General features: G+C 44.4%; 2 protein-coding genes across 2 annotated transcripts; both read left to right on the forward strand.

Annotated features, from left to right (window-relative positions):
- The first annotated feature begins 2,077 nt into the window (after window positions 1–2,077).
- On the forward strand, window positions 2,078–23,179 carry LOC138363148 (uncharacterized protein PF3D7_1120000-like). The gene is made up of 3 exons (XM_069322142.1): window positions 2,078–2,244; window positions 2,886–3,118; window positions 22,506–23,179. The coding sequence occupies exons 1-3, from the start codon at window positions 2,078–2,080 to the stop codon at window positions 23,177–23,179; spliced, it is 1,074 nt and encodes a 357-aa protein (XP_069178243.1).
- A 38,597-nt stretch (window positions 23,180–61,776) lies between these two features.
- On the forward strand, window positions 61,777–65,927 carry LOC138363149 (putative uncharacterized protein ENSP00000383309). Its single transcript, XM_069322143.1, has 2 exons — window positions 61,777–61,844; window positions 65,270–65,927. The coding sequence occupies exons 1-2, from the start codon at window positions 61,777–61,779 to the stop codon at window positions 65,925–65,927; spliced, it is 726 nt and encodes a 241-aa protein (XP_069178244.1).
- Window positions 65,928–72,089: the final 6,162 nt, after the last annotated feature.

Here is a 72,089-nt window from a genome sequence, read left to right on the forward strand (position 1 = left end):
TTAGCAGAGGAGACTATATCAAGCCGGGACACGAAGAGAGGAAGGCAGCAAACGCAGGGATAATTAGAACAGAGATAAGAAGAGCCATCAAGGACAGGTCGTCGTCGACTACTTCAAAGAACACTACTGTGGTAATCTATGAAGGTGTGCATCATATACACACAAACACACACACACACACACACATGGAACTACCTAACAGGAAGGAGCCAAAGAGTTACGGTACGGGGCGAGAAGTCGGACTGGCGAACAGTAACAAGTGGAGTACCACAAGGATCGGTGCTGGGACCAATTCTATTTCTTGTATATGTTAACGACATGTTTACAGGCGTAGAGTCCTACATGTCGATGTTTGCGGATGATGCAAAGTTGATGAGAAGAGTTGTGACAGATGAGGATTGCAGGATCCTCCAAGAGGACCTGAACAGATTGCAGAGATGGTCAGAGAAATGGCTACTAGAATTCAACACGAGCAAATGTAAAGTTATGGAAATGGGACTAGGAGATAGGAGACCAAAGGGACAGTACACAATGAAGGGGAACAGCCTACCTGTAACGACGCGTGAAAGAGACCTGGGGGTGGACGTAACACCTAATCTATCTCCTGAGGCACATATTAATAGGATAACGACAGCAGCGTACTCTACACTGGCAAAAGTTAGAACATCATTCAGAAACCTAAGTAAGGAGGCATTTAGGGCGCTTTACACTGCCTACGTAAGGCCAGTCTTAGAGTATGCCGCCTCATCATGGAGTCCCCATCTGAAGAAGCATATAATGAAACTGGAAAAGGTTCAGAGGTTTGCAACGAGACTCGACCCAGAGCTACGAGGGATGGGGTATGAAGAGCGCCTGAGGGAACTGTGCCTTACGACACTAGAAAGAAGAAGGGAGAGGGGGGACATGATAGGAACGTATAAGATACTCAGAGGAATTGACAGAGTGGACATAGACGAAATGTTCACACGGAATAGTAACAGAACGAGAGGACATGGATGGAAGCTTGAAACTCAGATGAGTCACAGAGATGTTAGGAAGTTTTCTTTTAGCGTGAGAGTAGTGGGGAAATGGAATGCACTTCAGGAACAGGTTGTGGAAGCAAATACTATTCATAATTTTAAAACCAGGTATGATAGGGAAATAGGACAGGAGTCATTGCTGTAAACAACCGATGCTCGAAAGGCGGGATCCAAGAGTCAATGCTCGATCCTGCAGACACAACTAGGTGAGTACAACTAGGTGAGTACACACACACACACACACACACACACACACACACACACACACACACACACACACACACACACACACACACACACACACACCCTCCCTCCCTCCCCCACGCCACACCTCCACACCAACACCTCCACACGCGCCACACCTCCACACCAACACCTCCACACGCGCCACACCTCCACACCAACACCTCCACACACACCAACACCTCCACACCAACGCCTCCACACATGCCACACCTGCACACATCACAACGTCAACAAAGCCAGCACCTCGGCCTCCCAAGCTCTGAGGGAGACACAGAAAGCCACTATCACCTCACTCAAAAGTTTACCCCAGACCTTCCAATGTCAGTGTTAAAAACAGCTCCATATATTTTTTCATTTTTGGGGGGAGAGGGGGTGAGAATAGGGGATGGAAAAGGGCAAGAGAAGATGGGGAAAAGGGGAAGCGGAGAGAGGATGAGGGGAGAGGCGAGAGAAGAGGAGAAAGGGGAAAGTGTGAAAAGGGGTAATAAGAGAAGAAAGGGGAGAGGAGGGTTGAGAGGAAGGGAAGAAGGAAGATGAGGGGAAAGAAGTAAGAGAAGGGAAAGAAGGGGGAAGACGGCAGGTAATCTTCCAGGGACACGTCGCTGCCCCTTCGTCTGAACCATCACCAGAACCACTTTCCAATATTACTGAATCCTTTAACTTCTCAAACATCAAACATCATTTTATTTAATGCATACAACTTTATTTTCTATCTAAATGCACATATATAAACCTGAATATTTACTCCCTGTCTAAACCACTTATTTTTATTTATGATTAGATTGCGTACAATAGAATAGTTGTGCCATATAATGGGTACAGCCCCTTATGACTCCCTAGGACTCTATAGGACTCCTAACTACCTCCCAGAACTCTATAGGACTCCTAAGTACCTTCTAGGACTCTATAGGACTCCTAAGTACCTTCTAGGACTGTATAGGACTCCTAAGTACCTCATAGGGCTTTATAGGACTCCTAGGTACCTCCCAGAACTCTATAGGACGCCTAGGTACAAACCCTCCAACCATTCCCTAATAAAAACAGTAAAATAATAATGCCTTTTTGTTAATACTGGTATGAAACAGTAGTATTAACTGCAAGACAAACGACCGTCTCCTACCGTCTGCGTTCCGCTATCTCCGTCATCACTTTGCGTATGCGCGAAAATCGGCCGCGGGATTTTCGCGGATTTCCTGCATGGCGATATAAAGAGTGGGAATGGCCCGAGCCGGGGGGGCCGCCGCCGCGCTGGGAGCAGCGCAAGGGAGCTTTCATTAAAACTTTATCTGCAAAAGTTCCTGTTTTAGTTTTGATAACTCGTAGTTGTGAAATGGGGGTATGGGTGTATGGTGAGAGGAGGAGATAGAGGAGAGTGAAGGAGAGAGAGAGAGAGAAAGAGGAGAGAGAAAGAGAGTAGAAGAGAAGACGTGAGAGAGAAAGAGATAAGACAAACATAAATTACAAGAAATAATCAACTGTGAAGGAAATCGATAAAGGTTATATTACAATAAGACATTAATAAACCTACCACAACAACCCACCTCAATGACTCACTACAACAATCAACTACAACAACTCACTATAATTGTGGTTAACCACAAATAAAGTATTAAGATTCAGCCTCAAGAGTCAGAAACTTTTATCACTAAAGAAGCAAGCAAGAAGCAAGCAAGAGAAGCCACAACGGGAGGAATTCAGTAAGGCAGGTAAACAAGAGGTCAAGGAAGGTAAACAAGAGGTCAAGGCTGGTAAACAAGAGGTCAAGGCTGGTAAACACGAGGTCAAGGCTGGTAAACAAGAGGTCAAGGCTGGTAAACAAGAGGTCAAGGCAGATAAACACCAGGTCAAGGCTGGTAAATCAAAGCTGTCTGAAGGTACACACACTTCACACAGCAGTACAAAGTCTATAAATGTTCAAATTGTGAATGCACTTGACAAATTTGAAGTGCCAAATCACCTCCAGCCAAATCAGACATGGAGCCCGAGCGTGTACCAGCACGCGCGGATGTTTGGGACTCGGGAGAGACCAAACTGAGGGAAGGGAGAGTGTATATAGAAGCCCCATGCAGAGCACGTAGAGGCCCCATGCAGAGCACGTAGAGGCCCCATGCAGAGCACATAGAGGCCCCATGCAGAGCACGTAGAGGTCCTCATGCAGAGCACGTCATTTTGACGTGCTGGGGGACGGGGTTCACCTTCGGGCCACTGGTGTGTGTGTGTGTGTGTGGCGACCCCATGGTCTCAGGGTCAGAAGCGGAGGTCTGTCAGTCATAGTCAGGGTGGTAGGTGTTCGTCGTTCGATAAACTTTACCACGAATGGGTCTTTGTGGTTTTAGATTCAGCTACTCGGAACAAAAGTTGCAAGTAGCACGGGCTATGGTGACCCCCGTGTACCACAAAGTACCACACACAGCCCGTAGGTGTTTGTGGTACTTTTTCTGTGACAGGACAAGTCACTAATATTGCGCATGTTTAAAGTGTAACATATATATATGACCAGAAAAGGCAGGTGTGTGTGACATATTCTAACTACAAAAAGGCATTAGAATTCTACTTCGTCAACACATTACAACTCACTAGAACAAACAAACTGAAACGACCAATTACAACAAACTTCTTCTAAAACATTCTCAAAGCCACAACAACAAACTAATGCAAGAAAAAAATTAAAATATGTTACAACTCTTAAAAACATAGTCCAACAAATTCGCATTTTTCAAAAACTAAAAAATAAAATCTCGAATTAGCCCAAAATGCAGAAAAATTTAGTGGATTATTTTTATGAACGGAAAAGCTGACAATAGCTGCATATAAGGGGCCCTCTGCCAGTCACTAGTGGTAGGGGCCCTCTGCCACAGTCACTAGTGGTAGGGGCCCTCTGCCAGTCACTAGTGGTAGGGGTCCTCTGCCACAGTCACTAGTGGTAGGGGCCCTCTGCCAGTCACTAGTGGTAGGGGTCCTCTGCCACAGTCACTAGTGGTAGGGACCCTCTGCCAGTCACTAGTGGTAGGGACCCTCTGCCACAGTCACTAGCAGTAATAGTTTGGACAATCACTTCAGGAGTTCATGAACCCCAAAAGCATCAAACACTGCAGATGTCAACAACCCAACCACACTTAACTACCACATCCACAAACGCCTTACAAGACGTGTGCTTCTACTTGCAACTCCTTGCAACCCATTTCAAGACTACAAGTAGCTAGCAAACCTGGCTACATACCTGGAAGGAAGCCAGGCTTGTAACTCTCCACTGAAATACAATTCAAGACATAACTACACAACTACACCAATTTCTTCATCTCGGAAAACCCTTTGAAGAAAGACTCGATAAGAAAGACTCAACCTTGATAAGAAACACCAATTAGGAGGTTGGGTTTAGAGGTAATAGAATAGTATCAAAGAATACGCTCTCACAAGTCAAGCCTGGCCTCGAGCCGGGCTTGGGGGAGTAGAAGAACTCCCAGAACCCCATCAAGCAAGTATCAATCAGGTGATTTCAGAACGGAACGAGAGTTTAGAATGAGAGAACACGTGCGTCTCAACCTTGGATTTTGCAGGGGCATTGGGCAAGACGAGCTCAGAAGGCTTATAATGTCTCAGGTAAAGCAATTTGGAGTTAATGGACACCTTGAAAATTATTTAAGTAACTTAACGTTGTAAGTTGTCAACAACTTCGTGCGAACACAGGGTGTGGACCTTGGGATATTGGACCCCACAGGGCGGTGTACCCCAGAGGCACTGTACCCACAGGGGCACTGTACCCAAAGGTACAGTGATTAATTGATGAAGATTAAGCCACCCAAGAGGTGACACGGGCATGAATATCCCGAACTTCTTAGTATCGTTTGAGTTACTCAAAGAATGTCCCCTTGGACTGGTGGGTAAGGTGAGGATCTCGGTCATTGCTGGGTCGGCGTTCGATCCCCGATGGCCCAAGTGTTTGAGCACCGTCCTTTCCCTTTCTCCTGACCCTGTCCTCGTATTCCAGCTGCCTATCCTCGAATCCCAGCTGCCTAACCTCGTATCGCAGCTGCCTATCCTCGTATCGCAGCTGCCTATCCTCGTATCCCAGCTCCCTGTCCTCGTAACCCAGCCCCCTGTCCTCGAATCCCAGCTGCCTATCGTCGTACCCCAGCTCCCTGTCCTCGTATCCCAGCTCCTTGTACGCATATCCAAGCTACCTATCCTCGTATCCCAATTCCGTGGCCTCGTAACCCAGCTCTTTGTACTCGTATCCCAGCTCCCTGTCCTCGTATCCCAACTGCCTATCCTCGTATCCCAGCTCCCTGTACTCGTATCCCGGCTCCCTGTACTCGTATCCCAGCTCCTTGTACTCGTATCCCAGCTGCCTGTCCTCGTATCCCAGCTCCCTGTCCTAGCTATAACCCCCCTCCGGATACGACGGGCTGAAGCCATGAGACGTACACACACACTAACAATGCGGGTGTAATCAAAGGTCAGATAGGGCTGTTGACCTATCTTGATCATTGATAATTCCTTCACCTTGATCACTTACAAGACGGTGTGAACATACAGCAACCATTCCGGGTGTCGCGATGCTTAATTGTTTCACGGTCGAGTAATTTATTACGTGGTAAATATTTGCTCGTGTGAATACATGATTAACACGAATACTTGAATACATAATAACAAGAATACAAGCTAACATGGATACATATTAACACGAATACATGCTAACATGAATACAATCTAACATCTGAAAAGCGGCCGAAATTAAAGTTAATTCACGAAAAAAATGTTATTTAGCAGGCTGTTCTTTTAGGGTAAAGTCTCCTACCTATGGTGTGCCTAGAGTGTGTGGATTAGGGGGAAGGAGAGGGAATGTTTTAATGATGAGGGAGAACAGATTTAGGGAGAGAGAGAGAGGAGAGAGAGAGGAGAGAGAGAGGAGAGAGAGAGAGAGAGAGAGAGAGAGAGAGAGAGAGAGAGAGAGAGAGAGAGGAGAGAGAGAGGGAGAGGTGGTGTAGAGAGGGAGGTGAGGGGGAAAAGCGTCCATTAAGCAATTTCCGGGTCTCTTTCCTGCTAGCTGGGTAGTTAAGGAGGAGGAGGCTGTTAAGGCAGTGTGTTGCCACTAGGGGTGAGGCCCAGGAGTTGCTAGCAGCAGCCAAAGAATAGTGGTATTAAGGATTGATTGATTGATGAAGATTAAGGCACCCAAGAGGTGGCACGGGCATGAATTGCCCGTAAGTGGTACGATTTTTTTTCTCAGTATTCTGAGGTTGCATTTGATCATCAAGCTGTTATCGCGGGGGAGGATACTGCTTCACAGTCTTTATGAGGGTGTCCAGCTGCTGGACACCTTTGTTGACCAGGAGAGTGGCTGTGTTGATGGCTTCAGGGTGGCCACTGCATGATTCAGGAACTCTTAAAGCTCTTCTAAGGTCATTGGTTGCTTCACATTCCAGAAGATAGTGAAGTAATGGCTTTTCTGTGACAGTTTGGCAGAAGATGCACTCTCTCTGTCGGGGTTCACCAATCTCCCAGTTGCATCTGTAACCTAGACGTAGTCTATATAGCCTAACTGCTATTTCCCTGTGGATTCCTTTTGGGATATTTAACCTTTCTAATTTGGTTGCCTGAAGATACCATGTTGCAGATGGCGAACCTTCAGCTATTCTCTGGTGTAGGTCGGCTTTGTTGAGATGTGAGAGTTTTTTGGTGATGATGTTTTTTATGTTCTCTAGGCTGGGTTGAATTGTTTTATGTATCACTGGATGACGAGTTGCCAATTTAGCTATTTCATCAGCTTTTTCATTTAATGGGATTCCAATATGGGGTAGGATCCAGTTTAAGGTTATGTTGAGTCCTTTGCCTTTAGCGACTGCTCCAAGATACAAAATGGTGGTAATTATTTCCACGTTATTTTCACTGTTTTTGTCCTAGTATTTGAAGTGCAGCTTTTGAGTCTGTGTGTATGATTGCATTTTGAGTGTTTTGTACAATCACATATGTGAATGCCTGTTGTATGGCAAACAGCTCAGTTTGGGTTGATGATACTACTCCTCCCAGTCTCCAATATGCCTGAACGCTGGTCGTGCAAATTGCAGCGCCAGCACTCTCATTTTCTGTGTCCACCGATCCGTCTGTGAAGATGTGGGTGGCTCCTGCTACTGCTATGCTATACATTTGCTCTTCTATTATGCGCCTTAGGATTGTCGGATCATAGGCAGCCTTTTTCATTGGGAGACTTTCTATTACAATTTTGAAAGTAGGCTCTTCCCACGGCGCGGAAGGAGTGTAATTTGGGTGTGGATGATCACCCTCTCTATCAAGAATCATGCTTTTTAAATGTAGTCTGTTTACGACTTTTCCTGCTCTTGCAGCCCGAGTTTCCATTGTTTTGGCCTAGTCCAACCACCAAGGCCTGCCGTACTGGGATTGGATCAGAAGAAATAATTATCTTACTGATAATTGTAGCTGTCCTTTGTGATATTCTTTCTTATAGAGAGGGCAAACCCGTCTCCAGTCTAAGAGTTTCAAGCCTGGTCCACATGGGAGCTCCCAGTGCAGCTCTCATAGCATTGTTTTGGGCAACTTCAAGCTTTTTCCACTGTTGGTGTGATAGATATGTGAGTGCAGGTGCGGCATAATCGATCACTGATCTGACTGCCTGTACATAGTATGTGCGAAGGACTTGCAGATTGGCTCCTCCAGAAAGGGAGGTTAGCGACCTGAGGATTGCCGTCCGGGCCGCAGTTCGATCTCTCAAGTAAGTGACCTCAGCATTAAAATTCATGTGTGTGTCCAGGATGATTCCTAGATACTGATAGGTGTCGACCCATTCTATTGGTTGACCCTGTACTGTGAGTTGGATGTTGGGCTTCGCTATTTTTATGGGCATGGCCTTTGACTTTGAGGGGTTGAGTTTGATCCCAATCTGTTTTGCCTCTTTACTGATGCAGTCTAAGCATTTGGGTGCAAGGCGCGCCGTATCCCTTCCCTTTATGATGACGACAAAGTCGTCCGCGTAGTTTAGCAGCCTGCAGTGATGTGGAAGTTTCAACCTCATTATTCTTTCCATTAAACAGTTGAAGAGAAGAGGGCTAAGAATACCTCCTTGCGGTGTACCATTTTCATGTCTTTTGTACTCAGAGACTGTGCCATGAAGTTTTACTCTTGCTTCTCTGTTTATGAGACAGTTTTTGGTCCAGGAGAGCAGGTTGCCTCTGACCTCTTTGTCAATGAGGCAGCAGAGAATAGCTGGGGCGCTAGCCAGTTCAAAGGCTTTTTCGAGGTCCAGGAATATCAGCATTCCTGGTCTGTCATTCAAGTGGGCTAACAGAGTTGTAATACATTCCACTGTGCCAACCCCTCTTCTATAGGCATACATATCATGGTGCAGTTTAGGCATTTTCCACTCCAGTCTGTTCAGTGCCATTCTGTCAGCCGTCTTGGCTGCACAGCTTTGGAGAGAGATGGGCCTGAGATTAGCTGGATCTTTGGGTTTTGGGATCGGCACTATGTCTGCTCTATTCCAAGCAGAAGGTCTAGTTTGAGAAGTCCAGGCTAAATTAATTAACCTTAGGTATGCAGCGTCTCCCTCTGGGCCGAGGTTTCTAATCATTTTATAGGTTATTTTGTCGGCTCCAGGGGATGTATCCTTGGAGTTTTTCTTAGCCCGATTGAGCTCATCCAGTGTGAAAGGGGCATTAGTGTCAGAGACTTCTTCACATGCTGTAAGGATTCTGTGCCATCTTTCTTCCTCTAGTCCGGTCTGTACTGCTAATACATCTGGTGGAAGTTGATTGCTGGCTGCTCTCTCTGCAAACCTGGTTGCCAGTACTTCGGCTTCCTGTTGAGGATCTTTGGGGTGTGGAGCTTTAGGTGTTTTATTCCCTTTGACTCGGTGAATTTGCTGCCACATCTCCCCGAGAGAGGTGTGTTCATTCAGGTGTGAACACCATTCCAGCCACTTTTGTTCTTTTATTTGTCTGGTCTCTCGATGCACATGTTCCTTGACCTCACAAAGTAAGATCCTGTTGCGGTCACTTGGCTGCTTTTTGTATAGCTTTCTTGTTCTGTTGAGTCTATGGTTGAGTTCTTTGACACGTTCGCAATAGTACCAATGATCTTTATGGTGTCCGGTGGACTGTTTTTTCGGTGGGATTGAGTGGTTGGCTGCACTTTGAATCGCTTTGACAAATTCTTGTTCTGCCTGATTAATGTCTTCGGGAAGATCATAGTTTCTTTGCCACTCTGAAATGAGGTTTTGAAATCGGTCCCAGTTTGCTAAAGCAAAGTTCCAGGCTTCAGATGGAGGCGGAGGTGGGGTGGGTAGGTCTAACTGAAGATCAACTTGGACCCCATAGTGGTCGCTTGTGAGTGTGGGCTCAACTGACCATGTTGCTGCATCTCTTAGGGAGGCTGAAACGAAGGTTAGGTCTAATCTGCCTCCTTGGATGTGGGTAGGTTCATTCTTGTTTAGGATTTGTATTTCTGGAAGCTGGTCCAGTAGATGTGTAATGTGTATGCCGGCTTCATTTGTTCTGTTCGAGCCCAGTGCCAATCGATGATGGGCATTAAAATCTCCACAAATGATTGTGTTTGTTGTTGTCGCGTGTCCAAATAACACAGAGAGATCCATTTCGACATGTGGAGACCTGTACACATTAAACACTTCAAGTTTGTCGTGTCTTAGCTCAATGGTTACTCCCATTACCTCTGTCCCTGCTCTACAATTGGGTGGGCTGGTTATGGACTTGGAGATCAGGTCACATTTTACATAGATTGCACATCCCCTGGATTGCCCATTGATCCATGGAAGGAAGAAGCCTCAATAGCCTGAGATTTTAGGTTCTAATCCGGCTCGAAGCTAGCTCTCCTGTAGTATCAGGATGTCTATGCCCTTGGTTGCTGCTATGCATTGCAAGTGTTGCAATTTAGTGCGCAGTCCTTGCGCATTCCATTGCAGGATCTTTAGACCTCTAGGTTCTTGGAATTTGCTGATAATTCCGTGATATCCATGGAGTCTGATGAACACGCCATGGAAGTTGCAATTGGTGTATAGGTTCTTAGTGGACCTGAAATTGACTCATCAATGTCGCTTTCCGACGAGCTGGACTCTATCTGTTTTTTATGGGGTTGTCTCCTGCCCTGCTGTCTTGACGGTGTGGATATTACATCTTCGAATTTCTTGAGCTTGTGCTCAATTGTCTTCCGAGTCTCTGTGGTTTGGTATTAAGGAATCTGGCGACAGAAATACAAGCAAACCCTGCAATGTGTGTGTGTGGGGTGCCATTCATGGCAGCCACGGTGGCCCTGCCGTCCGGTGCTGCCTTCATACCATGCAGACAGCCGTGACAGCCTGCCGTCCAGTGCTGTCAACCCTCAGAGACACACTTCCCCAAAGATAACCATGCTCTTACCCACTCTCCCTTCCTAGAAGGCAAGGAAATAACCGACATTAGAATCTAACTTTCCCTAGAGGACACCCTCCACAAGAGAACCACCTTCCGCTCCCCCGGAGACCTCCGGGAACCTCGAACCTGAGCCATATCGATGAATCAAGTCCCATGAGGCACTGATTGACCCATCGGATAATACTAACCAATCTGTCCGATGGTGGCGAAGACGCTGCAAGACAAGAGATGACACTTATCCGGATTGTGAAACGCTGCAGCCGGAGGGAAAACTCCGGTTATAATATTGGCAGAAGGAGGGGATCAAACTTTTGACGGAAGAATGTGTCAAGAGGTAAAAATGGGCCTCGAACCCAGGGTCTGACGGAAATAATAAATAAAGGGATAAACGCAGCCCATCATCATAACAGAACGTCATTGGCCCATTAATATTGACGAATATCAATATCCAACTTAAATCTTGCAAGAAACCCCCGGGCCACGAACTCGGTGATCAAGAATGTGAGTGGCAGCGGCGCCAGGAGAAGCAAAACAACGCTCAAGGGAGAAGTACAGACAGTTTCAGATGATATGAAGCATCGAGGTCCTGGTACTTGTGTGGTTCCGTAAGACGGGGGGGCCAAACATAGGAAGTTAAAATGTCAAACTTGACCTAAGTGTCTCGTTTCTACTTTTCATTTGATCAGAAAAGTCTCTAGCAGCGTCTATCTTGGAATTATTTAAATCTTTTGACTATGCACCTTAGCGCGCGCGCGCACACACACACACACACACGTTCGCTGGAAGACAGAAGAGTTAGGGGGGGTGGACATGATCACCACATTCAAGATTCTGAAGGGAATTGATAGGGTAGATAAAGACAGACTATTTAACACAAGGGGCACATGCACAAGGAGACACAGGTGGAAACTGAGCGCCCAAATGAGCCACAGAGATATTAGAAAGAACTTTTTTAGTGTCAGAGTGGTTGACAAATGGAATGCATTAGGAAGCGATGTGGTGGAGGCTGACTCCATACACAGTTTCAAGTGTAGATATGATAGAGCCCAATAGGCTCAGGAATCTGTACACCTGTTGATTGCAGGTTGAGAGGCGGGACCAAAGAGCCAGAGCTCAACCCCCGCAAACACAACTAGGTGAGTACAACTAGGTGAGTACACACACGCACGCAAACACCTCTTGAACCATCACCATCTTTGCCAGAAGCTTTCTGCACGACGATCTTGCAAGAGTCTAGTGGGATCTTGAGCAACATTCAAGCGCATGAAGTGTTATCCTTTCCCTCACCACCACATATGACCACTTGACGACAAACGTTCCAGCACAAAAAAATACAAAATAAAAAAACACGTGGGCAAAAACCCAATGGAAAACGGGCCCTCACCGAGAAGAATACCCAGAGAAAACCATCGCAACACCGCCAAGACTCGAAGCGACGAACACAAACGTTTTTACTAAACTTGAGCCGAATCCTCGACGCCACAAACATTTCCAAAGAAACGTTTGTGGGCAGGTGGGAGAAGGAGGCAAACGTTTATGCAGGGGCGGGTCCGAGTCATTACCCTCTTGGACTCATCCATCATCATTACTCAGTCGCAGGAGATAAAACTTTGGCCTCGAGGAAGAGGGAAAAACTGCGTCGGTCCTCCGCGTGATGAGGTGAGAGCGACGTGGACAACGGGAGAGGGAGATAAGGAGGCAGAGAGGAAGGGGGGACCTGGGAGAGACAGAATCTAGGAGGGAGGGAAGAAGGATAGCTGGGGACTGACGCCGCAGAGCACAAGTATAAAATACAGTGAACCTTTTTTTATGATACATAAAACGTCCACAAGAGTGGCAGTCAGGGTGGCTTGCCGTCCCGTGCAGCCGTCCCGTGCAGCCGTCCCGTGCTGCCGTCCCGTGCTGCCGTCCCGTGCTGCCGTCCCGTGCTGCCGTCCCGTGCTGCCGTCCCGTGCTGCCGTCCCGTGCTGCTGCCCCGTGCTGCCGTCTCCAACCAACCAACGTAATGGTTCAGTCCTGTCTCCTGATAATTACCGAACGATTCTTTACGATAGCCGCAGTGATACGAAAGAACACACGCTAATATTCTTGTTGTATTTAATATTGTTGTATTTAATAATTATCACTCTTCTTTCTACTTGGTCTTGAAGGAGGCCGGCCTCGGGTGAAAAGGGGCTGTGACGATCCTTGTCTGGAACCCGTAGGTGCGGGACCGGGACGCCCACCTCCTGAGGGTCGTGCGGCCCCCCAGGCTCTGCTTCAGGTGGCTGGGGTCGTTCATACCCTTGATGGGGTGGTTCTTCTGCGGCCCCGACCACGGCGGTCTCTGGGGTTGGAGGTCCCTGAGCCCTTCTTCACCACCTTCGAGGTCAACCCCGGAACTCACAGTTCCTGCGACGGCGCTTGAACCAATCCGGTGGTGGAGCCGGTCGGCCGAGCGGACAGCACACTGGATTTGTGATCCTGTGGTCCCGGGTTCGATCCCGGGCGCCGGCGAGAAACAATGGGCAAAGTTTCTTTCATCCTATGCCCCTGTTACCTAGCAGTAAAATAGGTACCTGGGTGTTAGTCAGCTGTCACGGGCTGCTTCCTGGGGGTGGAGGCTTGGTCGAGGACCGGGCCGCGGGGACACTAAAAAGCCCCGAAATCATCTCAAGATAACCTCAAGATAAGCGTATTGGCGTATGCCTTTCCACTGGAGACTTTCAGCGCCGTGGAGAGAGGGGACCTGCTGCCTGGCTAACAGCTTCTCCCCCGAATCAACCTACCCTGGCTTTGTGCCCTGGTGAGGCCACTCCAGACCGACAACCAGAGCGCAACTCCATAGTCTCCTGAGACTGATGGATGCCTACCCTGGAAACACAAACCGAAACTGTCTCTATTTTCCGCTTGTTACAACTTGTAATAAAGTTGTTACATCTTGGCTTAACGTGTTTATGACGTACTAGAACGTTGTTACAACTTGCTATATTGGTTATTATAACTGGTTAGGAGGTGTTAAAACTTGTTCGAACGTTGTACCAACGTCGTAGTTTCGGTGTGTGTTTGGCGGGTACTACTACTAATATTCTGGTTTGCTTGAAAAGTCAACATTCCTCCCCATGATCTTTCTTTCAGGTGTTATATGTTAAGAATACTCTCGATTTAACTTATAACAACCACTAATTATATTCCTTAATTGGTACTAACCCGAAAATGGCACCACATCAAACCCTTAACAGCCATTACACCTAACCATTAACAACTAACAAGTCTAAACTATCAGGTCACTCCCCCAAACCCTAAAAAAAACTCCTATTTAAAGACCCAAATTTTCTTTAACATGTGCCCGTTTTTGGTCCCTTAAGCCGCAGTCCAACTCAACAGTCTTATCCGGCAAAGATCTAAGCCGATTATTCTGGGATTTTAAATGGCTTAATCAGCCTTATTTGCACGTGAGGGAAGCCTGTCTTGGGGGTCATTGTTGTCTGGAGGATTTTGAGGAGTGACAGGGAGTGACAGAAGGGGAGTGACAGGAGGGGAGTGTCATGACGGGAGTGACAGTTGAGGAGAAAAACATACCAGTATACACGACTTCCAATTACGGGTTTCCGATACGTCCAATTACACATAACGATCTGGTTTGTGGCAACGACCGCCTAAACACACCGTAGTTACCTTCATTCACATGTAGCTGACAGGAGTGGCACACACACACACCTGTACTGACAGATGTTGACAGATATGACACACCTGTACTGACAGAGGCTGTAACCAGTTCCACAACTGTGTTGTTGACAGGAGTACTGTATATGCAGACAAACATATGGACGGGTTCTGTCAAATTCTGCCATTCGCTATGACCTTTTTGGCTGAGGGGGACGGCCTCCCTCCTTGCAGGATCACTGTTCGATCCCCCGATGCTCCACATGCCTAAGCATCGAACCCCCACCCAGTGCTTATATCGCAGTAGCCCATAACCCAGCCTAGACTTCGCATCTCTTCCAAGTGCTCTATAATTATTCCAGGCTTGGTGCATTCTCATAATTGCTTCCCCAAGTAAATTCAGAGAAAACATGAAACTGGAGAAGCCAAAGATGGATACAGAGAAGCAAGGGGAACCCCGCGGCTCATGGCTAAGAAATTAAGAGAGAGAGAGAGAGGGGAAGACGGCAAGAGGGGGAAGGAAGTAGCATGACTCAGTCTGCCATATAAAGAAAATGCAGGCAGGTCCTGTAATTAGTGGAATATGGCGGTGGTGCAGTAGCACGAGGCTTTGTATATCCGCCTCCGGTAATTGTACGGATGGAGATCACTCACTGCAGGAGGGGGCGGGGTGAGGAGGAGGAGGAGGGGGGAATGAAAGAGAATGAGGGAAGTGGAAGGGGTGAAGAGGGAGGGAGGGAGGGAGGAAGACAGAAACAAGAGTTTACAGGACGGTAATATTGGCTAAACACATCAACATGATGTATAAAACCAGGAGAGAACTGGAGGAAGGTTTACATTACACCATTTTTAGATGGTATATTTTTAGATTTAGAGTGACAACAATTACCAAGAATACAACCATCACCAACACCCCCGTAGACCCGCTGCACCACAACCACACCTGCCACTACAACACCACCACCAACAACAATACAACCATCACCAACACCCCCGTAGACCCGCTGCACCACAACCACACCTGCCACTACAACACCACCACCAACAACAATACAACCATCACCAACACCCCCGTAGAGCCGCTGCACCACAACCACACCTGCCACTACAACACCACCACCAACAACAATACAACCATCACCAACACCCCCGTAGAGCCGCTGCACCACAACCACACCTGCCACTACAACACCACCACCAACAACAATACAACCATCACCAACACCCCCGTAGAGCCGCTGCACCACAACCACACCTGCCACTACAACACCACCACCAACAACAATACAACCATCACCAACACCCCCGTAGAGCCGCTGCACCACAACCACACCTGCCACTACAACACCACCACCAACAACAATACAACCATCACCAACACCCCCGTAGAGCCGCTGCACCACAACCACACCTGCCACTACAACACCACCACCAACAACAATACAACCATCACCAACACCCCCGTAGAGCCGCTGCACCACAACCACACCTGCCACTACAACACCACCACCAACAACAATACAACCATCACCAACACCCCCGTAGAGCCGCTGCACCACAACCACACCTGCCACTACAACACCACCACCAACAACAATACAACCATCACCAACACCCCCGTAGAGCCGCTGCACCACAACCACACCTGCCACTACAACACCACCACCAACAACAATACAACCATCACCAACACCCCCGTAGAGCCGCTGCACCACAACCACACCTGCCACTACAACACCACCACCAACAACAATACAACCATCACCAACACCCCCGTAGAGCCGCTGCACCACAACCACACCTGCCACTACAACACCACCACCAACAACAATACAACCATCACCAACACCCCCGTAGAGCCGCTGCACCACAACCACACCTGCCACTACAACACCACCACCAACAACAATACAACCATCACCAACACCCCCGTAGAGCCGCTGCACCACAACCACACCTGCCACTACAACACCACCACCAACAACAATACAACCATCACCAACACCCCCGTAGAGCCGCTGCACCACAACCACACCTGCCACTACAACACCACCACCAACAACAATACAACCATCACCAACACCCCCGTAGAGCCGCTGCACCACAACCACACCTGCCACTACAACACCACCACCAACAACAATACAACCATCACCAACACCCCCGTAGAGCCGCTGCACCACAACCACACCTGCCACTACAACACCACCACCAACAACAATACAACCATCACCAACACCCCCGTAGAGCCGCTGCACCACAACCACACCTGCCACCACAACCACACCTGCCACTACAACACCACCACCAACAACAACTTCCACCACTAACCCTCAGACCGTCTCATCCCCCAAGAGACTCGGGTCGTTTCTTCTCCGCGGAAGAGAGGAGATGAGATGCTGAGCTTGCGCCAAGAAGACCCCTGCAGCCTCCGAGCAAGGATGTGTGAATACTGCATTAGGGAAGTTTTAGCTATCAGCTCCTTGCTTCTGACAGGACGAGGAAGGAAGCAAGCAAGCAAGATAGGAAGACAAAGAGTTTGTTTATCTTCTGCTTTTGCGAAGTCAGAGTTTTGTGGAGATAAAGAGATAGGAAAATAAATTACAAGCAAAAAGGTTAAGCCTTTGTATGTGTACTCAACTAAATCTACTAGCCACCATGGGCTAGCAGGTCCGGGCTTCAGCTCTTGGACCTTGGCTTTCTTGCTGCCAGTAAGTAGGTTGATGCAGTGATTATCTTGTACATTTAATAACGTCCTTTTCTTACTCATTCCACTCATCCCCTTTCCCACGACTCTCCCTCTCCATCTCCTCCACTCTTCTAACCCCATTTCTCTCCTCTTCCTTCTCTCCTCTTCTCCCCTCTCAGCGTATCAACTCTCACTCTCCCCTCTACAGAAAATAATGGTGAGAGGTGACAATATAATAGTGGAGAGGATGAGTCAACTGACCCTACGTTTGGTCAATAGGCCTATCCTGCCTCCAACTGACCCCAAGTGTGGTCCATAGGTCTATCCTTCCTCCATATGACCAGAGGTCCGTTGGCCTACCTAGCCTTCAGTTGCCATCAGGTGTCAACTTCAGGACTATCCCGTATCCAATTGACCCCATGTGATGTTCGTAGGCCTAGTCCGCCTCCATATCACCCCAGTTGTAGTACTTAGGCCTTCTCCCGCCTCCAATTTTTAATGGGCCCATTACACCCAGAAACACTTTAACACAACAACTCGCAGGTTCGAGAGAGAGAGAGAGAGAGAGAGAGAGAGAGAGAGAGAGAGAGAGAGAGAGAGAGAGAGAGACAGAGACAGACAGAGAAAGAGGAGCTAAGAAGAGAAAACTAAAACTTTGATGTAAAAATTCCTGCGTTTGTCTTGTTGGCAAAGATTGTGAAAACCTTTTTTTTTGCCTGTTTGTGTACCCACCTAGTTGTGCTTGCGGGGGTTGAGCTTTGTTTCTTTGGTCCCGCCTCTCAACTGTCAATCAACTGGTGTACAGGTTCCCGAGCCTACTGGGCTCTATCATATCTACACTTGAAACTGTATATGGAGTCAGCCTCCACCACATGACTTCCTAGTGCATTCCATTTGTTAACTACTCTGACACTGAAAAAGTTCTTTCTAATGTCTCTGTGGCTCATTTGGGTACTCAATTTCAACCTGTGTCCCTTAGTTCGTGTGTCCCTGGTGTTAAATAGTGTGTGTACTCACCTATTTGTGTCTGCAGAAGAGAGCACTGACTCTTGGATCCCGCCTTTCGAGTCATCGGTTGTTTACAGCAATGACTCCTGTCCTATTTCCTTATCACACCTAGTTTTAAGATTATGGATAGAATTTGCTTCCACAACCTGCTCCTTAAGTGCATTCCATTTTTCTACTACTCTCACACTAAAAGAAAACTTCCTAACATCTCTGTGACTCATCTGAGTTTCCAACTTCCACCCATGTCTCTCATTCTGTTACTATTCCGTGTGAACATTACGTCTATGTCCACTCTGTCACTCCCCCTGAGTATTTTATACGTTCCTTTTAATATCCCCTCCCCCCTCTCCCTTCTTTTTTCTAGTGTCGTAAGGCTCAGTTACTTCAAGCGCTCTTCATATCCCATCCCTCGTAACACTTGGACAAGTCTCGTTGCAAACTTCTGAACCTTTTCCAGTTTCCTTATGTGTTTCTTCAGGTTGGGGGATTCCATGATAAGACTGGCCTCACGTAGTCAGTGTAAAGCGCCCTAAATGCCTCCTTACTTAGGTTTCTGAATGATGTTCTAACTTTTGCCAGTGTAGAGTACGCTGCTGCCGTTATCCTATTTATATGTGCCTCAGGAGTTAGATTAGGTGTTACGTCCTCGGCCAGGTCTCTTTCTAGAGTCGTTACAGGTAGGCTGTTTCCCTTCATTGTGTACTGTTCCTTTGGTCTCCTATCACCTCGTCCCATCTCCATAACTTTACATTTGCTCGTGTTGAACTCCAGTAGCCATTTCTCTGACCATCTCTGCAACCTGTTCAAGTCCACTTGGAAGATCCTGCGATCCTCATCTGTTACAACTCTTCTCATCAACTTTGCATCATCCGTGAACATCGACATGTAGGACTCTACTCCTTTACATATGTCGTTAACATATATTAGAAATAGAATTGGTCCCAGCACCGATCCTTGAGGTACTCCACTCGTTACTGTTCGCCAGTCCGACTTCACGCCCCTTACCGTAACTCTCTGGCTCCTTCCTGTTAGGTAGTTCCTTATCCATGCTAGGACCTTTCCCCCCACCCCCGCCTGCCTCTCGAGCTTGAATAGCAGTCTCACGTGTGGTACTGTATCAAAGGCTTTTTGACAGTCCAGAAATATGCAGTCTGCCCAACCTTCTCTGTCCTGCTTTATCCTCGCTATCTTCTATATAAATAAAAATGGAAATGTTCGTTTGTTCAAAATCGCTAATCTCCAAAAGTTCTTGACCGATTGCTTTGAAATTTTCACACAATGTTCCATTCGCATCCGAGCAGGTTTTGATATACATACTATATAGATGTCACGTCTGTGACGGTAAAAAAAAACAAAAAACATGCTTTTTCTAAAAAAAAATGTGTTTTTCATGTGTTTTTCATATGAGGGAAATCTTTGAAACCTCTTTACCGATTGCTTTGAAATTTTGACACAACGTTGCATTCGAATAGGCGCGTGTTTTTATATATCTACTATATACAGGCCTCACCTGTGACAGGAACAAACATTTTTTTTTTAAAACAGCGCCATCTGTTGGGTATAAGAGCAACATAGGCTGTAATCTCCGAAAGTTCTACACCGATTGCTTTGGAATTTTTACACAATGTTACATTCGAATAGGCGCATCTTTTTATATACCTACTATATAGATGCCACACCTGTGACAGGTAAAAACATGCGTTTCTGAAAAACAGCGCCATCTGTTGCACATAATAGCAACATGCACGCTATACTAAATATGTCACGAATTCCTTTTCAATGTTTCCGATTGCAATGATAAATTTTATTTTTATAGATTTCGATTTATTTTATTTTTTATTGAATTATTTTGTGTGACATTGTGTTGGAATTGAGCTGTTGTTTACCATACCGTTCATCTCGTAAGTATAAGTTTAGATGCCATACCTGTGACAGGTAACACTATGCTTTTCTTAAAAAAAAAAAACAGCGCCATTGTTGCATGTAAGAGCAACACACATGCTATACTAAATATGTTACAATTCCATTTCAATGTTTCTGATTGCATTGATAAATTGAATTTTCATAGATTTTGATTTATTTTCATTTTGATTAAATTATTTTGTGTGAATTGCGTTGGAATTGAAGTGTGTTGTTTATCATACCGTTCATTTTGTGAATATAGTTTATCTTTTATTTTTTCATATTTTCATTTCATTTTTTAACGGTTTTTCTTATATTTCAGTGATGGGAACATCAGATCACTTGATGTTTCCAATTTTCTGATGGGAACATCAGACCATTTGGAAAGGCATCGGACGAGGGAGTGGGGAATGGTGGGGATGACGAGGGGACGGAGGTGAGAGATGGTGGGGAGGACAAGGGGACAAGGGAGGGGGGATAATGGTGGGGAAGGACGAGGGGACGGGGGAGTTTGGGATGATGAGGACGAGGGGATGGGGGAATGGAGAAGGGCGCGAAAGGTGGGGAGGACAAAGGGACAGGGGAGTGGGGCAAGGTGGGAAGGAAGAGGGAATGGTGGGGAGGACAAAGGGACAGGGGAGTGGGGCAAGGTGGGAAGGAAGAGGGAATGGTGGGGAGGACAAAGGGACAGGGGAGTGGGGCAAGGTGGGAAGGAAGAGGGAATGGTGGGGAGGACGAAGGGACAGGGGAGTGGGGCAAGGTGGGAAGGAAGAGGGAATGGTGGGGAGGACGAAGGAACGGTGGAGTGGGGAATGGTGGGGAGGCTGAGGAGACGGGTGAGAGGGGAATGGTGGAGAGGAGTGAGGGGACAGGGAAGGTTGCTGAGCCACAGCAACGCGTGGCCGGGTACTGCTAGTTTTATCATAGAATTCCAAAAAGTTTGTTAGTTGTGTGTGTGTGTGTGTGTGTGTGTGTGTGTGTGTGTGTGTGTGTGTGTGTGTGTGTGTACTCTGGGATTTTTGCTGCCTGCAGGATTGAGCTTTAGTTCTTGGACTCCCAGCCACTTGTTTAATGCTGCACGTTCCGCTTTACGCCTACTTAAGGCAATAGGCTCTACGTGAGGTGGCACCGTGCCTCCCCCCTCCCAGGTGGCACCGTGCCCCCACCCTTCCCAGGTGGCACCATCCTCCCTCCCCATCACTGTCTCCTCCCCCCCACCTCCCCACCCCCAATCTCAGCCTCCCGCTCACCCACACTGTTCGTGTTTTATCACAACATAGCAAAGTTAACACAAAATTAACATGATAGTTGATTTAATGTGTATTTTCAAACTTTGTACGGAAGGAAATTTGACTTTTTCTTTCCCCTGATGATTTTAAACGTGAAACTACTGAAAGGATTATTGCCCCTCGGGAGGACCCGCGTTTCCCTTCAAGTGTTGAGGAAGTATTTACATCTGCGGGAAACCTGAGCTGCTTTCAGTATTTTTTTGTAAATTTGTTTTCCGTAAAAGTGAAAAATTTTATTTACAGCCTCAGCTAGGCTTACTAAAACATTTACCTGACAAAAGTGTTATTTTTAAGCAGTTATTGCTACTTTATTTTGAAATTTAAAGGCTAATATTTATTTTGTCTTTTGAAAATACCTTAACTGTTCAAATAGACCTTCGCCAGCTCTCTAGAAACCTGCTTTTGTGTGGGATTTATTAGTTTCTTGTAATAAGATTCCAAGGGGAAATGTGGGCATGATTTCAACTGTATTTGTGGGGAATGAGAATGGTATAAATCTCTCGGTACAGCATGGGTACAGGCGTGGGTACCAACGTAGGTACAGTGTGGGTAAAAGGTACCAAACCAGCGTGGGTACAGTGTGGGTACAAACGTGGGTATAAGCGTGCATTTACCAGCAGAACCTCTGTCTTCTTCTCAACGCAAGGTATACATACCAAAAGCTGTATACTCACTTATAATATACATTCGAAGAGTTTACCAGTAATCTAACAATAGCTTAGGGATGAAAACAAATACTTTAAAAGATAGAAAAAAGAAAACGGAAGCCCAATACTCCGGACATTCGATAGGCTTCAATAATCCTAAACAGTGGTTTTATGGCTTTAATCCATAAAAACCTGACCTCATAGCACCAGCAAGTGCAGGTAGGCATGTGGCACCTAGTCTTGCTAGATGCTTGTGGCACCTAGTCCTGCTAGGTGCTAAGAAAATGCCACAACAGTCTTTGGGCTTCGCTAGAAGTAAAAAATATATGTCCCCCTTCAAGACATAAACAAAGACATGAAGAAGGCTGCTTAAAATAACTACAGAAGATAGAAACAAAGGAATTGAAAAATAAATATAATGATAATATAATATACAGAGATATTAAACTTTTAAATATAGATACAAATACAGAATAATCTGAGATAGTTTGGAAAAGTATCCAGTAATCCGGAAGAGGATGAGGGGGGGGGGGGGGAACAGGATGGCTACAGCGTGTGAAATTGCTGTGAAATGCAACAAAATAAATTTCAGTAGGAGCATCCAAGGGATACATATAGTTTACCGAAAAGTGTATACCCATCTTCTCAGTGTATATACAATTAGCTTAGTTGGTCAGTAGGCTATTGTGGCCGTAAACTCGACATCAAACAAGTTAGGTCACATGGGGAAGCTGGTGTAAAGTCAGAGAGAAAGCTGGATAAACAACAGATCACTGACAAGAGCAAGGAGAGTCTGGGGATTATACCCAAGAGCCAGCAGCGACCCCAAGGCAAGGAGAGTCTGGGGATTATACCCAAGACCCAGCAGCGACCCCAAGGCAAGGAGAGTCTGGGGATTATACCCAAGAGCCAGCAGCGACCCCAAGGTAAGGAGAGTCTGGGGATTATACCCAAGACCCAGCAACGACCCCAAGGCAAGGAGAGTCTGGGGATTATACCCAAGACCCTGCAACGACCCCAAGGTAAGGAGAGTCTGGGGATTATACCCAAGACCCAGCAACGACCCCAAGGTAAGGAGAGTCTGGGGATTATACCCAAGACCCAGCAGCGACCCCAAGGCAAGGAGAGTCTGGGGATTATACCCAAGACCCAGCAACGACCCCAAGGTAAGGAGAGTCTGGGGATTATACCCAAGACCCAGCAACGACCCCAAGGTAAGGAGAGTCTGGGGATTATATCCAAGACCCAGCAACGACCCAAAGGTAAGGAGAGTCTGGGGATTATACCCAAGGGCCAGCAGCGACCCATAGTTGAAGCAGTTACCTCAAACTTCTACAGAAACTTCAGGCAATAATATGCAGCTGCCGACCAAGTTATAGAGAGCTGCAATTTGGCTAATGCTTGAGCTCCTCAATGTGCAGAGAATCACCCTGAGGACGTGGAGGTAAACATTCTGAGAATTAGCGTAACTTTTGATGGGTTCCTTTAAGAAATAAAAAAAAATTGTATAACAATAACCAAATCAGAAATATTAACATTACTATTATTTTGTAAATATAATTGCTTTTACTAAATGATATATTTGGAAGTGTTTTTAGGATTATTTATTCAAATTTTTTTATACATTTCTACGTAAATAATATATTCCTGCAAATATATATACATATAGGAAGGGTACGATGAACGTACTAATAGTGTCATAATTGTTAAGGAAAAAATCTTTGTAAACCTGGGTTACTCACCTAGGCTGTTGAATCTGGAAAGTAAACTTGCGTATGACGAGCCAAAGCATTCTTCTGATCCTATGAATTTTATTGTTTGTTAGTGACCTTTACCCAATATTTTATGTGAACATAAAACAGACGAGCGGCAGAGTAGACGATCATTAGATTAAGACCAATAAGCTTGGAAGAGGAACATGTCGACAGTGATGGGTTTTACCACCACATGGGAGTACTTCAGTACTTGTAACGTGTGAGCGAAATGAGTTGTGAAGTTGTAACAACCAAATATACTTAGAAAATATTAAATAAACTGAGAAATGGGCAATAAAATCAGGAAATGAAATGCCAACAGACGCCCAGAATATATTGAAAATGAAAATATATTGCTTATAAGCAGGGATTACAAAAAAAAGTTAATGGAAGTTAAGAGACGAGATTAATACTGTCACAGATCCTGCGAGAGAAGTATCGTAGCATTCTGCCTCCTATCTTCCACACTAGCATGCTCTCGCTCCTACAACAGCTTGCTGTCGCCTCCACAACAGCATGCTGTCTCCTCCACAACAGCATGCTGTCTCCTCCACAACAGCAGGCTATCCGTCTCCTCACCGCACACATCACCGAATACCCACCACCACAACACACACCACACCACACCTCCCATCATATCCACCCCACCATTATCTAATATAGACTTATATACCAGAATTATCGTTCGGTTCCTAACCCCAAACTGTATTATTTACCCAGCCCACGTCACCCCAATGGCTGGTAATTATCCTAAAAGCCTTTCCCGTCATATGAATGAGTCGGTATATAAATGCGTCTCTTTCTCTCTGTACTCCAGAATAGCGCAACTGTATGCACTTTTCCAGCAATACAAAATTTTTTTACGCAAATAATTTCAAAACCTACATGGCTCTGTATTGTGTAAACGCACTTTCGCAACCTTTTTTTATGTGTAAGTATACGTGCTTATCTCACATTAATACTGTTATGGTTATTAAGTAAATTTTGTATGTTATCGTGAAATTATATTGAAATTAGCTGCTGACATGCAGGTAGGGAATGGTTAGGTCTATATATCGGTCCTGTAAGTTATACAGAGATGGGAAAGTTGTTGTTAACATGAGAGTGCTGAGCAGGTCCCTGGTGGTGCTGAGTAGGTCCAGGCCTGGTGGTGCTCAGCAGGTCCCTGGTGGTGCTCAGCTGGTCCCTGGTGGTGCTGAGCAGGTCCCTGGTGGTGCCGAGCAGGTCCCTGGTGGTGCTCAGCAGGTCCCTGGTGGTGCTGAGCAGGTCCCTGGTGATGCTGAGCAAGTCCTGGTGGCACTCAGCAGGTCCTAGTGGTGCTCAGCAGGTCCCTGGTGGTGCTCAGCAGGTCCCTGGTGGTGCTGAGCAGGTCCCTGGTGGTGCTCAGCAGGTCCCTGGTGGTGCTCAGCAGGTCCCTGGTGGTGCTCAGCTGGTCCCTGGTGGTGCTCAGCTGGTCCCTGGTGGTGCTCAGCTGGTCCCTGGTGGTGCTCAGCAGGTCCCTGGTGGTGCTCAGCAGGTTCCTGGTGGTGCTCAGCAGGTCCCTGGTGGTGCTCAGCAGGTCCCTGGTGGTGCTCAGCAGGTCCCTGGTGGTGCTCAGCAGGTCCCTGGTGGTGCTCAGCAGGTCCCTGGTGGTGCTCAGCAGGTCCCTGGTGGTGCTCAGCAGGTCCCTGGTGGTGCTCAGCTGGTCCCTGGTGGTGCTCAGCTGGTCCCTGGTGGTGCTCAGCTGGTCCCTGGTGGTGCTCAGCAGGTCCCTGGTGGTGCTCAGCAGGTCCCTGGTGGTGCTCAGCAGGTCCTGGTGGCACTCAGCAGGTCCTGGTGGCACTCAGCAGGTCCTGGTGGTGCTCAGCAGGTCCCTGGTGGTGCTCAGCAGGTCTTTGGTGGTGTTCAGCAGGTCCTGGTGGCGCTCAGCAGGTCCTGGTGGCCCTCAGCAGGTCCTGGTGGCACTCAGCAAGTCCTGGTGGCACTCAGCAGGTCCTGGTGGCGCTCAGCAGGTCCTGGTGGCGCTCAGCAGGTCCTGGTGGCGCTCAGCAGGTCCTGGTGGCGCTCAGCAGGTCCTGGTGGCACTCAGCAGGTCCTGGTGGCACTCAGCAGGTCCTGGTGGCACTCAGCAGGTCCTGGTGGCGCTCAGCAGGTCCTGGTGGTGCTCAGCAAGTCCTGGTGTCACTCAGCAGGTCCTGGTGGCACTCAGCAGGTCCTGGTGGCACTGAGCAGGTCCTGGTGGCGCTCAGCAGGTCCTGGTGGTGCTCAGCAGGTCCTGGTGGCACTCAGCAGGTCCTGGTGGCACTCAGCAGGTCCTGGTGGCACTCAGCAGGTCCTGGTGGCACTCAGCAGGTCCTGGTGGTGCTCAGCAGGTCCTGGTGGTGCTCAGCAGGTCCTGGTGGCACTCAGCAGGTCCTGGTGGCGCTCAGCAGGTCCTGGTAGTGCTCAGCAGGTGCTAGTAGTGCTGCTGCCTGGGCTGGAACTCGTAGCAGAGGGAGGCACAGGCGCGCCTGGGAGGAGTCAGTAAATAGCAAGGGAGACTGACAGCAAGCCAGCGTGGGCGTTTAGCACGGGAGTGGAACGAGAGAACTCCCGTGAAAGATATATTTCAGCGTCAAATGTTGCTAAGAAATTGACTCTTGCTTGGGAGTATTCTGCAGGAGGCCGACTCGAGGCAAGATCATATAACGTTCACGAGTTTGTTTCCTAGTCGACTGGAGATTCAGAGGTGGAACCCAAGGAACGGGTCACATGAACCCCCAACAAGCACGGCTAGGTGAGTACATAGCTACCCCTCAACACGCACACATATAAACGTACACAAACCTTTAACATACACCCTCTCACTCTCCTGTGTGTACTTCCCCAAGCTCGCGCGTGTGCGTGCACACACACACACAAAGGCGGGACCAAAGAGCCAAAGCTCAATCACCGCAAGTACAAATAAACGAGTACAAAGGCGGGACCAAAGAGCCAAAGCTCAACCCTCCCCAGCACAACTAGGAGAGTACACACCCACCCCAACACACACACACACCAGGGGTTCGATCCCAGCACCCGGCGGAGACAGATGGGCAGAGTTTCCTTAACCCTGATGCAACTGTTACCTAGCAGTAAATAGGTACCTGGGAGTTAGGCAGCTGCTACGGGCGCGGGGGGTGTGGAATGAGGAAAAATTAGTTAATAGTTGACTGTTGTTAATTAGTTAACAGTTGAGGGGCGGGCCGAAAGAGCAGAGCTCAACCCCCGCAACCACAAATAGGTGAATATACACACACTCAAAGTCGGGACCAAAGAGTCAAAGCTCAACTCCCGCAAATACAACTAGGTGAGTACAACTAGGTGAGAACACACCCACCCCAACACACACCCTTTAATTGGCAGTAAATAATTGGCCCGAGCCAAGGGAAGTAATAACAACAGTAATGGCGATTTCTTGTGGCACTTGTTCGAACGAGTCCTGATGGGTCGTTAGCCATGTCTTGCGTTGAACAAGCCTTCTCTCATTGAACGCTCTCTGTTTTGTGTCGACCCTTTTCACCTTTTAATTTACCTCATTCCCGTTGACCACACCCTTTCCTCTCCCCCGCCTCCCCCCCCCCCTCCTTTAGTTGGATACGGCTTTCTTACGTTAAATGTTTTCGTTGACCTCTGCTCATTGCGTTCACTCCATAACATTTTCGTTGGCTCTCAGCACTTTCCAATCTCGTTAGCATATCACGATTTACCTGTTGATCACTTCACACACTACCCAGTTACCACAAAAAAACATTTATGTCACAAATCACCGTCCACACGACACAAGCCAAGTACACAGGGGCCAACAAATTACAAAATGCTACCATGAAACCATAGACTGTGACGAGGGGAGGGGAAGAACCCCTTCCCTCTCCACAGTAAAAATAAAACATAAAAATAAAATAGAGTTTCGTCTATTAACACCTCCTAAGTCTACAACACTTTACAAAGTCACCCAACAATACCTGAAGTGTTTAGAGCAAGGGATCCACGTCATATATGAGGTAGATCCAAGTCAGCATATATACCCATTAACTCGTCTTCACATCCACTACTGAACTCTTAAGTATACTAGTGAGAGTATACCCATGAGTCCTTTCTCCATCTCTCAATTTATTATTACTTAATTTTGTTGTTGTCGTAGTAACCAGGGTATTACTTCATATTAAGATTACCTCAAATTAAGATTACCTCAAATTAAGATTACCTCATATTAAGAAGGAAAACACCTGACTAAACATATTAACAATAAACAAGAATACCGTGACACTAAGTGACTTCTAATCCACCCTTCAATACTCCAACAGTCTTACCTCCAGTAAACTGGTTTAACATCCTAACTTACACATATGCATATCAGCTCCCTATTCATACTCAGAATAAGCTTCTACTCGACAAATACACGAAATACACATGTGTATCAGGAGCTGCTTTACAAATATAGGCCTACATTAACATATTCAAAGATTACAGCCGATAGAATATCCTAGTTAACCAGAATGTGAATTTATGACTATACACACGTAATGTTTCTGAACTCTGTAGAAACGCTCACTGTACTCACCTTAGTTCACTGTATCATACCCCCGGTATTACAGCCTGGATGATAATTACATCCGTATTAATTCTCGTATATTCCTCATAAAATACTGGTTATTATCATCAGCCTCCCCTCCCCCCCCCCTGTGGTGGTGTGGTCATCAACTCCTGATGCGTCGGTCAACAGTCTTGGGGGATTTGGTGGGGTCTCAGACAGCTCCCACCAAATCCAAATGCAAAAGAGTAACCGCTTACCTTCAATCACTGCGTCAGTCAAACAAGCTTCTTGAATTCTGGTGGATTCATCCACTAATGAAATGGATAGCATTCTGTTGTGGTCACTTAGTCCTTGTTACAGCTCTTACTCGTAGTTCAACGCTCCTGCCTCCCAGCAGGTGTACACACTCCTGCAAGCACCCATAAACTAAATAATATGCCTTCACAACATGGAAATATAAACACAAAATTAATTATATTGTTTGTCGGCTCTACACTGCCGCTGGCAGCGTCCGGCAACTCTCACCAGAACCTATATCTACAGGCGCACTAATCAAACCTCGTCAGTTGTTTCTCGTCAATGGAAGGGCATGCCGCTGCTGTTCCTCCCTGGCCATGACGTACTGAGAGTCCAGTACTCTCATTATACACATTGGTTATGAAAATCACTGTGAATCACTTAGAACAACTGAACATTTCCCTCCAAAGCACAGAGCTCTTACCTCCCAGTGTGGGGTGGTGGCCGTGTTGTCTAAGCCAACATGGCGCCGGGGATATCTCGAGCCCCTTGGCCTCCTATGTCGGTTGCTTCCACAACTTGGTGCGGAGCGCTAATCACTAGCGTCCAATCTCTGTCACCCATAACAACTTGGCCCTCGTTCACTTGACGAAAACCTCTTGCGGGTATCGCACACATCTTGCAGTGAGTGGACAAGGTCCACACCTCACCTCTCACTCTTCCACACCTTCCTCTTGCAATTCGCGGACCTGTTCCTGGCCGGAGCTAGTTGAACTCCAGCATGAAACCCGACGTGCAACGATGACACGTCTTTACACAGTCGCGCCTCAGACGGAAGTGAGCCTTCAGTCAATCACGAACCCTCACGTCCTGTATCGTCATAACCCTGCCTCCTATTGGTTAACGATGATGTCATCCACCTATCGCGGTCGCTACCATTTTCCGGTACACAAGGTTTTGACATTAAAGTATACGTCAAAATGCGACGTATTATAAAGAGAGCAAAATGCAGCGACTAAGTGGCTTACTGGCTGGTTGGCTTACTACCTGGTTGGTTGGTTGGCTGGTTTGCTGGCTTGGTAGACGGTCGGCTGGCTGGTAGGTTAGCTGGTCGTGTATTGTTGGCTATTGTAGAGTGTATTGTTGGCTGGCAGTCAGTTGGCTGTGTGTGAAGGGTGTTGACATTTCATCTGGCGTGTTTGTGCTTCTGGGTTGCCTTTTGTCGAGTGTTTGTTCAGTCAAAATATAATTTCCTTGTTTTAAGGAGACCTCTTCCTGGCTACTCTGACACACACACCATGTGTTGATTTAAATTTTGTTCGTTTAGTATGCATCCCATACTTATGCTATGGGTGGTAGTCCATCCCATGCCCGTCTTGTGGGTGGTATTGGACCCCATACCCATCCTGTGGGCTGCATCGGAAAACAGATAATGGGCTCAGGAACTGAACCCCCACAAAATTCATTTAGCTAACAGCCAAATTAATTTAACAAGTTATAATCTTGTTATAATCTTATTAAGCTAGTTACACACACACACTATATATATATATATATATATATATGTCGTACCTAGTAGCCAGAACGCACTTCTCAGCCTACTATGCAAGGCTCGATTTGCCTAATAAACCAAGTTTTCATGAATTAATGTTTTTTCGACTACCTAACCTACCTAACCAAACCTAACCTAACTTTTTCGGCTACCTTTTTCGGCTAACATTTTGTGCTACCTAACCTAACCTAACCTATAAAGATAGGTTAGGTTAGGTTAGGTAGGGTTGGTTAGGTTCGGTCATATATCTACGTTAATTTTAACTCCAATAAAAAAAAATTGACCTCATACATAATGAAATGGGTAGCTTTATCATTTCATAAGAAAAAATATATTAATTCAGGAAAACTTGGCTTATTAGGCAAATCGGGCCTTGAATAGTAGGCCAAAAAGTGAGTTCTGGCTACTAGGTACGACATATATATATATATATATATATATATATATATATATATATATATATATATATATATATATATATATATATATATATATATATATATATATATATATATATATATATATATATGTCGTACCTAGTAGCCAGAACGCACTTCTCAGCCTACTATGCAAGGCCCGATTTGCCTAATAAGCCAAGTTTTCATGAATTAATTGTTTTTCGACAACCTAACCTACCTAACCTAACTTTTTCGGCTACCTAACCGAACCTAACCTATAAAGATAGGTTAGGTTAGGTTAGGTAGGGTTGGTTAGGTTCGGTCATATATCTACGTTAATTTTAACTCCAATAAAAAAAAATTGACCTCATACATAATGAAATGGGTAGCTTTATCATTTCATAAGAAAAAAATTAGAAAAAATATATTAATTCAGGAAAACTTGGCTTATTAGGCAAATCGGGCCTTGCATAGTAGGCTGAGAAGTGCGTTCTGGCTACTAGGTACGACATATATATATATATATATATATATATATATATATATATATATATATATATATATATATATATATATATATATATATATATATATATATTGGTGTATACTGGCAGCAGGTTTTCTTTCAAACATGTTTCATTGAATATGACCGCATATTCTGTATTTATTATTTTCTGGTTTAGGGCTTCTATCCCTCTAACTATTTTCTTAGCATCAGGGCTTAATTGAAATAGGAGTTCTCCAAAACTCATTTTCGTACTTTTAAGGTGAAGAAAAGAAGTGATTTACTATAGAGTGTATTACACTTATTTGTATAATTTGCACGACGTTTCGAACCTCCATGGTTCATTCTCAAGTGAACAGATCTTACAATACTAGTTGATTTTATACCCGCATTAGGTCAGGTGATAATACAATGAAGGTGAAAACATGGGGGGATACTTAAGGGATAAACATAGGGGCTGCAGAAGGCTTATTGGCCCATACGAGGCATCTCCTATCTAAACACAAAGATTAATCCAGTGTAATTGGCCTGTTATGTTGGACATTGTCTTCTGTGTTGGCATCGATATGTTCTTGTCTTGTCCTTACTCTCATGGTGGGTAGAGTAAATAGTTCCGTGATTTGGGTGTTCATGGTAGGTCGCTCTATTCTTATGTGAATTGCCTCAAGAATTTGTAATCTTCTTGAATCTTGGGTTTTGTCTATTATGCAAGTATTCTTGTTCAACATTTCTCTTGTTAGAGTAATGTCATGGCTTGTCTCATGTGATTCCTAGGGGCACCAGATTGAAGATGGCATGTCAAACGCCTCGTCAGCTTGGTCGACGTCATACCTATGTACTTACATTGAAGGTTACATCCTTCGTGGGGGCAAGTGTACATGTATACAACGCTTGACTGCTGTAGAGGGTTCTCCGTCGGCTTCGGGCTGTTTTTGATAAGGAGTTCGGAAGTCTTCTTGGTTTTGTAGAATATTATCAGGTTTATGTTTTGGTTAGGAGTAGTGCTTTTTACTCCTTTACGGATTATTTCTTTCATTATTCTTTCCTCTTTTATATGTTCACTGTGCATGGTTGATTTGTAATATAATTTTATTGGGGGTGTTGTGGTTTCTGTTCTAGGTTCTGAATTATACCAACGGTCCAAGTGTCTTCTTATAGCAGCGTTTATTTCCGCGTTGCTATATCCGTTGTTCACCAATACCTGAGTTACTCTTTCAAACTCTCTACTCACGTTGCTCCATTCAGAGCAGTGGGTAAGCGCTCGACGAATATAAGCATTGAGAACACTGGCTTTGTATCTTTGGGGGCACTCACTTCTACCGTTCAGGCATAATCCTATGTTGGTGGGCTTGGTATATACGTTGGTGCTTAAAGAGGTTCCTGTTTTTGTTATTAGTACATCCAAGAATGGCAGACTGTTATTTTCACTATTTTCATGTGTAAATCGGAGTACTGACTCTCTCTCTAGGTGTCTTTTTAGGTCAATTAGTTCATCTGAGTCTTTTACTATTACGAATATGTCATCTACATAACGGCAGTATACAGTTGGTTTTTGTCTGCTACTGAAGACCCTATCTTCGATGGTTCCCATATAAAAATTAGCAAATAAAACTCCTAAGGGGGAGCTCATTGCTACTCCGTCTATTTGTAAATACATGTCTCCTTGTGGACTGATGAAAGGGGCTTCCTTTGTACATTCGCCCACTCATGCAGGGCCTCACTGGTGGTGAAGTCCTGCCAATGGGTATCGAACACCCATCTCAGAGCCCTGTTCTGGGTACGCTGGAGTTTCTTCCTATTTGTTGGTGCTGCAAGTGTGAGTGGGATCGGTGCATATGTTAGGAGTGGGAGAATAAGTGTTTTGTATAAATAGAGCTTGGTGGCTTGGGAGGCATGTTTGAGTGGGTTTGATCAGTGCGCCTGCAGATATAGGCTCAGGTGAGGGTTGCCGGACGCCGCCAACGGCAGCGTCCGATGTCTAGAAGTGTCCAATGATGTGAACTCACCTAGTTGTGCTTGCGGGTTGAGCTTCTGCTCTTTGGTCCCACCCCTCAACCGTCAATCTACTGGTGTACAGATTCCTGAGCTTCTCGAGCTCCATCATATCTACATTTGAAACCATGTATGGAGTCAGCCTCCACCACATCACTTCCTAGTAATTTAATTTACTAACTACTCTGACACTGAAAAAGTTTTTTCTTCTGTGGCTCATTTGGGCACTCTGCTTCCACCTGTGTCCTCTTGTGCGTGTACCACCCATATTAAATAATCCATCATTGCCTACCCTCTTAATTTCCATGGGGATTTTGTATGTGGTGAACATGTCTCCCCGAGCTCTTCTGTCTTCTAGCAACGTGAGGTGCATTTCACGCAGCCTTTCCTCGTAACTCATGCCTCTGAGTACTGGGACTAGCCTAGTGGCTTACCTCTGAACTTTTTCCAACTTCGTCTTGTGCTTGACAAGGTACGGGCTCCATGCTGGGGCCGCATACTCCAGGACTGGTCTTACATATGTGGTATACGAGGTTCTGAATGATTCCTTACACAGGTTTCTGAAGGCTGTTCTGATGTTAGCAAGCCTTGCATACGCCACTGATGTTATTCTTTTAATGTGGGCTTCTGGGGACAGGTTTGGTGTGTGTTTGTGCGTGCGTGCGTGCGTGTGTGTGTGCGTGTGTGTGCGCGTGTGTGTGAGTGTACGAGGGACTATGTTCACGAACGTGTACCGCCAAATAGCCACTGCCAATTTGGTTTATAATTAATATGCATTGCAATATTCATTAAAGAATAGGATTAGTTACTGCAAATTGCTCTGTAAATAATTATATATAATTAATTTTAATTATAATTGTTTAAAATTATTAGGCTCACGCGCTGAGTCAAATATATTAATGTGTCCATCGTTACAATTCTCTGGTAGGGGGGGGGACAAAAACAATTTAGAGATGGCAGCACAATACAGTTTAGCTACAACTGCTAGTACTGCACAACTGCTGCTACTATCAGTACTATCACTATACTACTGCAAGCAGTATTTCTATCATTCTTTTCGCTATTAACACAACCACATCCTGTATACAGCCACCACCCGTAGTATTACAACCACCATCTCGAGTAATACAACCACAGCCCACAGTAATACAACCACAGCCCCCAGTAATACAACCACAGCCCCCAGTAATACAACCACAGCCCCCAGTAATACAACCACAGCCCCCAGTAATACAACCACAGCCCCCAGTAATACAACCACAGCCCCCAGTAATACAAGAATGGTTACAATTATACAGTCATTTGGCAGAATACGATGAAACAATGAAAAACTATGGCTATAAAATCAGATTTGCGAGAATTAAGAGAGACAGACAAACAGCAAAAAAGGTAACATTTCAGGGATAAAACATGCCAATAAATTACAAATATTCAAATCCAGCGAATCAGAGGCGAATTTATAAATCCACCAATCACGGCGCCCACTTGTAGAGCGTCGGAGATCAGTAGCGGATCAGACGCTGAAGCGAGAGGTCGTGATGTTGCCGGGGACGACTAATCCCGTGAATTTACACCTAAAAGTGACGACAGTTCAACAGTCCGGCTGGATTAGGAATCGGAGAATATTAGACAGTGAACAGTGTATGTAAACTGAAAATACACCGCTTCTCGGTGCATATACACAGAGTTTACTTATGGTTTACGTCCAGGACTAAATTATTATTGCTGGTCAGTAAGCTATTGTTGGGGCCCTGAATAACCCTCCAGAAGTTGATAAGCCTTAAGACTAACACCAAGGCGGTGGACTCTGTATCCGAAAGCTGTCAGTTATGTCAGGGCGTCACACCAGACACGAGGCATCAAACAGGCACTACGGTCGATTTCTAGATTCCTCTGACAATCCCTGTGACACGCTATGGACTCTTCCAGCTTCCATTAGAAGATGCTACGGCCCAGAAGAGCAGTAATATAAAAAAGGTGGAAAAAAAGCAAAAGATTTCGAAAGAGGAAACCAAGGAAAAAAAGAAAGAAAGAAGAGAACTGTTAATGGTTGGAATGTTCTAGGAGGCGAGGGACCAGGAGCAGAAGGTCTCTAAAACATGAGAATGATATTTTGACTCAACAAACACTTGACACAAGGCAACACAGAAGCACAAACACGCCAGATGAAATGTCAACACCCTTCACACACAGCCAACTGACTGCCAGCCAACAATACACTCGGCAAGCCAGCCACCTGGCCAGCTAGCCTACCGGCCAGCCGGCCGTTTAGTAAGCCAAACCAACCAACCGGTAACCAACTCAATAAACCAATAAACCAGCCAGACAGCCAGCAAGCCATTCAGTCAGCATGCTACTCCTTGCCAGTAATCACACAGGAAAAAGAAGTGTGGGATGACTGCATCTTCCCGAGCTGCAGAGAGCCTTTGATTTTATCCCACAGAAGAAGCTTCTGCATATACTTGAAGTACCTACCCAACAGGAAGCAGAGATTAGTAGTGAGAAAGGAGAGCTCTCAACGGAAGGCAATAACGAGCCGACTACCACAGGGATCAGTACTAAGACCCAAAATATTTCCGACATAAACCAAAAACATCTTGGTAGAAGGAACCTGCATGTGTTTACCGACGTTGCACAACCGGGGAGATTAATCAGTATTGAGGTGGCTTATAGAACACTCCAATTGGAACTGGATAAACTGGCTGGATTGTCTAAGAAATGCTTCTTAGACTTAAATTCAAACAAAAGCAGGGTGATGAGATTTGGGAAGGAGGAGAAGAGGCCTAATGGACAGTACAAGATGATAGGAAGGCAAGTGTTTGAATCACAATGGAAAAATCACATCTGAGAGTGAACCTAACTTGAAGCCCGTCGCTTGAGGCATATATTAACTAGGTAACATCAGAAGCGCATGCAAATCTGGCGAACATTTATGTAGCATTTAGAATCATTGGCAAATAATCTTTCATATCGGATAGTTGTCACTATGTGTTAGACCAGAACTAGAATACCACCCTGTATCCCTACGGTAAAATCCCCTACCTACTAAAGTACACAGCTAAACTAGAGAAAGCACAAGATTAGTTCCTGAATACAGAGGATTGAACGACAACACCGAGTCTTTAGAAACTACAACTCGCCACGCTGTTAAAGAGAAGGAAAAGAGGGGACATGACCACGACATAGTAGAATATGTCTAGGTATTGCCAGATTTGTTAAAAAATTATGTCTCTGGCGAGCAGGTAAAGCGCTGGCGGGGATGGTTTGGAAACTATAACACCAAAGACAAAAAGGATACGAAAATGCACTTCTTCAAGAGTAGTAAACAAATGGGATGACCAAACTAGGGAGATAGTTAACTCTTATACATAGTTGCAAGAATAGGTATAATAAACATTATGGTTGGGAGCTATTGCAATAGGAGATTGGCTGAAACCTGCAACCACACACACACACACACACACACACACACACACACACACACACACACACACACACACACACACACACACACACACACACACACACACCTACACACACTGTTAAAGTAAGGGGTAAAAGCAGGAGTAAAAATGAAGGTGCTCCTGTGGATAAGGGAGTACTTAAGCAACAGGAAACAGCGAGTAACGGTGAGGGGGGGAGACATCAGAGTGGCGAGATGTCACCAGCGGAGTCCCACAGGGCTCAGTACTTGGACTCATCCTGTTTCTAATATATGTAAACGATATTCCGGAGGGTATAGACTCGTTTCTCTCAATGTTTGCTGATGATGCAAAAATTATGAGAAGAATCAAGACGTATGAAGATAGACAGAGACTACAGGATGACCTGGACAAACTGGAGGAATGGTCTAGAAAATGGCTGCTAAAGTTCAACTCAGAAAAGTGTAAAGTAATGAAATTAGGCGAAGGGAGCAGGAGGCTGAACACAAGGTATCATCTGAGAGGTGAAATCCTGCAAGAGTCATATAGAGAGAAAGATCTGGGGGTTGATATCACACCGAACCTGTCCCCAGAGGCCGACATCAATAGGATATCATCAGCGGCATATGCTAGACTGGCCAACATAAGAACTCCCTTTAGAAACTTGTTTAAGGAATCGTTCAGGACCCTGTATACCACTTATTTCAGACCTATCCTGGAATATGCAGCTCCAGCCTGGAGTCCATACCTAGTTAAACACAAGACAAAGTTAGAGAAGATTCAGAGGTATGCCACCAGGCTCGTCCCGGAACGGAGAGGAATGAGCTACGAGGAAAGGCTAAAGGAGCTGCACCTCACGTCCCTGGAAAACAGAAGAGTAAGGGGAGACATGATAACCACCTACAAAATTCTCAGGGGAATGTGACAGGGTGGACAAAGACAAACTCTTCAGCACGGGTGGAACACGAACAAGGGGACACAGATGGAAACGTAGTACCCAGATGAGCCACAGAGACGTTAGAAAGAATTTTTTCAGTGTCAGAATAGTTAGTAAATGGAATGCATTAGGCAGTGATGTGGTGGAGGCTGACTCCATACACAGTTTCAAATGTAGATATGATAGAGCCCAGTAGGCTCAGGAATCTGTACACCAGTTGATTGACAGTTGAGAGGCGGGACCAAAGAGACAAAGCTCAACCCCCGCAAGAACAATTAGGTGAGTGCACTCCCACCCACACACTCCCACACACACACACACACACACACAAACACTCCCACACACACACACCCACACACCCACGCACTCACACACACACACCCACACACTCACACACACACACACACCCACACACACACACACACACACACACACACACACACACACACACACACACACACACACACACACACACACACACACACACACACACACACACACACACACACACACACACTACTCCCACATACACCCACACACACCTTCACGAGACAAATTGTGGCGACAGTAATACTTTATTCAAATGAAGTCGTCTTAATGCTATTCAGCTCAACAACTCGCACTCTGAGGAACGGAGACACGAGACTATATGTGTGTGTGTATGTTTATGTGCATGTGTACACATGTACGTGTGTATGTATGCTGTTACGTACTCCTAGCTGAATACGTATATAAATTTAAAATAACTTGTTTTGTTCCATTATATCATTGCCTGTATATGTACACACATTGTGTTTTTGTAAATTATCGTGTGGTGTGGCAGCGTCAGTGGAGACAGGAGCGCGGTTGCTTTTCACACGTCTAATACCTGTTAGATTCGGGAAGTTAGAATTGCTGGACCTGTTCAGTTTGGGAGTTCCAGATGTCACTTTTATTAAGTTTATGTAATTGTTTATTTACTGTAATTAAGCAGGTGGCATTGTACTTATATATTTTGCAAGTAACTATTATATGTAATTTGCATTCTTATGTGTTTTGAGAACAAGTGGTTGTTCAATTAGTTTTAAATATTAAAAAGTCTTAGTTTCCATCCCTCATCCTGGATGAGGCAGAGGAGGGAGGATTATGGGTAGCGACAGAGCGAGAGTTCAGTAGCTTCACGGGACTCGAAGGAATAACATGTGGGAGATAAGTCTGTTTACTTGTTGTTGTGCCATATTTTATTATGTTATAGTGTGATGACAATATTTTTTGGTTTGTTGTATAAGTTAACTTTACCATCTGTGTTTTTATATTATACTGTCTTGAATATATATATTATAAGTTATATGTATAATTCTTCAGTCCTAAGGGAGAAATACTTTTAAGTCTTAGCCTGTTATCATTCATGGGGTTATACTGGTGACCCGCTTTAGAGAGCAGCAGTGGTATCCCTAGACGTAATTAAAGCTTGGCTGTTGTAGGGTCACGAGCCGTAACGAACGATAGGTAACAAAGAATTATGGGGGCCTGTGCCGGGAAATATTGTTCCCATTTAAACTTAACTGTGCTAATCTAACCTTGCCTTCCTAGGTACCAGTGTGTCAAGTGGCTGTGTGTTTCTTAAGAACTATTCCATGTGCCAAGCAAGCCTTCCTGTGTGTCAAGTAACAACGTTTCACGATTTTGAGGTAAGTCATCCTATATATTTTGTTTGTGCAGTGAGGCCAAGCGAATTTTCAGTGTGGTGACAATTTTACAGTGAAGTGTAGTGCAGTGCCATTGTTTTAATTATTGTTGTGATTCAAGTGCCAAGTGTTAGTAACGATGGAGGAGAAAGTTGTATCGTTGGTGGCTCACCCAGACTTTAAAGGGATTCAGAGCCTTAAAAAGACTGAGTTAATACAAATGGCAAATCAGTTGGATTTGACCGCCAACAATAGAATGGTTAAAGCCCAAATATTGAAAGTCATTGTGACGCATTTTGTTGAGAATGGAGAGTTAGAGGAAGAAGTTCTAGAGGAGTTAAGAGAGGAGTCGAGTGATCAGATGACGTTAAAGCGTCTTGAGTTAGAAGTGCAAATAGCCAATGCTAAGCTTGAAGCTCAAAAAGAACAGAGAATATTAGAACTTGAAGCTCAAAAAGAACAGAAAATATTAGAGGCGGAAGCTCAGCAGAGGGAGCTTGAGACTAGGCGTTTAGAAATTGCGGCACAAAACCAGAGATGTTTAATTGAGTTGCAACTTGAAGCCACAAAGAAGCAACAAGCCGAGGAACAAACTAGGCAATTAGAGATTCAACAACAAATGGCTGACACTAACTTAAGGCTTGAAACACAGCGTATGGCAGCTGGGCATGGAAATACTAGTAATGTTTCAACCAATAGTGATAATAATCCCATCAGGATGCATAAGTATTTAGAATTACCCAAGTTCAACGAGGAGGATCCTAAGGTTTTCTTTGCACATTTTTATAAAATTGCCATCAGTATGAACTGGCCAAGGGATCAGTGGGTAGCCATTATGCAGTCTCAATTTAAGGGGCGTAGTCAGGAGGTTCTTACATCCCTACCTGACGCTCATAGCTTTGATTACGAATTTGTAAAGAAAAGCATCTTAAATGCGTATCAATTAAATCCAGAGGCACACAGGCAAAAGTTTAGGAACCTAAGGAGGGTAAGTGATCAGACAATAGCAGATTTTACTCGTCAGAAGACGAATTTTTGCAACAGATGGTTAAAGTCACTTTCAGTCACTGACTTTGATGCTCTAAAGAATCTTCTTATCATGGAAGAAGTATTGTCATGTCTCCCAGACAAGTTGTCTACTTTTATGGCAGAACACAAGAATGTAACAGACATTTATGAGCTGTCAAAGCTCGCGGATGAGCATGAGTTGTTGACTAAGGCCCAGTTTACGGCCACTTCACCTAAGTCTAGTCGTAGAGTAAATTATAATGCTCACCGAACTCCTTATCAGAATCCATCCAGTCCTAGTGCTCCAGTTACTCCCATGAGCTCTTCTCTTACAAAACCTAATCCTGCTACTTCCTTGTCAGGAATGTCAAATAACAATAAGGTTATTTCTAAACCTACAGTTGGTTCTACCAGTGTGTCCACTGTAAGGTCTTGTTCCCATTGTAAGAGAAAAGGCCATGGAATTAATTCCTGTTTTATATTGCACCCTGAGTTACGACCAACTGGTCTCATTTATTGCAGAGGTGTGCAAAATAAATTTAATAATAAACATGTAACTGTAAACCCCAATTGGGTGAAACAGTATTCACCATATATGTCTTCAGGTGAAGTTTTGTGTATTAATGGGAAGTGGAAGCCAGTGGTTATTCTTCGTGATACAGGTGCTTCCCAAACCATAATTTCATCCAGTATTCTTTCTGATGTTGAAAAGAGAGATACTGGAAAGTTTGTTGTTCTTCAGAGTGTTGCAGGATGTAAAACTGTACCTCTAATAGACATTACTTTCAGATCCACCATTACACCACGTTTATGCACTGTGGGTGTTAGTACACAGTTGCCCATCCCAGGTGTGGATGTTATATTGGGTAATGATGTGGCCATAAATCATGTTGTGGGTGAGAATGATCCCCGTTTGTGTAAACAGCCAGTTGCAGACCATGTTTATTCTGCCTGTGCTGAAGTTAGTTCTATGAATGAAACCTGTTGTAGAAGATGGTTTTGTCCATTCTACCTGTGCTGATGTCAGTACTAATATAAATCCAGTTGTCAGTTCTGATGTTGTTACTCAAGCATTTGTTCCAGTAACCAGTACCCCTTCAGTGGAGAAGTGGGATGTGGTTGTTCCAGATTCCTGTGTGGCCGATTTAGTTGTTGAGAGTAAGCCTGATACTATGACTCTGCTTTATTCCAATAAATTGGGAAAGGATGTCCATGTACCATTGTCTTGCCCGCTCACTACGAACGTTGTGCCAGGAGTTGAGAGAAACTTAAAAGCCACGACTCTATTGTATTCCAGCCAAGTGAATGGTTTAGGACCAGATGTCGGGTTGGCAGAAGTATTCCCGCTCACTCCAAGTTTAGAATCAGTTGTCGAGAGTAAGTCTGTTGTAGAGGCCCCGCCTCACCCTAGTCAAGGTGATATAATAGGGGAGGAGGTCAAACTACCTGTTACTTGCCCGCTCGTTTCAGATTCCCTTAATTTATGTGCATTGAGTAGAACTGACCCTAAGATTTCAGAGAGAAGCAAGGAGACAGTCTGTACTGTAGATCCAGTTTTGGAGAGTGTGGGAAAGCAGCCAGAGGATCAGCTTCTGTTGAGTAGATGGAGACCCAGTGAGCCTCCCTCTTAAGTTGTCTGTGAGGATGTGACCCAGCTTGGTAGTGATATTATTGATTGTGAGCAGACAGTACTCCAAGCAGCTCCAGAAGTCATGGGAGGAAATTTTGGTAAAATCATTAAGAGTGGTAAAGTAGCATTTGGATATAAGTTGCGGAGTTGTGATTCTTATTCTATGTGGAGTAAGTATTTCTCATTGTGTACATTGAGTCAGAGTGTGTGTAGGATGTTGAAATCTACTTTTATTCTGCAGGAGCCATTTTCTTGTGAAGTAATGGACTGTGGGACATCTTTGTCAAGCCTTGTGGTTGAGCAGAGAGAGTTTACTCAAGTAGGTTGTGCAACCAGTAGTTCTGAGGAAGTGGGGAGTTATACTAGAGTAGTGTCTCTATATTCAGATCCAGTTAATTTTGATGCACGAGTGATAAAAGTGTATGTTCCACTCAAGTGTGGTGTTGACTTTCAGAGTCATATTGGAGTTGACTTTCAGAGTCATATTGTGGGTGAAGGATTAAATCATACTGGGGAGCAGATGTTTGAGGCTCCAGGTGTGCATTTCAAGTTGGGGGATAAGGTTATCCTACCTAGTGTTAATCATTGTGAAGGGTTTCAGATTGTCCTTGGGCGTTTCTCAGGTAATCTGCTGTGCATCTTCAAGATGTTAAGACCCTTAAACCTCTTGGTTGATTGGTTGTCATCAGACGTAAATCACTTGGGAAGTGATGGTAAGGGTTGTCAAGTTTTCGGTATGTTAGTCTTTTGGCAGACTAGACGGTTGATGAAAGTGTGTGTTGTGTTCAAGTTCACCATCAGGAGGTGTGAACTTGTCTTGAGAGTTATGATTGAGATATGGTGCCTAGGCAGATGCCTGTTTTCTTTCACTGATCGTTATGACAGAGTTATGAGGCAATTGATTTCTGTGTTCCTTATGGATCATCTGAGTCAGTTCGATCAGGTAGTCTTTGCACTAATCTTGGGTTGTATTTCTTGGTTTGAAGGTCAAAGGGTTGCTAAGTCGGTGTCTTGTGTTTCGGAAGGTTCTATGAATGGGAAAGTCTTATGCATAATTGTGAGGTTTAATGCTAATTTCTCTAATTTTAGTATCCATTGGGCGAGAGTATGTGTTCCACAGAGGATCAAGAGTGATGAAGAGCAGATGTCTGTGTCAGAGCATACCCAGGAGAAGTCCCAAATCTACTCAACATCCAGTCAGCTTCACTTAAGCAGTTCAGCTCCAGAAAAAGGGAGTAATGGGAAATGGAGTCTGTCTTGGAAAAATTCACCATGTGGAAATGGAATCACATGGAAAAATGGGACTGATCTTAGAGAAAGAGTAGAAACAAACGAAAAGCTAAATTGCCATGATAACTGTGTGAAAGCAGCTACCTTTATTGACAATTCTATTCATGCTACTAATGATACTGTTGTAGATAGGAGTGTGAAATATGATCTGAAACAAAGTGAAATAAATGAGATAGTACCCTGGAGAGATAAATTTGCATACTCCAGTGACACATATGTAGAACATAGTCATAAGACTGAAATTTCTGAGTTTCCTGTAAGACTATATTTGGAGTGTTTTCATTTTTGTCCAGAAATGTGTTCTTATTACTTTTACATGTTTGGTGTAATTAATACCATAAATCTCAAGTGTCATACATTTTACTTTGAAAAAATGCCATTGATCTTCAATCTATTGCATTTTTTTTCTTGGAGGTGGAAGTGTTACGTACTCCTAGCTGAATACGTATATAAATTTAAAATAACTTGTTTTGTTCCATTATATCATTGCCTGTATATGTACACACATTGTGTTTTTGTAAATTATCGTGTGGTGTGGCAGCGTCAGTGGAGACAGGAGCGCGGTTGCTTTTCACACGTCTAATACCTGTTAGATTCGGGAAGTTAGAATTGCTGGACCTGTTCAGTTTGGGAGTTCCAGATGTCACTTTTATTAAGTTTATGTAATTGTTTATTTACTGTAATTAAGCAGGTGGCATTGTACTTATATATTTTGCAAGTAACTATTATATGTAATTTGCATTCTTATGTGTTTTGAGAACAAGTGGTTGTTCAATTAGTTTTAAATATTAAAAAGTCTTAGTTTCCATCCCTCATCCTGGATGAGGCAGAGGAGGGAGGATTATGGGTAGCGACAGAGCGAGAGTTCAGTAGCTTCACGGGACTCGAAGGAATAACATGTGGGAGATAAGTCTGTTTACTTGTTGTTGTGCCATATTTTATTATGTTATAGTGTGATGACAATATTTTTTGGTTTGTTGTATAAGTTAACTTTACCATCTGTGTTTTTATATTATACTGTCTTGAATATATATATTATAAGTTATATGTATAATTCTTCAGTCCAAAGGGAGAAATACTTTTAAGTCTTAGCCTGTTATCATTCATGGGGTTATACTGGTGACCCGCTTTAGAGAGCAGCAGTGGTATCCCTAGACGTAATTAAAGCTTGGCTGTTGTAGGGTCACGAGCCGTAACGAACGATAGGTAACATATGCATGTATGTGTATGCGAGTGTGTAGCTACGCCAAGACCAACTCGCCCTCCGCAGTTCTGGAATAACTCGTATTTACAGAAACCGAGACAGTGTTGTCAACGCTATTCTACTTTAATTTCCTTCCTTTCCGCCCAGCCACTTTGGCTGGACGGTAGAGCGACGGTCTTGCTTCATGCAGGTCGGCTTTCAATCCCCCGACCGTCCACAAGTGGTAGGGCACCCTCCGTCCCATCCCAAATCATTATCCTGATCCCTTCCAAGTGTCATACAGTCGTAATGGCTTGGCGATTTCTCTTGATAGTTCCCTTCCCTTCCTTCCTTCACTTAAATTCCAGTGTTTTTTTTATATTTCAACTTTGCAATTTCATTATAAAAGTTTATTCTCTCCAGAGCCAAAATGTATTGGCTCCGGTGATCACTGGTGATGTGATTTGCATGTTATGTTTTTGGAAGAGGAAGGAGAGAGGGAGTAGGGAACATTTTACCGATTTCTCCCTTACGTAACAAATGTTATTAACATGTTCAACTGCATGGGGGACATTATAATCCAGAGCTATAAACTAGAATGTCTGTTCGAGACCAGAAGCTTGGGGCTAGCCTCACGCAACTTTGCACATCGATTTATGTAGGGTATGTGACCAACATGGTCGGGTTGGAGTTGGCCTAAGATAAACGGGTGCAACTTGACATGATGCTAATTGGGACCACACGGTAATTCTTGGAATATAATACCAATGCTACGTAGGAATATATATTTCAATATTTTGTTAGCGTAATTTAAAACGTTAATGTCCACAAAATTTTCAAAATATTCTAATTTTGAAAATTAGAATTTGTCTATAATTAGCTAAAATAGGCAAGTGGTGGTGGGGGAAGTGGGTGAGTGACCGGGACATCTCCCCGGTGGGAGGTAGATACCAGCTGCAGAGTAGTTTTGGCAACTGGTATCTTCCGTGCAGCCGGTGGCTGAGAGGACAGAACACTGGACGCGTGATCCTGTGGTCCCGGGTTCGATCCCGGGCGCCGGCGAGAAACAATGGGCTGAGTTTCCTTTCACCCTGATGCTCCTGTTACCTAGCAGTAAATAGATACCTGGGAGTTAGTCAGCTGTCACGGGCTGCTTCCTGGGGGTGGAGGCCTGGCCGAGGACCGAGCCGCGGGGACACTAAGCCCCGAAATCCTCTCAAGATAACCCCACCACCTTGAGGAGCCCATTCACAATACAAATCCATTATTATAAGAAATCACTCCCAGCCCCCCCCCCCCCCTCCCTCAAACCACTTGGATAATTATCTAAATATTTGTGACAGACTAAAAACATATTACGGGTCCAGTAATAGTCTATATGTCAATTGGCAAGTGAACCTTTGTCCTGAACAAAGCTTATTATCAAGTTAGAACTTTATTGTATTATAAATCATTGGTTAACATATATAAAAATATATGCTAAAACGTTTTCTTGTAAGAATTTGGTTTTCTTTAAGCGGAATTCTTGGGGACAACCAAATAACTTATTAATTCCATATTTCAAATGTAATACAGTGTCAATAATACATTGTATTATTGTAACCAAATGTAATGAAACCCAACTTAACATAAACCAAACCTTAATCAAAAGTAACATTAACTTAAAGTAACCCAAACTTAAGCTAACCATAGATAGAGAGTAGATAATAGCACTAATTAATTGGCCATTTTCAACCAATTCCGAAGAGCGGATTTTCTCCCTGAGAACAGGTTGATATATGAAGGGGAGAGAGAGAGAGAGAGAGAGAGAGAGAGAGAGAGAGAGAGAGAGAGAGAGAGAGAGAGAGAGAGAGAGAGAGAGAGAGAGAGAGAGAGAGAGAGAGAGAGAGAGAGAGAGAGAGAGAGAGAGAGAGAGAGAGAGAGAGAGAGAGAGAGAGAGAGAGAGAGAGAGAGAGAGAGAGAGAGAGAGAGAGAGAGAGAGAGAGAGAGAGAGAGAGAGAGAGAGAGAGAGAGAGAGAGAGAGAGAGAGAGAGAGAGAGAGAGAGAGAGAGAGAGAGAGAGAGAGAGAGAGAGAGAGAGAGAGAGAGAGAGAGAGAGAGAGAGAGAGAGAGAGAGAGAGAGAGAGAGAGAGAGAGAGAGAGAGAGAGAGAGAGAGAGAGAGAGAGAGAGAGAGAGAGAGAGAGAGAGAGAGAGAGAGAGAGAGAGAGAGAGAGAGAGAGAGAGAGAGAGAGAGAGAGAGAGAGAGAGAGAGAGAGAGAGAGAGAGAGAGAGAGAGAGAGAGAGAGAGAGAGAGAGAGAGAGAGAGAGAGAGAGAGAGAGAGAGAGAGAGAGAGAGAGAGAGAGAGAGAGAGAGAGAGAGAGAGAGAGAGAGAGAGAGAGAGAGAGAGAGAGAGAGAGAGAGAGAGAGAGAGAGAGAGAGAGAGAGAGAGAGAGAGAGAGAGAGAGAGAGAGAGAGAGAGAGAGAGAGAGAGAGAGAGAGAGAGGTGGCAGAGACACCTAGGTACCTTTGTGTATCGAGAGAGAGAGAGAGGTGGCAGAGACACCTAGGTACCTTTGTGTATCCTTTCCGGTGACCTTTATATTTAGGGCCTTAAATCGCTTCCCGTTTTCTTTATACCTTCAATGTGTTTTCATTTTAATGTTCGGTGAACAGAGGCATCAGGTTAAAAAAACGTGCCTAGCTGCCACTTTCCTGCCCGAGAATTTAACCTGGAAATTATCTATTTCCAGGTTATCTATTTTAAACTAATAGAATTTAAATTACGACTTTTTAGACCGAAAATATGCACATTAGTGAAAACGGGAATCCAAATATGAGCAATGAGCCAGAATTCTGCTCAAAAATAACGCCCAAGAGTCATATTTCCAATAGGTATCGTATTTCCGTTTTCACTAATTAGCATATTTTCGGTATAAAAAGTCGTAATTTAAAACTCCAAATATGTGCAATGAGCAAGAATTCGGCTCAAAAATAATGCTTAAGCCCGCCAGCCGTAACTACGATATTGCCAACGTACCAGAAAAATTACTTTCGTGAGGCTAGTGGCATGAGGCGTTTACTGCTGTCAGATTCCTGCTGGAATTTGTTAGGTCGTGAAGTATGTGTGTTACGGTGGTGGTGACGGTGGTGGTGGTGTTGCTGGTGGTGGTGACGGTGATGGTGGTGATAATGGTGCTGCTGGTGGTATAGTGGTAGTGACGTTAACACAGTTGTGTCACACAGATTCGTACACACAAACTGGCAACACGTCACCTTAATTAACAAGCGATTACCCCCCACCCACCCTCGCGCCATTGTACCTGGCGGATACCATCTTTACATACCTAAATGCAAATTTCCATAACTTGCCTCAAATCTCAACCAGGATAATGGAAATGTCAGCTGATTCTCAGACCACATTCGTCGAAAAATATCATCAATTCTCTTCTCGACGTGCCCTTGGGAAATCAAGCCTGGATCCAGTGCGTTTTACGGAGCCTGTGGACGATACGGATCACCGTGATGCACGCTATTCAAAAGACAAGGAACAAAATGTTGTTTTCGAATATATATGAAGTCGGGAGGAAGTATTTCCTTGATCTGAAAGTTGGCGGAAGATTGACATAAACAGCTAGGCTTTTTCGACCAAATTTGTCGACTATATACGATGTCAGAAACCTCGCCAGCGCTCACCACATCAAACAGTCAGGCTTCACGGTCCAAATGGAGGAGGAGACGAGTGAGAAGAATGCAGGAGAGTAAAGACGGGGTAGGAGATAGGGAAGAGAGAGAGAGAGAGAACATCAACAGAGAATAAATCACCCACACATCTCCACGCGAGGGAAAGATGACACCTAGTCGTCACTGGATGTTAAGGGGGTCGTCCCTGATGCGGTAATTGACTCCAGGATGCGGCATCTTAGACACCCGAGAGACCGGATCCTTGCTGCGAGGCGAGAGACGACCAGGGATTGACTGATAGTGTTCACTACAACATCCAGTACCGAGGCGTGCGAGTGAGGCGGTTATGAGTGCTGGGTGTGGGAGGAGGTCAACCTGAGCACCTTCAGGAGGCGGTCGACCAGTGGACCTTCTTTTTGCGTCTACACGCGAAAGTTTACCAATAACATTACAGATGAGGTTTACCCCTACCGTTACAGGGTTTACTCTTATCGTATGTAGCCTCTTCGTACCCACGTGTCAACCGCGAGTATATGACGCAATTTTGAACGTGTATATGACGTCATACCCATACCACAACTACGTCATATCCACTTGGTTATCAACCTATCAACTAAAAGGTCAATTTTTTACGTTATTGAATCCACCGTTACAAATGTAACCTATTAAGAACAGTAACGGCTCACATATATTCACGTTTTCTATGTATCGAACTCGATAGGTTGGATGCTGGGATTCGTACTGTTCTAGTTAGGTTAAAAGGTTGGATTTTTTACGGAGTGGCAAGTCAAGAGAACGGGCTTGGTAAACAACGGTCTAGTATACTTATCTTAAAAATGTACTGACCTAATGATGTATCTCACCTCGGCCTAATATAATTTGTATGGTTGCCCCGGCTATATGCAGCCTAAGTAGGCCTACCCGAGGAAATATTACCAAGCGGAGGCTCTTATTGTGCCCCGCCATTCACGAGGGATAACGTAATATGTCTACCAGCGTCAGTATCACTATGTTATTTTCGTTCGTCTTATTGTACTGCATATTATCATTTTAAATGCTATTCTTACTAGCAGCAATATTACTATTAGTACTTTATATCAGCATTGTTATATGTTTACATATAATACTTGACTCAAATGTTTATATAGCATTATAACCAACATATTGTGCTCCTTAATATTACATGATAAATATACTCACCATTTTCCAGCATACTAGCGGAATGATATTTGGCTTCCAGCTAAACTCTCATGCTGTCCCTTGTAATGATGGAATCTAAATGCTAAGTGTCCAATTTCATCCGAATTAAATTTAAACATTTCGGAAGCACGTCGTTTGGAGAGTAAGTTAGTAGCGAGGGCTGATGTGTTTTAATTGATCATTAAATTTCCTCGTAGCAGCTAGAGGAGAGTTTCTAAAAAGTTATTTTTTGTTTGTATCAGTACAGAGCGTGGCGACCCTTTTGGATATATTATTATGATATGGTGATATTACTCGAGAATTGGCTAAGGTTACAGGGTTGTCAACTAACCTGTGCTCTTCTTGGAGGCCGTGTCCCCCAGGGGCCAGATTCACGAAGCAGTTACGCAAGCACTGACAACCTGTACATCTTTTCGCAATCTTTGGCGGCTTTGTTTACAATTATTAAACATTTAATGAGCTCCGAAGCACCAGGGGGCTGTTTATAATAATAACAACAGTTGCTTGGGAAGTTTTCATGCTTGTAAACTGTTTATTAAATGTAACCAAAGCCGTCAAAGATTGAGGAAAGATGTACACGTTCGTAAGTACTTGCGTAACTGCTTCGTGAATCTGGCCCTTGGTCAGTGGGGACGACTGGAGGGATCTGGCATTGATTTAAGGTTCACAAAATGTGTTCGAACACCAATTAGTCTTTTTTAAGTTATTTATTGTCGAGTTGACTAATTTACTTATAATACTAGATGACTAAACTGCTGGTTGGCTGGGTCGTGTGCAGCCAGCCCTCCATTTTTTTTTTTTTTTTTTTTTTTATAAAAGAAATATACAAAGTATAGCACAATATACAAGACATGAACAGAAGAACAAGAACATAACAACAAAACATAAGTAGAAACACAGGCATAAAAGAACATTGCAGTACAAGACCCTAGAAACTCCAGGGACATAAGACCGAATACAAAATTAAACATAATAATGGACATACAACAAACGGACGCATACGGACATGGAAAGACAACAACCATACACAGAATACACCAGACACGCAGACATATACAAAACTAGATTTTTATAAAAGAAATACACAATATACAAACCAGACAATAGAAAACAAATCATACATACATACAGGACAAACATAGCAAAGTGCGAAAACACGGATGCAAACGAAACATACACAACAAAAACCAAGAAAGAAAACACACAAAATAAGGCACAATCAGAAAACCTCGAAACGGGCACTGGAGGTTACACACCCACACACCCACACACACACAAACAAACAAACAGAATGTTACAAATAAATATCACGACATAAATAACATAAAACACAACACAAACACACACACCAAGTGCATAGCACAAATCATACAAGAAAACAAGCCATGCAGGGGCAAGAACAATACCCACACCCCCCACACGCACAGACAAGGTCACCCACCTGTGCACGCAGGTACCGGGGAAACATCACGCACAATACAGACAGAAACCAAACACACCAATAAACCAATCACTCATACTTCTCCGGGTACTTCCGAGCAGGAAACCGTAAACAATAAGCTTCCCAAACAAGTTGGAGACTGTCAGAAATCGGACACCCAGGAGTCGCAGTAGGCTGAGGCATCGAATTCGGCACTCCCGAGACAAAACACTGCGCACTCGGAACCCAGATGGTAGAAGGGCACCAGGGAACAGGACGCACTGAGTCAGTACATTGAAAAGTCACAGTTGCCGTAGATCCGTCGAGCACCTCTCCGGTCGAGAGGACAAAAGGGACAGGTTTTCCCCAAGGACGCTGGGCACACGGGCGCACACTGGGAAGCACATCTGACTGCACTGCAGGCCGCACACTGGCCCGCCCACTAGGGCGTGCACACCGTTCGGTGTCAGGAACCGCACCGAGACCCGCGGAGGGTGGCTCCGCAAGGGCCCTAGAGCCCCCACCAACCGGAACAGGAGCAGAGGCCCCCCCGCTTCACATCCTTTGTCAACACCACCACAAGGTCGTTCTTACCAGGGGCAACAGCCCACTGAGGGGAGCCACCAGCAGGAGGCACAGCATCCAACTCAGAAGGCACCACAGGAGGCAACACAGCGTCGGCCACATCATCATCCTCCTTTTCATCCCGCTCCTCCGCCCACGACTGGCGAGGTGACGCACCCCGAGCCGATCGACGGCGCTTAAACAGAGGCTGCTGATCGTCGGAGCTGTCACCCCCAACAAGCGGTGTCCCAAAAGAACCATCGACAGGCGGCCCCAAAATCGGGCCAGCACGTTCACGCAGAACAGCAGCCTCAACAACGCGGGGCAAAAAGCCACCACTAGGAACGGAGACCGGAGTCGGAGAAGGAAGAGACACAACAGGCGGAAGGGAAGACGTCAGCACACGTGAGGTATCCAGGGATGGCGACGGAACCTGCTGAATAGAAGAGGTACCCGTCAACGAGGAAACTCCCAGAGGCGACGAGGCAGAAGACGTGGGCGGAGACACACATACCACCGCACCGTCAGCCCCGGGAAGCACACGGCCTCCAGCAGGAGACTCAGGCACCACCCCTACCAAGGTCACCGGATGCGGATGCACGTCCACAGTCATCGAACGATGAAGGTCCGAAACAGGCGCCCCCAGGTCCCCCGAGCTCACCGGCGGGGCAGACACATCCGGTCCAGACGGATCGACATCCAGAACCGCCGCGGGATCCACACCAGGCACCTGCACAGAGCGAGAATCCGCCGGGGAGTCCACATGCACAGATAAGCGAGGAAAATCATCCTCTAGGAAAACTGAAGGGGCATCTGTATGAGGAGCGTCACAACCGGCCGCGACGTGGCCCTCAGCACCACACCGGAAACACGTCCGGGTCTGCCCCTGATAGAAGGTCCTCAGAGACAGCCCACGATATGAGACCCTGGACGGTATAGGGCTTGTGAGCCGCATGACAAGCTTGCGTGAACCCAGCCGGACCCCCTTCAGTCGGCCCGCAATCAAAGTGTTGAACCGGTGCTTCACCACCGACCCAAACCGCGTAAACAAGGCCATGAGGGCCGCCTCGGGGAAGGTCACCGGCACGCCGTGAATACTCACAAACGTCAAGGGCCCCCAGGGATCAGAGATCTCTACAGACACAGCCGAATCCGGAAGAGGAGGCGTGCGGCCATTCCAGCGGGCCACAAACTCCCGGTATACATTTGACTTGGCGAACGACACCGCAACACGGGCGGGCGACAACTTCTCTAGGCCCAGGAGCTCGGGGACGTCAACACGGAGGACGTCGAGGAGGGTAACTTCTACAACGGACCAATCCACATCAGCAGAAAAATCCAGCCGCACTGTGTCTATTCTTCTGATACGGCTAGTACCAGCCCCGTCCATACTGGCAGGTGGGGCCCCGACCAGCGGGAGCTCCACACCCCCCCACAGCAACGGCAAACGACCACTCACCAGCCCTCCATTGATGGATTATGTCATTGGATGTCACCAGGTCAAGCTGTGAAGCCCACACCATTCAATCCCCTCCCCCACCAACCACCCAATCAGCGATTGTGCTTGAAAATGATTTGTTTTATTCGTAAAGCTATTTGAATTCGGTTGTTCTAATACTGATAATTTACTAAAACATAAGTTATTAAAAATGCGCCAGATCTAACTGATTCAAGTGCACTGTAGTTGTATTCAGCGCGACGAGGCTAACAGCAATTTCGCGGCGTTAGGATTCGCTCGTTGGCCGCCAGGGGGTCAAGACACGCTCGATTGACCTGCCAGAGTTGCTACCTAGAGTTGCGAGGGGGCAGGTGCGGTTTAGCGTGTCGGCGCCATGGGGGCCCTCTTCCTCCCTGTTTTGCGTGCCCAGTCAATAGGCCTCGAGTTTTCTGCTCGGGCGGGTTATCCCGAGTTGGGTTTGGCGCTGTGTGACATGCTGCGGGTTCCTGTGGAGGATGTCTATGGTGTTGAGCTGGTGTCTGCCCCTAGAGTGGTTGTTAAACTAACGACGGAGGAGGTATATAAGGCGTGTTTACGTCGGTACGAGGGGCGGACCTTGCCCCTGCCCTAGGGTGCTGGCACTGTGACTGTCTCCGATCGCAGTGGTGCCGTCACGTATGTAAGCGTGCATGGGGCGCCCCTGGAATTTCCGGAGTGACTGCTGAGGCGTTATTTCGGCCAGTTTGGGGCGGTCGTCAGTGTGCGGTTGCACCTGCTCTCCTCGGGTCCGCTAAAGGGTGTGCGGTCCAATATTCGCACCCTAGGAATGAGGCTGCGGGTGACATTCCTTCTCAAGTGAGGCTTCTGGGGTGTTCTGTTCGAGTGTTTTATGCTCGCCAGCCCCGTACGTGTTACTGTTGTGGCCTCTTGGGTCATCAGGCTGCTGGGTGCTCTGAACCTGCCGTCGCGCCCGTCAACCTCTTCCGTGAGGAGGATTTCCCGCCGCTCTCTGTGGAGGAGGATTCGGTGGGTGTGGACGCCGCTTAACCTGCTGCCGTGCCCCGTGTGTCGCCTGAAGCGTCTCCTGCAGATGTCGCCCCTCCTCCAGGGGCTGTATCGCCTGTTGGGGTTGCCTCTTCTCAGGCGGTTGTGTCGCCGTCGGGTGTTCGTCCTGCCCCGGTTGCTGTCCTGGATGCTTCCGTGGTTCTTCCGGCTCCTGTATGCACGACTCGCCCGTCTTCCTGCTCTCCGTCTGTGGTGCCTGTCACTGCACACTCGCCGTGTGCCCAGGATGTGCTGGGTGCTGGGGTCGCTGTGGGACCTCCTACTGTGCTCGACCTGGTTCCCCGTGTGGTTGAGGATGCTGCCGTCCTGCGGAGGACGTCGGTTTGTAGCGAGTAAACCTATACCTGCTCCATCATCTCATCATCTTAATGGCATAACTAATTACACAAGCTATAATCCTATCCCTATTTACAGGTAACAGTTTTTCCACCCTCCTATCTTACAGTGAGGTGTAGTAACCGTATATAAGCCAGCGATTTGAGAATAGCAAAGTTACGGGCTATTCATGCCCGTGCCACCTCTTGGGTGGCTTAATCTTTATCAATCAATTGAATAGCAAACCAGTACAATCAAGAATGTAGTACTCGGTGTAGGCAGTTCTAATCGACCCTAGACGCTACAGCTTCGACACAGAGCAGACAGCAGAATACGACCTCATCCAGCTACAACGCTCTCCCACATAGAGCTCCGCGACTCCGGCCTCACACTGCTGTATCCAGGACTACTAAATAAATATGAAACTCACTAAACACTGTGTATCTAATCAACCCAACAACGTAACATAATCGTACGTTACAGGTTCGCCCGGCTTGTGTTGTCCGGGTCTCTGGGTCGACATCCGGCTCTGATGATGTGAGGCCGGTGCCCAAGCGTTCCCGGAGATCTTCTGATTGGGCTGATGCGGGAGAATTCGACGATGGTGGATCTTCCAGTGACAGTGGTGAGGTTCCGTCGCATTCCTCGGTGGTGGCGGAGGTCCATATGCCTGCGGCTGCCTGTATAGATGGTTCTTCTCGTGAGGTGCCTGTGGAGCTTGATTCCGGTGCGTCGCCTGCGTCGGATGGTTCCGGTTCTGCGTGGGGGTGGTTCCTCCTGCTGGTGAGCGTAGTGGCCTGGTGATGGTGTCCCAAGAAGACTGCTCGCTCTGGGGGTGCTGTGCCCCTAGTTTCGTCCCCTGGTTCATCGGCGGCGGTTTTGCTACTTGTCCCGTCTCCGACCGTCTCCACTGTGTCTCCTGCGGTATCAGGTGTGGGGTTGCCGTCTCGGCTGCCTTCGTCGTCTTCTCCTGTGCGTCCGGCGGCGGGGCCGTCTCGGGGGCCTGCGTTCGCTTCTTCCGTGTCTTCTGCTTCCCTTCGTCCTGCCTTTCTTCGTTATGCGACAACTGTCGCCCAGCTCCGGATGTTGCCGTTTCCGCCTGATCTGGTGGTTCCCGAGTTTATGCCCGCCCCCCTGAAGCAGGGGGACCGTTGTCCTAGCGACTGGGAGTACTTAGTGTGGGAGGCTTATAAGCAGAAATATCCTAGGCATGATTTTCCTGAGAAGTATTTGCCTACCACTGTCGTGTCTTCTTCTTTTAAGTGATTTTTTGTTGTTGTTGTGTGTTTGTGCTATGTGTTGTGGTGTTCGTTTGTGTGCGTGGTGTGAGGTTGCGTGCGTGAGTGTATTGTATTTACTTTATTGGTGTTATGTGTTGTACCTCTTTGTGTGGTTTTTCAGGGCCAGTCGGCTTGTTTTGTGTTGTTTCACGGGTTGGGTTGTTGGGTGAGGGTTTGGGTATTTTGTCATTGTACTGCTGTGCTTATTGTTTTGTTGTCGGCCCTTCAGGCCGCTGTTTTGTGTATTTGGTGCTTTATAACTTTGTGCCTTGTAATTTCTACCTGTGCTTTTGTCCTTTATAACTTTGTGCCTTTGTCCTTTGTAACCTTGTGCCTTTGTCCTTTATAACTTTGTGCCTTTGTCCTTTGTAACCTTGTGCCTTTGTCCTTTATAACTTTGTGCCTTTGTCCTTTGTAACCTTGTGCCTTTGTCCTTTATAACTTTGTGCCTTTGTCCTTTGTAACCTTGTGCCTTTGTCCTTTATAACTTTGTGCCTTTGTCCTTTGTAACCTTGTGCCTTTGTCCTTTATAACTTTGTGCCTTTGTCCTTTGTAACCTTGTGCCTTTGTCCTTTATAACTTTGTGCCTTTGTCCTTTGTAACCTTGTGCCTTTGTCCTTTATAACTTTGTGCCTTTGTCCTTTGTAACCTTGTGCCTTTGTCCTTTATAACTTTGTGCCTTTGTCCTTTGTAACCTTGTGCCTTTGTCCTTTATAACTTTGTGCCTTTGTCCTTTGTAACCTTGTGCCTTTGTCCTTTATAACTTTGTGCCTTTGTCCTTTGTAACCTTGTGCCTTTGTCCTTTATAACTTTGTGCCTTTGTCCTTTGTAACCTTGTGCCTTTGTCCTTTATAACTTTGTGCCTTTGTCCTTTGTAACCTTGTGCCTTTGTCCTTTATAACTTTGTGCCTTTGTCCTTTGTAACCTTGTGCCTTTGTCCTTTATAACTTTGTGCCTTTGTCCTTTGTAACCTTGTGCCTTTGTCCTTTATAACTTTGTGCCTTTGTCCTTTGTAACCTTGTGCCTTTGTCCTTTATAACTTTGTGCCTTTGTCCTTTGTAACCTTGTGCCTTTGTCCTTTATAACTTTGTGCCTTTGTCCTTTGTAACCTTGTGCCTTTGTCCTTTATAACTTTGTGCCTTTGTCCTTTGTAACCTTGTGCCTTTGTCCTTTATAACTTTGTGCCTTTGTCCTTTGTAACCTTGTGCCTTTGTCCTTTATAACTTTGTGCCTTTGTCCTTTGTAACTGTGCCTTTGTGATTATTGTGATCTGTTGCCTTACTTATGCTTGCCTGTACGCTTAACATTGCACGACACGTCTTGCACTGTTCCTTTTCTACTGTGATTTTGTGCTATGTGTAGTTTTTTGTTTATTTCCATTACCCTCCTGTATTGTCTTGTTGTCTATATTTACTGTGTTCCTTTGTGTTTATGCTCATTGTTTTGTTGTCGGCCCATCAGGCCGGTATTTAGTGTATATTGTCTTTCTTTGTTTTGTGCCTTTGTGTTTGTGTTCTGTTTTGTTCTGTCTTATTGTATTTATTCGCATGTACGCATGTAAAAATAAATATAACAAAAAAATCGCGGCGTTAGCTAGTGTCTGTAGGTACATTCCGGCTTGCCAACTCGATCGCTGACCATGCAATTTTTAATTTATTTTACAGTAACCTAAATGAGGTCAATTAATATTAAATTCAAAGTAATCATACAGAGTCTGGTGTAGATTGATTTACTAATAGTGTTTATATTGCGTAATTCGTTCATTAACTGCCCGGTAGGTGGCGCTGTTTTCGTAACCCCGCCATGTGACCATTGGTGTCTCACGTGCCTACATTAGTGCGGAAATCCTAGGCTCGGAAGTTGGATTATGAACTAATATCATTTAATATATATTTCCTTCAGTATTGTACGCTTCGGTGTTTTATCAGTGAGGATGTTGGAACGGAATAGAGGAATATAGGATTAAAATTGTACACTAAAATCACCAGCACGTTGATTTTGGTGTACAATTTAGTGTACTGTGCAGACCACCTGTTAAGCCTTTGGCAAGTTTTGCGTTTCCTTGATAAAATAAATTAATTACATTTAAGAAAATTAACATACTCTGAAGAACTCTCCCGACACCAAACAGATGTCTTGAAAGATACATATGATATCTATGCCTTTGGACTATCAGCTTTGAGACTGACAGGTCCCCAAATCCTAACGGTTATAAATACATAAGAACAATAACATCTCTTTCAAGTTGTCTGGCATTGACGAAACGCCGCCATGTTTACATAATTTCTATACACAACCAAAGAGGTCCTGAGCACCATAACCAATATACTCGATTGGAGATGAGACACAACAGAAGCGCTACACATGAAATACTCCCAGCCAAAGAATTTGAAGTGTTAGGAACACTTTAAAGTGAATATACTCACAAAAACAAAACGTTTTGATTCAGTGTTTCGTTACCAGTTGTTTCTTGGTGAGGCTTTGCATATTGCTAAGAATTACGCTTAATCAAAGACAATTCCGTTTACTTCCATTCCTAGGGAAGCTTTAACGCAGCTTTTAGCATTCACATGTATGTATACACTCGCATGCATTTATACACTCAAACATGTATACACTCGTGTATGCATGTATACACTCACATGCATGTTTAAACCCATATGTATGTATACTTGCATTATGGAGGCAAATACGAAGTATAGAGAAGGAGGGAGAGGGGAGACTACTGTATCGAAACAAAAAGAAATTAAGATAAAACAGTAGAGGGTTGTGTTGGAGATTATGGACTACCTGGTGGGTCCTCACCTCCCACCTGAAGGTGAAGAGGCCGTGGAGGAGTCAGTGGACGGAGACGATTGATAATTTAGTGCACAGGTGGTATTGGTGGAAGGGGACTAGTAGCACGAGTTGTTTGGGAAAAATGGGGCAACGAATGCTACTGAGATCTGCTGAGCACTACATAGGAAATGGCGGAGGTAGTGGGGGAGAATCTCCAACATATGTCCCCATCTCCGTCACGATAATGCCCTTGTTGTTCCCAAAACTTGGCCAGTAACTCCCGCAGTCTGCAGGTACTCGGTCAGCACAATGCGTCCCTTGAGGCTACGTCTCACTATTATAACCCTAAGAACACACATTTTGTCTTAACAATTTAATTCTTATATCAACGGCACTTCTCAGTTTACACTTAAACTCGTATAGAAAAGGCACGTGTTTGATCAATGTTTTCGTAAAGTCGTGAAATTGTGTGTGTGTATATTATATATATATATATATATATATATATATATATATATATATATATATATATATATATATATATATATAATATAATATAATTTCTCTCAAAAATATAAAAGAAAAAATAGTTAACTATATGTAAGTTGACATTTCCAAGCAGCTAAGAGATGCATATTCAATCGCAGTTTCAAAATAAATCACAATTAGGCTTCATAGTGGCAAATTAATTTCTAATATGAAAGCACCATTGAAATGCTTTTCAAATTTAGCTTCGTTAGACGAAGGAATGTAATACTAGCTCCATGTATTTATTGTTCACATGGATGGGACATTGATGCTTTGTAAATACACTGTTGCTTACAATATTCTCTTACTTGCACCATACTATACTAAATTCAATTCAGTTTTCAAAGTGTTATTTTTTTTAGCTTATTTTTTAACCCAGACGTGGCCATTCAAGGATAAATTTGTATATCTTAATTTTCTTTTCTCCTCCATAGACCGGGGTTAGGGATCAGTTAGACCACATTGAGGGCAGCGAATCCAGGTTCACGGCCTGATTGGTCAACCGCGGGAGGTTATTTAGGCTACCATAATAGTTTACTGACCACCCAGCAAGTATACTTTAGTCCTGAAAATGATTCAGGTCCAACGTAAACTCTCAGTGTTTATAAAACGAGAAGTCGGGTATACCTCTCAGTGTATATATCCCTGTGTTAGTTTCCATATCCTCTGTTCCTGTTAACAACATCATTCAGCCATATAACGACGCCAACGGACGGCGGAAACCATTTGGTTAACGTGTGGTAGAAGCGGAGGCGGTCTCCAACGCTCCCAGCGCCGCTCCACCTCCTGATAAAGACCTGCATTGCCCTAAGCAAGGAAATTGGAGAGAAAAACAGGAGATTACTGCTGTCCTTATACGAGGCTATCACGGCCTGACCCGAAGCTCATCTTTTGTTTTGGTGCCATCTTATCGCCTTTATTCGTATAACCAAATTAAAATTTACCTGTTGTTAAGCCCCGTATGTGAAGTGAATTAATAAATGAGTAGTTATTATGGTAAAATTACAAGGTATACAAAATATAGAATGAATAATGTTCGTTAGTGTTTACATGTCTCCAAGGCCCATTGAAGTATGCGAGAAACACTTTACGTAAACAGGAGCAGAATCAAACCCTTGTCCAGTAGATTGCATGCCATTAGAGTTTGGCACTATGCCTGATAATATGAAAAATGTAATCCAAATTTTATAAAAATAGATATATAGCATCTATTATTTAATTAGCTAAATGCCTTTTGGGAACATTTCTTGATATGATAATTGTATTTGTCATTCCCATCATCATAATAATTGATTAATAAATGTTTCACAACACAAGAGTGGGAGGAAATAATACATAGTCTGTGTATGGCAGTCTCACGGCAATGATGAGAAAGATAGGAAACGCCTCTGTTGACACTTTACTGTGTCAACATGGCATTCTTCAGCCATGGGTATAACACAGCCCCGGGTATATCACAGCCCCGGGTATAGCACAGCCCCGGGTATAACACAGCCCCGGGTATAACACAGCCCCGGGTCTATCACATCCCCGGGTATAACACAGTCCGGGTATAACACAGCCCCGGGCATATCACAGCCCCGGGTATAACACAGCCCCGGCGACAGGAGAAGGTAGCAAGGTTAGCGGTGAGAAACGGGGAGAAGCTGAGATAAGAGGAGGAAAGTGAAGGAAATTTAATGAACGGAGAGAAGGAGGGACGCAGGTGGATGGAAAAGCTCACGATGCAGATGGAATGGTGTGAAAGGTAGTGGAGAGGAAGGGATGGAGAGAGAGAGAGAATGAGAGGAAAGGCGGGGAACAAGAAGAAATATATCCAATAATGCACATTGCCAGGCTTCTCACGTCCTTGGTGAGGGATTATGTTATCCTAGAGTTGAGGAGTGAGGGGAGACTAGCCTATACCGTCCACCGTACAGAGGGAGAGAAGACATAAAGACATCTCACTTTACACAGCGATAGCCATTTCCTTCATCTCCTGCCTTTTCGTCCCTATTCTCCCCTCAAACCGGTACGACCCCTTGTATGATGCTACCCCCTCGACCCTCACAGTGACGATCTCTGGTGAGATGCAACTCCCTCCCCCCTCATCCCCCGGCGCCTCGTTTGGGATGCTGCGTCATTAATCTGGTGTCCGGGCCGGCATCGCCACTCCGCTAAGAGCGTTCTTCACCCTGACAAATGACTTTCAACATCGCCCAAATGAACTGTGGTAGTAGCAGTCAAACCCTCCCTTTGATGGATGTCTCCGGTAGGCTTCGTCTCTCCCTAATATCTTCTCTCCCTTTCTCCCCCTGCTATTCTCTCTACCTCACGCCTTCTCTCACCCTCTCTCCCTTCACATTCTCTCCATCTCACAATGTTTCCCTGCCTCTCTCTCAGTCATATAAATATCAATCAGTCTAGAATTACTTAAATATGTTAAAAAAACACTATGCAAATATTAGTAAAATTTGTGTAGATTTAACTTAAGAATAAAGAACAACAGACATCCAAAATACACGTCTGTCAAAATTGCATAATTTACCCCTGAAAGTGCATGCAGCCCTTCGCTCCGGGCACCTTGCTTCCTGTTGGCTCTTACGTCTACTGGCCCGACTTGTGTCTATGATGCTCCAGGCTCCAGATGCCCTCCGATGACCAGGTTAGCTTCCTCGGGCGGTGAGGTAGAGGCTTAGAGTATCTAATTGCTGTCTAACGCTTCCTTTTATTACGGCTCACCATAGCCCGTGCAACATGGACATTTGGTTCTGAGTAGCTAAATCTAAAAAACAACAACAGCTTCTTTTTAGTTTGATGTTGGGCTTAAGGTTATCAACCGGGGGAGGAGTATTATCATTACAATAACTTCTTAGTCGTAGGTTACAGGTTCGAATCCCGTACAGTGGAAACAAATTGGCCGCGTTTTCTTTCACGTCATACCTCAGTTCACCTAGCAGTAAATGGGTACACGGATGAGTTTTTGGTGGATGCATCCTTGGAATGGTCAGAAGTTGACCTTCTAACTATATTTACACACACACTTGACCTGTGACCAAATCCGGGGAGGATTAACTGGGAACCAATCCATAATAGTTTGCCCCTGTTCACCCAGCAGTAATTGAATACCTGGTAGTTAACCTATTGTCGGGTCGTGTTCCAGGGGACACTAGTAAGATCATATAAAACTTACCAGGAACTATGTATAGGGAAAGCTCTCAGCCTGCTAAGAGGAGTCAGAATGCATCTTCCTATATCATTTGCAGGGAACGTATCATTACCTTTCCCGCTAAAATCCGTCTCCTTCACAAATTGTCTTGGCAACTACCAATCACATTCCTTTCCCTGCGGTGACGTCAGCTTCCCGCTAACGCAAATCACGATTCTTATTGGTTGCCTTGACATAATTAAATGCTTATTGGTTGTCGGACGGGTGATTTTTCTCGTTCACGGAGAAAAATTGGGTCCCAGTCTGGCGGGAACGTACCCCATAGTGAACGTTACGAGGGTGGCTTAGGGGGGAGGGGGCTCAAAAGAGGATAGGATGGAATGGTTGAGTGTGCGTGTAGGGGATAGAAAATGGATTTATGAGGCGACTGAGGCAGTTACGAATAATGAGGAATTGTGAGGAGAGCCGCGCCAGTTACCATAAGGAGGCCAGCCTACCCACAAACACTAACAGGTAAGAACTATCAGGCAATGAAATAGCAGACAAGAAGTATTAGGTAAGTATCAGGTATGAAGCATTTAATAAATAACATTAAATATGCAGCATCTTCTAAACACCGTTAGGTGAGCAGTCACCCAGCATAAGTACGTAAACCACATTCACCGCCCATAGGCGCCCCCAAAACCTCCACATTTCCTCAAGACACTATAACCACAACATATTCACCGCATGCGCTAGCCGTATCATTCATGCGACAAGAGGTCAATTTGTCAAGGAGAAATATGTGGTCATATATTAGAGGCGGGTCATGGATCAAGCAGTCTGTCTGGTGCTGCTTGGGGGTATGGTCAGGGCTGGCCTTCATGGACGAAACGCTTTTAACACTACTACTGAATTTCGATTTTATACACACACACACACACATATATATATATATATATATATATATATATATATATATATATATATATATATACACACAATAATTTGTCAATATTGTTATTATTATTATTATTAAATATTACTTTTATTATTATTACTTGAAATTAAGTTTGTTAGGTTTTTCGTCTTACGTAAAGAAACGTCTCAATATTATAAGTTGATTGTAGCCTTTGTTTCCGTTCACAACAACCTGGTCTCTGGGAACGTTTTGTACAAAAATCTATATAAATAAAAATGTATATGTTCGTTTGTTCAAAATCGCTATTCTCCGAAAGTTCATCACCGATTGCTTTGAAATTTTGACACAACGTTGCATTCGAATACGAGCGTGCTTCTTATACACATACTATATAGATGTCACGTCTGTGACATGTAAAAACTTTTTTTTTAACTTGTTTTTCAGGTGAGGGAAACCTCCGAAACCTCTTTACCGATTGCTTTGGAATTTTGACAACGTTCCATTCGAATACGCGCGTTTTTTTATATACCTACTATATAGATGCCACACCTGTGACAGGTAAAAACATGCTTTTTTTGAAAAACAGCGCCATCTGTTGCCCGTAAAAGAAACACACGCTATAATAACTATGTTACGATTCCAATTCTATGTTTCTGATTGCATTGATAAATTGAATTTTCATAGATTTCAATTTATTTTCATTTTTATTTAATTATTGTGTGACATTGCGCTGGAATTGAACTGTGTTGTTTACCCTACCATTCATTTCGTGAGTATAGTTTATTTTTTGTATTTTTTCATTTTTTCATTTCGTTTATTTAACTGCTTTTCCTATTTTTCAGTGATGCGAACATCAGATCATTTGATGTTCCTACTTTTCTGAAGGGAACATCAGATCATTTGGTAATGCATCGGACGAGGGAGTGGGGAATGGTGGGGAGGACGAGGGGACGGGAGTTGGGGATGGTGGGAAGGACGAGGGGATGGGGAGGGGGGGAATGGCAGGGAGGACGAGGGGATGGTGGGGGAGGACTAGGGGATGTGGGAGTGGGGAATGGTGGGTAGGACAAGGGGATAGGGGACTTGGGGATGGTGGGAAGACGAGGGAGGGGGGGGAATGGTTGGGAGGACGAGGGGACGAGGAATGGGGAATGGTTGGGAGGACGAGGGAACAGGGGAGGGTTGTTGTGGCTCAGTAACGCGCATGTGTTGCTAAGCCACAGCAACGCGTGGCCGGGTACAGCTAGTTTCTAAATAAAAATGTAAACGTTTAATAAATTTAGCATTAACGTGTAAGATCAAGGAGGAAAACCCAAAATGATGGATAAAATACATTTATCAAGAGTATGTTGAAATATCAAATCAAAGTTATTGAGGACGAATTCTACTGTTCCTTCTGAATCATTTCTAAACCATATATACCCTTCAGTTACCATTAAGGCTAGCGCAGGCAGCGAGGACTGAAGGGCATCACAACACTGACACTACCGGAACAGAACGAGAGAAACAATATTTTGAACAAAACAAACAACATCACTGACACCTGCAGTGAACACAATTTAGGGGCTGTTCAACAAATCACATCATAATAATTATTAATTAAATTGGCTTAATTACACCTGTAATTAAGCCAAGTTAGAGACAAATATCCTCTTGACTCAATACTCTTGTATATACTGTGACAGGGGACATACTATGACAGGGTACATACTGTGACAGGCTACATACTATGACAGGGTACACACTATGACAGGGGACATACTGTGACAGGCTACATACTGTGACAGGGGGACATGCTATGACAGGGTACATACTGTGACAGGGTACATACTATGGCAGGGAACATTCATCGGAAATTTACAGGCAACTGGTGTCAAATATTTACCATTACCTCCCTGTGTTCATCTCTCCCAAAGTTCCATCTTTATAAGCAGAAAAGTGTTATTTTCTTCTTCTTTATAAGTGTTATTTATAAACAGAATCTACTCTCCCCTTCTTCTGTATTCCCACCAGTGATGTTAGTACCTCGAGGTCTGTCTTAGGCTACATCAGCATATTTGTTGACATCTGTGAACCTGGAGCTTGGAGACGTGGGAGGCTGATCAGCAGAACCTGGACAGCATAATGACTAGTTACAGTGCGTTGAAGCAAACGATAACTTTACAGGTGATATAGATAAGATAATCTTGGGTTGTTGATGGGATGTTAACTCAGGTTCTAGGCGTTGAGAGGCAGGCAATGGGATCCTGGTTCTTCAAAGTGCCTTTGATCTTTGAATTCGGCTCGTGTTGATGCAAGGCAGCGCCTCTGTCCCAGCTTAGGTGAGTGTCCCTTTGAGACAAGTGTGTGGGATGAATGTATTTGTGGGGTGCGTGGTGGGGTGGCTGGTGAGTGGGGGATGGTGGGAGGTGTGGGGGTGTAGGTGTGTGGGTGGGATTGAGGCCAATACCTATTTTGAGGAAGATGGAGCCAGTTTCATCAGAGTACTGCCAATTTTGTAGCAAGATATTTCGAGAGAATAGATTACTTAATATGAGGCTTATGTTACTGGCTAAGAGTAGCCTCATATACGGGGAACGGGAAGAACATAGAGGCAATCTCCATAATATACACGTGTACTATATGTAAATTGAAGCTGAATATTTTTTAATAAAAATGTAAGAGAAATAACGTAAAATAGCATTTGCTGAGTTCTGTGCCTAAGACTAAAATATTCTTGCAGATGGAAGCAAGTGGCATGGCTTTAAGAGCCCAGCAAAAGTTGATAGGCCTCCATAAATATCGTTAAATTTACAGGTTAATATAACCCTCTAGTGATTTATAGGGCTTAACAAAAATAAAAAGGTGGTGGACTTTGACAAGCTGCCGGCATCCTGTCCCCGTCGAGGTCACTAGAGATATAGTGGCCCTCAGGTAAACAGGCAGGCTGTAATTCTACTGAGGTTATAGGCCTTATAATACCCCACAAGTGAATGATTAGGCTTCATTAACACTGCAGAGGTTGATAGGCCTTCAACCAATCTGTCTTGCCTTGCAGCCTCGGTCACCACACCTCCAGAGCCTCTGTCACCACACCTCCAGAGCCTCGGTCACCACACCTCCAGAGCCTCGGTCACCACACCTCCAGAGCCTCGGTCACCACACCTCCAGAGCCTCGGTCACCACACCTCCAGAGCCTCGGTCACCACACCTCCAGAGCCTCGGTCACCACACCTCCAGAGCCTCAGTCACCACACCTCCAGAGCCTCGGTCACCACACCTCCAGAGCCTCGGTCACCACACCTCCAGAGCCTCGGTCACCACACCTCCAGAGCCTCAGTCACCACACCTCCAGAGCCTCAGTCACCACACCTCCAGAGCGCCAGTCACCACACCCCCAGAGCGCCAGTCACCACACCTTCAGAGCGCCAGTCACCACACCTTCAGAGCGCCAGTCACCACACCTTCAGAGCGCCAGTCACCACACCTTCAGAGCGCCAGTCACCACACCTTCAGAGCGCCAGTCACCACACCTTCAGAGCGCCAGTCACCACACCTTCAGAGCGCCAGTCACCACACCTTCAGAGCGCCAGTCACCACACCTCCACATCCTCTACTGCTACGAGACAAGAGGAAAAATACACTACAAGTGTATTCCCCTTATACTCCTGCTGTATTTCCCCCTTATACCCTTTGGTGTATATGTACGCCTTTAATAAATTCCCCCAGAAAACTGTAAATTATTTTAAAATTTCCTTCATGCATTTATTTTTTAAATTGTATCTTTTATTTTTTTTCAAAAGAATTTTTTGTATCCTTTGGGGGCAATTAAAAAAATATTTTCATTTAGCATGTCGTATCTCTTTCAATTAGTTCCCTTCAGTTTTCTAACTAAAGGGCTTTTGCCCGTTGCAACGTCGTCTGTTTAATCAAAGGACGTTCCCTTGACACTGGCGTCCGTCTCTGATCAAAAGGCTTCTTACCTGTGTGTCCTCAGTGACTACCCATGAGTACACAGCGAGGTACTCTGTGACTAACCGTGAGTACTCTACGAGGTACTCTGTGGCTCTACTCATGAGTACACAGCGAGGTACTCTGTGACTAACCGTGAGTACTCTACGAGGTACTCTGTGGCTCTACCCGTGAGTTCACAGCGAGGTACTCTGTGGCTCTAACCATGAGTACTCTGCGAGGTACTCTGTGGCTCTACCCGTGAGTACACAGCGAGGTCCTCTGTGGCTCTAACTATGAGTACTCTGCGAGGTACTCTGTGGCTCTACTCATGAGTACACAGCGAGGTACTCTGTGACTAACCGTGAGTACTCTACGAGGTACTCTGGCTCTACCCATGAGTTCACAGCGAGGTACTCTGTGGCTCTACTCATGAGTACACACTGAGATACTGTGATTAACCATGAGTAAACAATGAGATATTGTGACTACCTATGAGTACGCACTACATAATTCTATACATGAGTACACACCCACACTGAGTTCTTTGTGACTCTACCATGAGTACACATCAAGGTAGTGACATACCAGCCACTGTGTACTCTGCGGCACTACTTGAGTACACCCTGAGGTATTGAGAGCACATGATAGAACTATCATGTACTATTCAATATAACTGAGCTCTCCCTTTTAGAAAATTTTGGAATATTATCTCGGCAAAAATGTATAAAAAAAATCCCTTATTATAAAAACTTCCTTCTTAGTGAATCTATTAGGAAAAACGTATTCTATTGAGTAATATAATAAAATATTGATTAGTGAATATTGGGAAAATTTAGAACTAAACCACACACCAGAAGATGAAGAAACTTAACCAGTATCAAGTAGATTCTTTTTCAAAATTGTCCGATATTAATTACAATTTCATAATGATTAAAAATAATCAAGCCGAGAAATATTTAGAAGAAACACACTTTGAAGTTAACAATAAATTCCATACACGTTTTAGAAAGTTATTTTCAAAATTACTTATATTTTAATGTTTGAAACCTATAAAAATTATTACGACCGTAATATGTATAACTCTAGCTTACAGTCTTAACTTAATCCCATCAGAGTATGCTGGAAAGCAATATAACTAACTTGTTTAAAATTCAAAATAAATACTTCACTATGTTGTTGTTGTTGTTAAAGATTCGCTAATTGGAACAAAAAGTTCCAAGTAACACGGGCTATGGTGAGCCCGTAGATAGTTATACTTCACGAATATATCATCTCAAAACATAGTCAATTACTGCGTACTCAGTGTTACATTACGGCGCTATATGGTATAATGGTGAATGGCCCTATAGCCTGGTCTTGGACCAACAGTCTACCCATTCACCCATCTATCCAATAAACGTCGCAATGCTCCAGATCCCTTAATTTGTCCAAATTTTTATCGTGACGTTAGTATTTATATACGGTTCTTCCCCTCGCCGGCAGCAGAAATAATTAGCGGCATCAGAGGGGAGACTGCGTGAGGGATGCTGCCTCAGACCCCGCACCATCATCAAGAGAGAGACATCAGAGGAGACTCCGGCCCCAGGAATGAATAGTGAGTGAAGCCACCTAGAAGAAGCGGCTTAGGCTTCCCCTCCGCCTGGTCCATTACATCAACAACGTGGCTGCCATTATCTGAGACCGGGTGAGACGAGCAGATGGATGAAGGGGTGGTTAGATATGGAGGCGGAGAACAAAGAGTGGGATGGATGAAAGGGTGTTAGGATAAGGAGTGGAGAAAAAGATGGATGAATGGGTGTTATAGATGAAGGAATAAGAAAAGAGGACGGAGATGGATGAAGGAATATCAGGGACGAAGAAGAGATAGGGACGAATCTTGACAGAAGAGCTAGAGCAATAAAACCAGAAAGAGACACGGAGATGACAATTCTTCTCTTTTCTAGGAACAGATAAAGGCAAAACGAAAGGAAAATAGACGTAAGAATAAACTAACACCATTAGTAAAATATAAATATTTATAATAGAACTGGCACCATTAGAGCGGCATAATATTACCAAAAAAATGTCTCACATAAATAAACTGTTTTGGTTGGTTTGGTGCCAATTGTTACCTATCGTATGTTAAGGCTCGTGATCCTACAGCAGCCAAACTTTAATTACGTCTAGGGATACGACACAACTGCTGTTCTCAATAGCGAATCACCAGTATAACCCCTTGATAAGTAATGAGCACAATAATAAATCTTCATAGGACTGAAGAAGAGATACAACAAGTATATATATATAAATATATTAAATAAATCTCAAAAGCAAACAGATGATTATATGGTCACAATATGTCACATTAAAAATATCACTGTAACTTCCAGACATTAAATCAATATTATTATACTTATGGCTATGACAGAACAAAAATGTAACTTAACTCCAAGATGTTATCTCCCTGGTTCCTGCTCAGCTACTGAATAACAAAACACGGGAATCAAAACAGATTGCCTTGCCCCGCGAATAAATTGCCAAAGTTACAATATTTATTATTTCAACAATGGAGCAATACATTGTGACAAGAGTAATCTTAAACTAACTTAATGAATAATTAATACATATTGATATACACAAAATAAAGTACTAACTTTCTTTACATAGTAATTAAAATATGCATACAGAAGGGAATAATGGCATGCACACCCAGCAACGGACGATCCCACGACAATTTGCCAGATACAGTTCACTCAATTATTATTCACCTCTGTTACCCACTTATGATCACATATAAATCATTAGTTCCCGTGGGAAAACTGATCACACAAAGAAATAAACAATCATTCCCACGATACGTTGGGCCTAACGCCAACACTGTAACATGAATGTACGTTTGCATAGAACATATATAAGTACATCAATATACATGCTTGTAATTACACATAATTATAAATGTACATATTAATATATTTACTTACGTATCTTATAAGGGTACGTAACACCAATAAGGCCTAACAACCTCAGGAGGGTGATTAAGACCACCACAATTGTTTTCTGACCAATTAATATAGTTCAAGACTTTAAGTAAACGCCCAAGGAATATACACCAAGAAGCGTAGTATACTCTCGGTATACGTATCCCTGTTGCTGGGAGTTCGTCATGATATTTGTATTAATTTGTCTTTACGGGTTGAGAAATGACTGAATATACATAATTTCCTTTTTGTTTTGGCGTTGTGTTCAAGATTATAAAGATTCCATGTCAAATGTACTCATAATGTGAGTCCGGACCTAAGGTGCTCATAATGTGAGTCCGGACCTAAGGTACTCATAATGTTTGTCCGGCTCAAAAGTATTCTTAATGCGAGTCCGGGCTAAAACTATACATAATGCGAACTTGGACCAAAAGTACTCATAACGTCAGTCGGGATAAAAATACTCATAATGTGAGTCCGTGTCTAACGTTTTAAATCTTCTATTCCCATTCTATTGTTGTCTCCACAGGCTGCAGTGAAAAACGTTCAGAACGATAGATTAAAAAAGTAAAACGAAACACTGAGAAACAAATGGCTTAAAATTTGAATTATAAGATTTACATCGACTTTATATAAGCTCTAAAATAGTATAATGATATCACAAACCAACGTTCACTGCTGTCTTAATTATGATTATGAGACGCGGAAACCATGCAACTAAAACATTATACATATGGCTAAAACATAGCAAATGAGCCTTGCATAAATTATACTTATACAATTATACATAGACTATACATATACAGTAAGTAGGAAAGTATATGTATAGTGTTCGAGTTTATTGTTATAACTGGCAATGGGTTATTTGCAAAGAATATTATATTTCCTATATTTTATTTAAGTTTAAGTATAATGAACTGGTTCATTATAGCCTACATTAAAGACCACTACTCATATTCATGTTGATAAATTATATAATTAGATTTTTTAATCATTTAAAATTGTTTACCGTAATGTACGTACTTGCCTAATTGTACAAACCCAATCTGTACTGCATGGTTGAGATTCACCTCTTGGGTCCCGCTTCTCAACCTCCAGTTTGCTGACATTTATTCGAAGAGTTGTACATCTCCGTTAAAGAATATAATGTAATTAATGTTAGAATTAATGACAATTGTGGCCCCTAATGGCCCATTTCTTAGACCCTAAACCTTACCATCTAACACTGCATAGTCTAACTTATTCTTGGTTAGGCTTAGCCTATTCTAAGTTAGGTTTAGCCTATTTCTAGGTTAGGCTTAACCTATTCTAGGTTAGGCTTAGTCTATTCTAGGTTAGGCTTAGCCTATTCTAGGTCAGGCTTAGCCTATTCTGGGTTAGGTTTAGCCTATCCTGGGTTAGGTTTAGCCTATTCTAAGTTAGGTTTAGCCTATTCTAAGTTAGGCTTAGCCTAACCTAGCCTAAGTTTAGCTTAGCTTAGCTTGCAGAATAATAGAACATAATTTATGTGGTCAAATATCTAAGGGAGTTCAAGTTCTTTTACAACAGAACTGCAAAATAAATCATATTAAATCATATTAAAATCGAAGACTACATAAATTAGGTAACTTTATAACTGGTAAGATTTTGATAGGTATAAAATTATTAAACGGATATGTACATGTCAAGACAGATGGCATAGCCTATATGTACATACCAAGACAGATGGAATTGCTTAGCCCCACTCAAATCATTTTGCTTCCATTATACGATACGGTTTTGAATCTTATTCTACTCAGAATTGTTGTTGTTGTTTAAGATTCGCTACCTGGAATAAAAAGTTCCAAGTAGCACGGGCTATGGTGAGCCCCAATCTACTCAGAAGTAGTGAGGTATATAATCCCAAGACCATATCTTCTCTGTACCTTACGGGCTCACCATAGCCCGTGCTACATGGACACTTCGTTCTCAGTAGCTAAATCTAAAACAGCATCTTCTCTTTGACTCCATCCCCCTTCCTAACAGGCTTTTTTTACGGGCTCGCTATAGCCCGTGCTACATGGAAATTTTATCCCGAGTAGCTGAATCTAAAACAACAACAATGTATTTTCTGTCTGTATTCCTTGATAATGTGTTGAAACAGGGAAAACATTCGCGCGAATGTTCGCTTCATTTTTTCTATGTGGATACTTAGGCAAACAAACCCTATATATTAAGTTGGATTCCAGTCGAACTTAAACGAAAAGTAATTATATTGCTTCACAACATGTTTACTGCCGCAAACTTTGCACGCTTTGACTTATTGCAATAATTAATATCCACTTTAATAACAATAATAATAATAGAATTGACCAATTAATTTTACGCCTATTCTCCCTTCCTGTATAACCTAAATTGATAATTATAATATTCATATTGATTCATCGGCTGAATATGACTTTAATGAATATATTACAGGCGACGTAAGCAAGACCAGGAATGGGGGGGGGGGAGGGTGCTCTGCTTGACAATAGTGGACAGTACGCATTTGTAATTATTTTTTTAATTGATGGCTTGTGATGTAATTGATGACTTGTGATATAATTGATGACTTGTGATGTAATTGATGACTTGTGATGTAGTTGATGACTTGTGATGTAATTGATGGCTTGTGATGTAATTGATGGCTTGTGATGTAATTGATGGCTTGAGATGTAATTGATGGCTTGTGATGTAATTGATGACTTGTGATGTAATTGATGGCTTGTGATGTAATTGATGACTTGTGATGTAGTTGATGACTTGTGATGTAATTGATGGCTTGTGATGTAATTGATGGCTTGTGATGTAATTGATGACTTGTGATGTAATTGATGGCTTGTGATGTAATTGATGACTTGTGATGTGTGTACCCTGCAACCTCGATAAGAAAATATTTTGGGAACGACGAAATATCGAAATTGTTAAAAGAATACCAATCATATATAACACAACAAAAAACTCATTATT

Source organism: Procambarus clarkii, chromosome 10 (assembly GCF_040958095.1).
Source record: "Procambarus clarkii isolate CNS0578487 chromosome 10, FALCON_Pclarkii_2.0, whole genome shotgun sequence".
Taxonomy (NCBI): Eukaryota; Metazoa; Arthropoda; class Malacostraca; order Decapoda; family Cambaridae; genus Procambarus; species Procambarus clarkii.

Bases quoted from the DNA above. Each gene is read 5' to 3' on its own strand.
- LOC138363149 (XM_069322143.1), top strand. From the start codon at position 61,777: ATGAGGAATTGTGAGGAGAGCCGCGCCAGTTACCATAAGGAGGCCAGC. The intron at 61,845-65,269 runs GTAAGAACTATC...CTTGCCTTGCAG, and splicing joins CTACCCACAAACACTAACAG to CCTCGGTCACCACACCTCCA.
- LOC138363148 (XM_069322142.1), top strand. From the start codon at position 2,078: ATGGGTACAGCCCCTTATGACTCCCTAGGACTCTATAGGACTCCTAAC. The intron at 2,245-2,885 runs GTACCTCCCAGA...ATTAAGATTCAG, and splicing joins GGGCTTTATAGGACTCCTAG to CCTCAAGAGTCAGAAACTTT. The intron at 3,119-22,505 runs GTAAATCAAAGC...GTTGGTCAGTAG, and splicing joins TAAACACCAGGTCAAGGCTG to GCTATTGTGGCCGTAAACTC.